Below are 72,089 nucleotides of genomic sequence, written 5' to 3'. Positions count from 1 at the left end.
AGGGAAGGGCACAGTCTGTGTTTAATGTCAGAGAGGGAAGGGCACAGTCTGTGTTTAATGTCAGAGAGGGAAGGGCACAGTCTGTGTTTAATGTCAGAAAGGGAAGGGCACAGTCTGTGTTTAATGTCAGAGAGGGAAGGGCACAGTCTGTGTTTAATGTCAGAGAGGGAAGGACACAGTCTGTGTTTAATGTCAGAAAGGGAAGGGCAGAGTCTGTGTTTAATGTCAGAAAGGGAAGAGCACAGTCTGTGTTTAATGTCAGAGAGGGAAGGGCACAGTCTGTGTTTAATGTCAGAAAGGGAAGGGCACAGTCTGTGTTTAATGTCAGAAAGGGAAGGGCACAGTCTGTGTTTAATGTCAGAGAGGGAAGGACACAGTCTGTGTTTAATGTCAGAGAGGGAAGAGCACAGTCTGTGTTTAATGTCAGAAAGGGAAGGGCACAGTCTGTGTTTAATGTCAGAGGGAAGGGTACAGTCTGTGTTTAATGTCACAAAGGGAAGAGCACAGTCTGTGTTTAATGTCAGAGAGGGAAGGGCACAGTCTGTGTTTAATGTCAGAGGGAAGAGCACAGTCTGTGTTTAATGTCAGAGGGAAGAGCACAGTCTGTGTTTAATGTCAGAGAGGGAAGGGCGCAGTCTGTGTTTAATGTCAGAAAGGGAAGGGCACAGTCTGTGTTTAATGTCAGAAAGGGAAGGGCACAGTCTGTGTTTAATGTCAGAGAGGGAAGGGCACAGTCTGTGTTTAATGTCAGAGAGGGAAGGACACAGTCTGTGTTTAATGTCAGAAAGGGAAGGGCAGAGTCTGTGTTTAATGTCAGAAAGGGAAGAGCACAGTCTGTGTTTAATGTCAGAGAGGGAAGGGCACAGTCTGTGTTTAATGTCAGAAAGGGAAGGGCACAGTCTGTGTTTAATGTCAGAGAGGGAAGGGCACAGTCTGTGTTTAATGTCAGAGAGGGAAGGACACAGTCTGTGTTTAATGTCAGAAAGGGAAGGGCAGAGTCTGTGTTTAATGTCACAAAGGGAAGGGCACAGTCTGTGTTTAATGTCAGAAAGGGAAGGGCACAGTCTGTGTTTAATGTCAGAAAGGGAAGAGCACAGTCTGTGTTTAATGTCAGAAAGGGAAGGGCACAGTCTGTGTTTAATGTCAGAGAGGGAAGGGCACAGTCTGTGTTTAATGTCACAAAGGGAAGGGCACAGTCTGTGTTTAATGTCACAAAGGGAAGGGCACAGTCTGTGTTTAATGTCAGAAAGGGAAGGACACAGTCTGTGTTTAATGTCAGAGAGGGAAGAGCACAGTCTGTGTTTAATGTCAGAAAGGGAAGGGCACAGTCTGTGTTTAATGTCAGAGGGAAGGGTACAGTCTGTGTTTAATGTCAGAGAGGAAACGGCACAGTCTGTGTTTAATGTCAGAGGGAAGGGTACAGTCTGTGTTTAATGTCAGAGGGAAGAGCACAGTCTGTGTTTAATGTCAGAGAGGGAAGGACACAGTCTGTGTTTAATGTCACAAAGGGAAGGGCACAGTCTGTGTTTAATGTCAGAGAGGGAAGGGCACAGTCTGTGTTTAATGTCAGAGAGGGAAGGGCACAGTCTGTGTTTAATGTCAGAAAGGGAAGGGCACAGTCTGTGTTTAATGTCAGAGAGGGAAGGGCACAGTCTGTGTTTAATGTCAGAGAGGGAAGGACACAGTCTGTGTTTAATGTCAGAAAGGGAAGGGCAGAGTCTGTGTTTAATGTCAGAAAGGGAAGAGCACAGTCTGTGTTTAATGTCAGAGAGGGAAGGGCACAGTCTGTGTTTAATGTCAGAAAGGGAAGGGCACAGTCTGTGTTTAATGTCAGAAAGGGAAGGGCACAGTCTGTGTTTAATGTCAGAGAGGGAAGGACACAGTCTGTGTTTAATGTCAGAGAGGGAAGAGCACAGTCTGTGTTTAATGTCAGAAAGGGAAGGGCACAGTCTGTGTTTAATGTCAGAGGGAAGGGTACAGTCTGTGTTTAATGTCACAAAGGGAAGAGCACAGTCTGTGTTTAATGTCAGAGAGGGAAGGGCACAGTCTGTGTTTAATGTCAGAGGGAAGAGCACAGTCTGTGTTTAATGTCAGAGGGAAGAGCACAGTCTGTGTTTAATGTCAGAGAGGGAAGGGCGCAGTCTGTGTTTAATGTCAGAAAGGGAAGGGCACAGTCTGTGTTTAATGTCAGAAAGGGAAGGGCACAGTCTGTGTTTAATGTCAGAGAGGGAAGGGCACAGTCTGTGTTTAATGTCAGAGAGGGAAGGACACAGTCTGTGTTTAATGTCAGAAAGGGAAGGGCAGAGTCTGTGTTTAATGTCAGAAAGGGAAGAGCACAGTCTGTGTTTAATGTCAGAGAGGGAAGGGCACAGTCTGTGTTTAATGTCAGAAAGGGAAGGGCACAGTCTGTGTTTAATGTCAGAGAGGGAAGGGCACAGTCTGTGTTTAATGTCAGAGAGGGAAGGACACAGTCTGTGTTTAATGTCAGAAAGGGAAGGGCAGAGTCTGTGTTTAATGTCACAAAGGGAAGGGCACAGTCTGTGTTTAATGTCAGAAAGGGAAGGGCACAGTCTGTGTTTAATGTCAGAAAGGGAAGAGCACAGTCTGTGTTTAATGTCAGAAAGGGAAGGGCACAGTCTGTGTTTAATGTCAGAGAGGGAAGGGCACAGTCTGTGTTTAATGTCACAAAGGGAAGGGCACAGTCTGTGTTTAATGTCACAAAGGGAAGGGCACAGTCTGTGTTTAATGTCAGAAAGGGAAGGACACAGTCTGTGTTTAATGTCAGAGAGGGAAGAGCACAGTCTGTGTTTAATGTCAGAAAGGGAAGGGCACAGTCTGTGTTTAATGTCAGAGGGAAGGGTACAGTCTGTGTTTAATGTCAGAGAGGAAACGGCACAGTCTGTGTTTAATGTCAGAGGGAAGGGTACAGTCTGTGTTTAATGTCACAAAGGGAAGGGCAGAGTCTGTGTTTAATGTCAGAGAGGGAAGGGCACAGTCTGTGTTTAATGTCAGAGAGGGAAGGGCACAGTCTGTGTTTAATGTCAGAAAGGGAAGGGCACAGTCTGTGTTTAATGTCAGAGAGGAAAGGGCACAGTCTGTGTTTAATGTCAGAAAGGGAAGGGCACAGTCTGTGTTTAATGTCAGAGAGGGAAGGGCACAGTCTGTGTTTAATGTCACAAAGGGAAGGGCACAGTCTGTGTTTAATGTCAGAAAGGGAAGGGCACAGTCTGTGTTTAATGTCAGAGAGGGAAGGACACAGTCTGTGTTTAATGTCAGAGAGGGAAGGGCACAGTCTGTGTTTAATGTCAGAGAGGGAAGGGCACAGTCTGTGTTTAATGTCACAAAGGGAAGGGCACAGTCTGTGTTTAATGTCAGAGAGGGAAGGACACAGTCTGTGTTTAATGTCACAAAGGGAAGGACACAGTCTGTGTTTAATGTCAGAGAGGGAAGGGCACAGTCTGTGTTTAATGTCAGAGGGAAGGGCACAGTCTGTGTTTAATGTCAGAGAGGGAAGGGCACAGTCTGTGTTTAGTGTCAGAGAGGGAAGGGCACAGTCTGTGTTTAATGTCAGAGAGGGAAGGGCACAGTCTGTGTTTAATGTCAGAGAGGGAAGGGCACAGTCTGTGTTTAATGTCAGAGAGGGAAGGGCACAGTCTGTGTTTAATGTCACAAAGGGAAGGGCACAGTCTGTGTTTAATGTCAGAAAGGGAAGGGCACAGTCTGTGTTTAAGTCTGAAAGGGAAGGGCAGAGTCTGTGTTTGACCAGCACAAGTGACAGCTAGCTCTCACCTAGACATTCTTTGCTCTGGGGTCAGTGGCTGAAAAGCATGCTTTACCAATTCCGTCTGGGCCATCTTAATGCAGGTTATAAAATATAAAACTCTAGGGCTGCAACTATCACTATAACAATAATGAATTCCGATATGACACAAATGTCTTTTTATGTTTCAGTTATTTGTCAAATCTGCCCTTTGCTTCTTTTTATTGATTACCAGGCAAACAGAAATGTATTCTTTATTTATATGTTCCCAAGTTCAATGCCAAAAAACACAATTATTTGTGTGACAATTAATCGTCAACATGAATTTGTAATGGTATAAGCCCTACCTACATCTGTGTGTGTGTGTGTGTGTGTGTGTGTACCTGGACGTGTCCCAGCAGGTCCTCCTGCGTGCGGAGGCTGGCCTGTACCCTCTGGTTGTGTGTGTGTGTGTGTACCTGGACGTGTCCCAGCAGGTCCTCCTGCATGCGGAGGCTGGCCTGTACCCTCTGGTTGTGTGTGTGTGTGTGTGTATGTGTACCTGGACGTGTCCCAGCAGGTCCTCCTGCGTGCGGAGGCTGGCCTGTACCCTCTGGTTGTAGGCGCCATAGAGCTGGTCGAGCTGCGACAGCGACAGCTGCTCCTCGTTGATGGCTCCGTCCTGGGACAGCGCCGTCAGGAAGCAGGAGGACATGTCAAAGGTCACCGCCTTGATCTCCCCCTCCAGCACCTCCCTCTCCCGCTTCACCTCGTCCAGCTGGGACAGCTGTGCCCGCAGCACGTTCACTACCTGGAGAGGACACACACACACACACACACACGGTCAGAGCACGTTCACTACCTGAAGAGGACGGACACACACACGGTCAGAGAAAAGATCATTCTCTCAAGCCAGACAACTCTTCCATTATCCTTAACCCATTTAGGCCTGACCTCGAAATCAAAAAGAAAAATGTCTGAAATAAATATTTTCACCTCAAAAATAGCAGACCTACAAGCTCGTAGCACGCCACTCGGTGGCGCGCTATGAGCTTGTAGATCTGCTATTTTTCAATAGCTAAATTATAACATAATGTTTAGAATACCGAAAGGGGTTCCCGCCCAAAATGGGTTAAAACGCTACTGAAGAGTAGCCTTGTAAAACGTTCTGCACTGCAACGTTCGTCATTTCAGAATTGCGATTTCCGCCTAAATTATGAAGAAAAAAAAAACTCTTTATAATTAATAGCATTATTATAACCTTTTTTTAACCAGTAGAGACAGGCGGGCAGGTCACAAAAGACTAGTCTCGCGTGGCCAGAATGTTGCCTCCCACAATGTTCAAATGCTTCCGGTCATACAGTCTGGAGCAAGGAAGTTCTGTTGATGATCAAGCGATAAAGCGAATGTTAAGCCTCCTCCCCAATTCCCTTTTGTCTTTACAGTCACGCAAATGTATCCCAATATATATCACAATCATCTAAGCAGGTATACTGTAGCTTGCTGCCTTAGCAGAAATGGGAAAAAAAACAGATGCCAGCTTCCCGTCTGGGATTTCAGGACTCCAGACTCTACATAGCATTTGGAGATTGTGGAATGGTTGTCTGGCTACGCGTGATTGCAAAAGACATAAAAGGACTATAATGTAGCCTCATGCATTACAAGGCGTCGCAATGCAATTAGCGTTGCAATGCAATTAGCACACAATGCAATTAGCACACAATGCAATTAGCACGTGTAGAACGATTCATTGTTTTGGTGCATGACTCTGGCGTTGAACACTAATGAATCTAAATAAATCAGACATAACTCTAACCCTGAGAGCTAAATATCTAATCCTAACCCCAACCTGAATTGTAAACCTCTGATTTTTTTTTTTTTTACCACAAATCAAGCATTTCTCTTGTGAGGACCAGCTGTCTCTTTCCCAAATTCTACGACACTTGCTGGGAGATTTGGCCCTCACAAGTATAGCAATACAAGTACACACACACACACACACACACACACCTCGCTGCCCTGCAGGGTCTTGGTGGGGTTGGCAGAGGGGATGGCAGCTACCAGCTCGTTCTCTGGTTTGCACAGCAGGGCGATCATGTCACAGTGGGTGTTGTAGCGCTCGCGCACCATCTGGTCCGCCTGGGTGGCCTTGTCCAACGCACCGCGGAAGTTAGTGCCCTCTGGAGGCCAGGCGCGGAGGGGAGGGGAGGAGGAGAGGAGGAGAGGTGGATGGAAATGGTTTCCGCTGCAGTTATATGCATGTCGTATCGTTGCCGTCAGGCAGAAAACTCTAATCTCCATATTTAACCCATTTAAGACAGAGACCAGATTCTACAAAATGTCTTGTTTCTATATCAGTGGTTCTCAAACTATTTCATGTCAAGGACCCCCAGAATTATATGTATGTGGCCACCGACCCCCATCTGAAAACATGTTGTTCCAAAGACCCCCCTCCCTTTTGTAGGGCTTTTTTTGTGAATTAATGCCCTACTTGATCATACTACAGCGTCGCACAAAAGTATCAAAAGAAACATATCTACAATAGCTTGAAACACATTGCGTTTTGAGCTCGTCAACCGGCAACTTTTTCTGTTTTTGAATTTGAATCTGACAAAAAGTAACAGTTTTGGATATATGAGGTTTCCACCCCGACAGAGACAATATATACATAATATAACTGCACTGATGAAAAAAATCACTAATCATACTACTATGCTAAAGTTTTGTTTTGTGTGTGTGTGTGTGTGTGTACCTGCTCGGAGGGGCTTGTAAAGGTCTCCAGAGGGGGTTCTGTTCCAGCGCTGGCTGAACTTGGCTCTGAGATCGCTGTCTGTGGTCTCTTCATCATCCAGCATCTTCAGAGACTGATGGACAGACACACACATCAGTGCTTAGTAATAGTCACTCCGCTCCACAGGAAATGATGTTCTCCTCTAAATGATGTTCTCCTCTGATTGAATGTAAACCTATCTGTCTCTAATGGTACTTATGTCTGTCTCTCCTATGAGAGACAGACAGAGTAGAAATTTGTTTTGGTATTTTATCATGATCATTAGTGAGGACCATTTATATGAAGATAGGTTGGAAAGGGGTGAAGTGTTCCTTCCTTGCGTACGGTTACGGTGAACTTTTGAGGGTAGAGCGGCATGTCAAGGTCAAGACTTGTAGTTTGTGAAAGTCAAGGTCCTCGCGCACTGCCAGGAGTGTTTGATTGGTGCAATTAATCTGCATTAATTCAAACTGCTGTTTGTGTGACGCGTATACGATTCACGACACGACATCCGTCACGCTCCGGGTGTGTTAACGACCTCTAGGCTCAACTAGAGGCCATGATAGGAACTCGAGATACGGCCAAGCTACACCAGGCAATTTTGCGCGCGTGCGTATGCGTTTACTGCGCGCGTACAGTGCGTTTGGATAGGACCAATATATGTCAATGATACCAGCTACACCAGACGCACGGATACCACGGGCCGTCCTACGCGTGCTCTAAAAATAGGATCGGTTAAAAAAAAATTTACGTACGTATGCCCCCATGCCCACGTATATATATATCCTCCCGGAAGGTCCCGCACAAATCTTCCGTGCGCCACAGATCTGGTGTAGCCGGGGCATTTCGCACGCATACTTTGTGCGCGCAGTGCGCTTACGTCAAACGCACACATGCCCGGTGTAGCTTGGCCGATAAAGAGAGCTACCATCGAGAATGATAGTTTCCCAAACACTGGGTCGGGATTTTGTTTCCTACATTTGTTTTTTTATTATCATCATTTCAAAACATTTTCAAAAAACATTCCCAAAAGAGCAGAACTTTACATGAATTAAAAACTAAATCCAATGATTTTTTTTCAGTAATGTCATGAAGAAATAAAAGACAAATCAAAGAAATTCCATAAATTAGAACAAATATTTAAGAAGTAGTGAGAATAAGACGATCTACAAGCTCACAACATGGCGCAAAGCAACACATTGCGAGCTTGTGGATCTGCTATTTTCACTAGTTTGGGTCCCGGGTGAATATCTCATTTCTGTTTTGGGTCACCGCCTGAAAAGTTTAGGAACCACTGTGATAGTGCATACTGTGTGTGTGTGTGTGTGTGTGACACTGTGTGTGTGTGTGTGTGTGTGTGTGTCTGTGTGTGTGTCACCACCTAACCTCATCCAGGATCTCTCTGTTGCGGGTCAGCAGTTCCGGCAGGTCTCTGATCAGCTGTTCGATGCTCTGCAGCCCCCCCTGCTGGACGACGCCTCTGGCCTTCTCTGCGATGGACTGTGGGATGGAGTCTCCAGACAGGTCCTCCAGGGCGGCGGGCAGGTTCAGGGACGCCAGCACCCTGTCGCACAACAATATCCATTAACCCATTTAGACCAGCACTCTCATTAACCCATTTAGACCTGAGCAGACGGTTTTCTGAAAAACCCCTGTTTCTAATGTCAGTCATTCTCAAACTTGTTCATGTTAAGGAGCCCCACAATTATATGTATTTGGCCGCCGACCCCCATCTGAAAATATGTTGTTCCAGGCACCGCCCAGAAGCAAAGAGAAAACGTTTCGCTCTGAAAGAATATATTCAATCCTTTCGCACAGACACAACAATATCCATTAGTACCAGTAACGCATTTAGACCGGCTGTCCTTTCGCACAGACACAACAATATCCATTAGTACCAGTAACGCATTTAGACCGGTGTTAAAGAGAGCTGGCTCTCATCACCCTCTACTCCTGAACACTGGTCTACTCCTGTTTGCTAAGCAGTATAGTAGCCCAGTATGCCAGGACCTCTCCTCCTGAACACTGGTCTACTCCTGTTTGCTAAGCAGTATAGTAGCCCAGTATGCCAGGACTTTCACTGTCTTCTCTTCGTCTCAAAATAGCTGTGCTACAAATCACTAGTAGCGAAGGTGTTCAAAACACCTCTTCGAAAGATAAACCCATTACAAGTGGCTTCCACTTGTACATGACATGTACATTTTAGTACTGTATAGCTCCCCTTCAGAGCTGTTGTGTGACGTGCGCACAATATTATGTTTTATTAAATATGCCAGCTTATAATATTATGCTATAACACCTTTGACTCATTCTGTAGCCCGGCGACACACCATTTGTGCGACAAAAAACTAACACACTGTGTAAAGTACACAGACTCCGTTACCCGCCGCTGATAGCCTGCTTGTACGAGGCTATCAGGAGCGACCCCAATTAAAACCATCCTATCTGTAGCGTGTTCACAAGCACAAGTTTATGTTTATATCGGGGTGCGCCCGGATCCCCATACCTTGCCGTCTTCCTCCCCGCTCGGGGGAAAGATAAACACTGGCAGGCTGTCACTAAGAATTAGGTTGTTAAATCAAACTAAACTTACCCCACGGAGTGACAGGAAAAACACGGGAACAAAACGGACATACTGTATTATTGACTAATCAATAACACGGGAGACCATCGTAGATTACACTGAAGTATAAAAAATATGTTTATTCAAGTCAAATCAAATTAATTTACAAAATAGTGAAAAGATAGGAGGCGGAGGACTCAGAAGAGAGTCCTCGGTGAGCCTGCAAAAATTAACAAGTACAACTCCCTATTCTGGTTATCTGGCTGATAAAGTTTAGAGGCGCGCAAGCAAAAGTCTTCTGGCTGAACAAAGGCAGATTCATACTTTTAACCAAAAGCATCACGTTTAGAGTTACGCCCCGTCCAGGCGTGCTCATAGCAAGGGGCACGAGCGAACACGTCCGTGGACACGCATCTGTCCAGCGTGAACGCGTAAAGGGTTCATTCAGTTCATTTCTAACCAAGGTCAACAGCGTGAACGCGTAAAGGGTTTCTCCAGTTCAATTCTGGGTTACTTCAGTTCATTACTGCTGCTATAGGAGAAACACAATATACACAGCGACTGCAATAATGTAATGAATGCATACAGATTTACAGATCAAAAACACTGTTTCATGAGTATAATACATGTGGGGTCAGAACACATCATTAAAACAGTATTAAAGTAACACAATAGGTGAAAGTCATGTGCATTGTGTGTCACACGAGCATAATGTCCTCGTTACTGAGACGCTCAGGGGTGGAGATCTTAGGGGCCACACTGGCGTCACTGGTTCGCCACTCACGACAACCGGCCCTTAAGACCGGCTGCCGCGGCAGCGTTACTTTAAGCCGGGAATGCGCGCACGTCTCCTTGTAGTCTATTTCGGTACTTTTCCAGATTCAATTCTATGACATTTCTCAGAAAGATATAGGCTTTTTAGTTTTTAAACGTTATCACCAAGGTTCTATAACCGTAACTGAGAGAAAATGTCTGCAAAAGCAGAAAGCCTGCACACTCCAGATTAGATGAAAGTCTTTTGGTGCCGGGCTCGATAATGCAATAGAAGTGAAGACATAGCCAGCACACAATGCATGTCCTTGTGAAGATGACATGTATTGTGTTGGCCAGAGCATACGAGTGGAGTGGAGTGAGTTTGATAAATAAATAATAACAATTGATCATTCTATTGTGCCCCTATTCCAGCGCCCAGGCCATTGAACAACCACACAGAGGGTCAAACACACAGAACGTACCCGTTGCAGAAGTTGGTGGTTGAACCACCACACAGAGGGTCAAACACACAGCGTACCCGTTGCAGAGGTTGAACCACCACACAGAGGGTCAAACACACAGAACGTACCCGTTGCAGAGGTTGGTGGTTGAACCACCACACAGAGGGTCAAACACACAGCGTACCCGTTGCAGAGGTTGAACCACCACACAGAGGGTCAAACACACAGCGTACCCGTTGCAGAGGTTGAACCACCACACAGAGGGTCAAACACACAGCGTACCCGTTGCAGAGGTTGAACCACCACACAGAGGGTCAAACACACAGCGTACCCGTTGCAGAGGTTGAACCACCACACAGAGGGTCAAACACACAGAACGTACCCGTTGCAGAGGTTGAACCACCACACAGAGGGTCAAACACACAGCGTACCCGTTGCAGAGGTTGAACCACCACACAGAGGGTCAAACACACAGCGTACCCGTTGCAGAGGTTGAACCACCACACAGAGGGTCAAACACACAGCGTACCCGTTGCAGAGGTTGAACCACCACACAGAGGGTCAAACACACAGCGTACCCGTTGCAGAGGTTGAACCACCACACAGAGGGTCAAACACACAGAACGTACCCGTTGCAGAGGTTGAACCACCACACAGAGGGTCAAACACACAGCGTACCCGTTGCAGAGGTTGAACCACCACACAGAGGGTCAAACACACAGAACGTACCCGTTGCAGAGGTTGAACCACCACACAGAGGGTCAAACACACAGAACGTACCCGTTGCAGAGGTTGAACCACCACACAGAGGGTCAAACACACAGAACGTACCCGTTGCAGAGGTTGAACCACCACACAGAGGGTCAAACACACAGAACGTACCCGTTGCAGAGGTTGGTGGCCTCCCTCATGGTTCCCACCAGTCTGTTGATGGTCTCCGCCTTCCTCTGTCCGTACACGCTCATGGACTGCTGCACGGCCATGGGAACCATCTTCTCAAACAGGTCTGGAGGACAAACGCATTGGATGAAAGCTAAATACAATCTCACGACTGAGAAATGTTTGTATGTCCTAACTAATGTGCGACTTGTGAAACAGTGTGAAAGGAGCCCCTTACACTAGCGCTGATTGCTAAACAATTAACACAGTATGTAAAGTGATGATGTTTTAGTAATATTGCTCCTCCTGTTCTACATGCTGCGAACCAGGTGAAGAAATCACAGTCTGAGGCTTTAACTTTATGAACCATTAGGGTTTGATGGAAAATTATTCTAGTTTGACCACATCAAATGCTCTAATCTTCAGATTAAAATAGTGTGTATTTTGCATCCCAAAACGCAGTTTATAGTTCAGGGACGCAATAAAACAACAACCTCTGCATCCACAGGATATGCACTACTGTACTATTGTACTGTTTTTTTATTCTAGTTTACCTTGCTAGCTTTAGTTATAATAATAATTTATTCTTGTTTTCTACATGAATAATAATAACCACATTATAACCATTATAAAATGAAATGGGAGTTAAATGCTGCAATTTGCTAAATATGACTCCTAACGTCGTTGAAGTGGGACTCATAAAATGTCCCTGGGACTCATTTAAAAGACCATCCCTGCATCCCGGGACTCATTACATTGAAAACCTATTCACATCACTGAATCTTTATAAAAGAAATTACCGAAAATAGCCCATCTACAAGCAGGTGTTGAGACGAGCTCTCAAATCGCTTGTAAGATCGGCTATTTTCGCTGCGCAACACGTTTCCATAGAAGACATGAATGGCTTTGGCAACACATCTCAAAGCTTGTGACCTGTGATCTGAGCCCCGGCATCTTACCCGTGAACTTCTGACTGAGGGGGGGTGTGATGACGGTGGCCTTGACCAGCGCTGCCTTGCCGATGTGCTCCAGGTCCTTGACCTCGGGCACGCGGTCGTGGTAGATGAAGTCGTTGTCCTTCTTGGCGGCGGCCAGAGCGCGGTTGATCTTGTCGCTCAGGTCCTTGACGCTCACGTACTCGTCGTAGCGAGACGCCACCGTCTTCACCAGCTCCGCGGCGTGCTGCGAGTGGGAGGGATGAAGTAAACATGTAGCCCTCTCAATTCAAATGGAGCTTTATTGACATGAGAAAACATACTGACTGTTTACATTGCTAAAGCGTGTATAGAAATATAATAAAAACAGTTGAAAATGAGGAAGGTTTTTACAGTTGGAGGGGGTACTGTAAGGCATTGTGTAAATAGAGCAATTGCGTCGTTATATGCATGTAAAGCTTTATGAAACAACTGAATTTAAATAGTATACAAAAAAAGCCTCAGATTTAAAATGTGTTTAAAAGGTAGCAGTAGGTCTAGCGGTCTACTCTTCTACACTTAAGGTCCCTGGGACACTGCTGCGTTTTTTGGATTTTTTAGAAGCGTATTTCCGTCAGTTTTCCAAAAAACGCATTCAGTCTGCAAGGACAAAAGGTATGTCGGTGAACATGTTTCGTCATAGTTTTAGTTGACGAGATAAACACTAGTGCGGTGGGGCGTACCTGCAGGCGCGCGATCTCCTCTCCGAATCGTTTCTTCTGCTTGGCCAGGATGCTCTGGTGCAGCTCGGCGTTGGCCTGCATGATGCAGTGCTTAGCCGCCAGCACGGGCAGCACTTCCTGAAAATAAAAATACTGACCAGGGAGAGCCAACCACAGAGCAACACACACACACGACACCAACACACACGGATATATCCACACACACACACACACACATATACACACACACGCGCGCGATGGCAAGGCAAACCACGAAACGGCACGGCACACAGACAGCGAGGTCAAACCACAAATGACACGCCACGGAAGCACAAAAAACAAACAAGCACAAGCGGTAAGGAGGAGTGCACATACAGCCACACAGACACGCGCACACACACATGCACACAATCACCACCACCACCACCACCACGAGGGATGCATAAAGAAAGGAAGACAGCGAGAGAGAAAACAGAACAGGCCATGAGTGTTTAACCTTTCAGCAACATCCGCTCAACCTGCATCAAACGTTCCATGGCCATCGGCTTGTGTGCGTGCTCGCTGCGTGCGCGTTGCGTGCACGTTGTGTGCGTGTCAGCGTGTGTAATTATATTCACATCTGTTTATCAGGAAAACAAAGTGAATAGAGGCTGAATTTTAAATGTTTGTTAAAAAGCAGGAAGTGGTTTTCCTGTCGTCCGTGACCTGGGAACGCCCCAGATAATTGTTTACAATTGTAAACAATGATCTGGGGCTTCTTCTATTCTTGTAAACTTTAAAAGAATAGAAGAATTGGGAGGTCAAATACATACCCAAACCTTGAATAATTGTGGATTCAACCACAGCAGCGCTGTGTAGCCTGCGTTCGGGGTAGGCGACTGCCCGGATATAACGTTACAGAGTCTGACCATTGTTCTCGTAATCTCGTTACCCAATGTGCATCATTTCCTAATTTGAACCTACCCCCAAAGAAAAGGAATTCCAGTTTCACAGGCCTTTCTCGAATGGTGATCAAGCATCTTTACAGTATCAACTTGTTCTTATCGGTCTAAAAAGTGTTTGTTTGTGTGTGTGTGTGTGTGTGTGTGTGCGGTGCGTGCATGCGCATTGGCCATGCTGTGAGAACGTCGTCAGTAAGCCGTTATCAGAATTCAGAACACCTTCATTAGACGCTACCAAATAGACCCCGCCTCCCCATCAAAGGTGGTGAGAAAGATCGCAATGCAGTTTTAATGGTAATCATCATAACAGAGACCCAATCAGAATGAGGAGGACAGGACAGCAAACAAAGAGACCAATGAGGACAGAGAGAAGTTGTGATGGGGACAGGCCCACGCCCAGAGTGCCAGGCTGCTGCAGTGCTGCACTTTATCTCAAATACACACATCATACAGTATGTACTAATGCACAGTCATCTCAAATACACACATCATACAGTATGTACTGATGCACAGTCAGTCACACACACACACACACACACACACACATGGACGGTCAAACATACCCAGAGCACCTCTGCACTGAATGGGACATCAGACTATTGATTGGTCTAAGTAGGTGAGATACTGTCCTACCGACGAGGTGTTGTGTCGGTATTCTGTGGGCTACTATTTGTGGCCGATAAAGTATAGTTTTTGACCGTGATGGAGGTCTCAGGTGAACTTGAGCCGCAACACAGAGCGAGTTGCAGTGCCGAACGTTGTAGAGACTGCATGGTGTTTTGTGGAGACTGGCCAGAAAGCCATCATCAACCCATAGAATAACTGGTAGGTCAGTATTTCACCTACTTAGACCAATCAATAGCGTGATTAAACGTGATAAATGTCCCATTCTGTGCATTGACCCATTCGAAGGCGCTGCCCAGACTCTCAACAACAATGTTGAGATATCCCATTATTTATTTTTATGTAGTTTCCTACGTTTTGTAGGAATTTTTAAATTCATAAAAAAATCTAAAATGTTCACGAGTTAAAAAACTAATTCAAACTTTTTTTCAAAATAATTCCATAAAAAAAAAAACAATAGTAGTGAAACTAGCAGATCTACAAGATCACAACATGTCTCATTGCAATGTGTTGTGAGCTTGTAGATCGGCTAGTTTCACTATAGTTTGGGTCCCGGGGAGATTTCTCTTCTGTGTTTGGAGCTAAAATATTTGGGAAACACTGCTCTACAACACTGTAAATGCAGTGATAGTCTCAACAGAACACGTTCTGTGTGTGTGCGTGCATGCGTGTTTGTGCGCTGTACATACCTTAGGAAGATTCTCTTTGTACTGACATTGCTTGAACGCGTCGCCATAGAAATCTGCTGCCTGATTGGCTAACTTAGCGATGCTGGCATCTTTCATTTTGTCTGTTGGAGAGAAGAAATAAGAATACACAAGAGAGAATAAACAACAATACACAAGAGAGAATAAACAAGAATACACAAAGCCAGTGTTGGAGTTGCAAAAAGGCAAGCGTATGTATTTAACCACTTTCAACCGGGCATCCATATTTTTGGGCAAGTCATTGTAGGCAAAATCTTAAATAATCTTCCCCAAACTAAAAATAGGCAATCTACGTCACGGTGCTTTGTGAGTTTGAAGATTTAGTTGTACAATTTGTTGTACGATACAAGTAGTATATACTGTATAATTATATACTTAGTGGTTAACAGTCTTTGGACGATGTGCTGTGGTTTAATGCAGGTTTATTTAGCTATGGACATGTGCACATACAGAATTATTATGACTATTTGGCTATGGACATGTGCACATACAGAATTACAACACAACCTCTCCAGTCTTTCAGAGCAGCGTGTGGCCGTGTTGCCCTGATGTGTACTGCAGAGCTTTTACATTCGCTAAACAGCAGTGAATGCAACTAACTGTATGGCCACTGCACAAATTCACCACCACGTGGGTGCGCTAATCAAATCCAACAGAGAAGGCCATAAACTGTAGACATAACAGACTGTAAGACTTCTTAAGTGCAACACTGGCACACAAGGGTGAGATGTCTGCTGTGGTTGATGTCCTTGCAGCCTTTTAGCAGCTGATCTAATGTACTGACTGAGTACACTTTACAGAGAGTCTACTTTTGAGCAGACATTAATAAATAACAGACATCGATGCAGTCGAACCCTTGGCCTGTAACATTGCTGTAAAAACCACTGTAGGAGGTTGGAGGCTCTACAACTCCATGCAAATATTCTCAATGCAAATGTTGTCAGATGTCACGGCTATCTCCCGCTGTGAGAAAATGAAATACAGTTGCTTACACACTATTCGACCTGGGTGGTGTCTTATTTCCTCTCACAAAATGAACAGCTTTACGGAATATGTTTTATACCAAATTTACAATACACTACAATACACAGGCCAGAACAGTACCGTCCTAGTTCCCATCCACAGGCCTTCCAAAAATCTTGTTTTTAGGGCCGATTTCACAGGAGGAAAAAGTTGGCTCCATGCAAGAGGTTGATGCCAACAATAGTTGTCAACAAGTTGAATGATGATAAATTTGCAGCAGGAAGAACCATGTTGTACCGTACTACTGACTGACTCATCTGATTATATCTCTGTTCAAAGTAAAAGAATATGGAATCCGTCACAGAGCCGTGAAATATGAATATGCCTCATAGGCACGATCCTTTTCCTCCTTTATGAACACTCCATCAAGTCTCGCTTAATAATACCGCTGCCATAGCGTTATCAGAGCTATGCTTTTCCCACGACGGGAACCAACTTCCCTCATGCAAGGGTCCATGGCCCAATGTTCCATAAACTAAATATTAATTATATTAACCACATGAACCCTAGCTTCCCTATTCTGGGCATGTAGGTCAATCTAGCTCACAGATTAGCAGTTTTTGACAAAGGTGTAGAAAGGGGAAAAGGCAGTTAAATGATTGGAACAGATTGGAATGAGCTCCACATTCATCATTTTATAATGGTGTTGAGATGGATACCGACATCATGTATAAGTACCTGTGGTATAAATACCATACAACGGTTTCACAGCACAACCCGCGACTTCTTGTGTGACAGTGTGCACACATATCACAAACGGAGGGGAACAACAGTGGGACCTAGTTGTCTTGTGTCCTGGATGATCCACCCGGCCCGCAAGTAAAATTGCACAAACCTTAATTGTTCAATACTAGAGTGACAAACTGTGTTGGGTCTGCAGCACGTTTTATTATTTGCAGGGGGTGACTAAAGTGTAAAAAGTCACGTCCCAGCATTTTATGTGGGTAGTGTGTTACAAAATGCCCAGGTATATTTTTCCTTTTTAAATTCAATTGGTTCCACTCTTCAGCCTCCGAGCCCTTCGTCTACCGCACAACAGCCTGAAGCGCGTTGGGACTTCTCTTTGTGACCGTGTGAAAACCACAGATTTGAACCCACAACCTCAAGCGGTGGTGGTGGGCAGGGACTTTACCACTGCGCCACCCAAGCGCCTAAACTGTGTAATAGTGTGTGTTGTGTGTGTACCTCAGGTGACAGTGTGTGACAACTGTGTCCTTGTGAATGTGTGTGCACTGTGCACGTTACCTGAGGTGACAGTGTGTAAACAGTGTCCTTGTAAATGTGTGTGCACGTTACCTGAGGTGACAGTGTGTAAACTGTGTCCTTGTGAATGTGTGTGCACTGTGCACGTTACCTGAGGTGACAGTGTGTAAACTGTGTCCTTGTGAATGTGTGTGCACTGTGCACATTACCTGAGGTGACAGTGTGTAAACAGTGTCCTTGTAAATGTGTGTGCACGTTACCTGAGGTGACTGTGTGTAAACAGTGTCCTTGTAAATGTGTGTGCACATTACCTGAGGTGACTGTGTGTAAACAGTGTCCTTGTAAATGTGTGTGCACGTTACCTGAGGTGACTGTGTGTAAACGGTGTCCTTGTAAATGTGTGTGCACGTTACCTGAGGTGGCTTTGAGGAAGACGACCTCCTGGGCCTGGGCCAGCATGATGCTGCTCAGAGTGCCCACGGTCTCAGGAGAGATGTCCATGGTCGGCTCCCTGTTGAGTGCCGACAGCACTGTGTCCTTTATGTGACCGAACGCTCCGCTGGCCAGCTACACCACACACACACACACACACACACACACACACACACACACAGAAAATAAACTCCTAGTATAAACCCAATGATCTGACCAAAGTCACCGCTTTGCTGGCCTTTTTTTGCATAGCATTATAATGTTCTTAGTTTGATCATAACAAGACCCAATTACTGAATGTCAAGTCTCCAAGGTTTTCTTCAGACACTGATTTACTATGACACCATGTATGGCACATTTAGGAGTACACATGATCGCCATAACTCTGAGAGTTAGACTCTTCACGTGTTTCTGGCATTTTTCTCATTTGTATATCCATGAAGAAATTGAATTCAAAACCACAAGGCAAAAAATACCAGTGTATGAAATAATGAAACCATAAGAGAAGCTTCGAAAAAGGCAATGGCAGATAACAAACCTATTAAACAAGTGACAGTAAATGCGGTATAATAGTATTATAGTAAAGTAAAAAGCCTTTCTGGCATCGACTAACACACAGAATCTGTTATATCTGGCTTACCAACATTGTACTAGTGGTAGCATTGGGTTATCCAACACAGATACAGCAGGCTTTATACCAAGGCTCTCCACGCAGGCACATAAAAAAAGCTACGCAGGTATATTTGACACCCATTCAAAATATATATTTACTTATTATATGTCTGAAAAACCAACGTCATCCACAATCGATTAACTAACAGAAACTCCCATCCTGCACACACTGCAGAGAGTGAGAGACCCATCACAGTCAGCGTTTTGCTTTTCTGCTTGCCTTATGGTGTTATTATTCTCTGACCTTGGTAGAATCTGTGGATTCTATGCAACATTGGTAGATACAAGGCAGTCGATTCAATACAATGACTTTGTAAAGTTAAGTTACCAAAGCTAAAGCCTTGGCTTTAGCATTTGGTCAACCGCACCAATGCAACTCCGTGCACCTGCCATTTGTGGATAATGGTTGCAAGTAGTTGCATGGTGAATCATTGGTGCGGTTTTGGCTTAATATGCAGCAAAGTTGTCATGGCTAAAATTGTCTATCTATTTTTTTTTAAAGTGTCGTATCAATTACAAATAATGGAAATTTTAAGCAAGATGAAGTCCCTGACATGGTATTAGTTTGTTTTTTATAGATTGCTACCTGGTAGAATTTGTTTGCAGCCTTCAGTCCTTCATCGCTGTCCAGGTTCTGCTCTGAGGCGATCTGACTGGCCAGCGCTGCTGCATTAAACAGCACACACGTCTTCTCATAGCCCAGACTGGCCAGAGCTAAAACACACAAACATGCGATTAGTGATGCACAATATATAATAAACTTTATTTGTATAGCACCTTTCATACATAAATGCAGCTCAAAGTGCTTCACAGGGCAGGACACAGAAATATAAAACAATAAAACACAAGTAGTTAAAATGATAGAACAATGGCAAAGAACAAAATTGAATATAAGAACATAAAATAAATAAAAACAAATAAAAACACCACATGCAGCAATCAGTCAGAGCAGGGTAGGAACGTGCATAGTAAAACTCAACTAAAAAGCAAGAGTGAAGAGGTGAGTCTTGAGTTGAGATTTAAAAATGTCTACAGAGGGTGCGTGTCTGAGCTCGAATGGAAGTTTATTCCAGGCTGTTGGGCCGTAGAAGCAAAAAGCTGCCTCACCATATTTTTTTGTGCACATTCTTTTAGGCACTTCAAGTAGGCCAGCATTGGAGGACCTGAGGGGGCGGTTAGGGACATATCTAGGTAGGCAGTCACGGAGGTACGGAGGTGCGAGACCATTGAGAGCTTTATAGACAAGTAAAATAATTTTAAAATCAATCCTATATAATCTGTGGCATATCGAAATCGGCCATAAAAATGCCATTTCAGTATCGGATCGGTTTCGAAATAATTACATTAGAATCAGATTATTTAGACAGATATTGATGACGTAATAATAATGTGACCGTCAATGGCTTTGTACTCACAGAGCAGCCAGTCTGCCTGTCTCTGTCACTTTGGTTTGTGAATTTCTAATGTTTGAAGGCAGCAGAAGAATTTTTCAAAAGTGCCTGGTACATTTAGTCTAGAACAAAAGCCAAATCCAAAACATGCCTGCAAGCCCCCTAGGGCCTAGGCTTGTTTCCATTGTGGTTCCAGAGTGCACGCACGCACAAGCGCGCACACACACACACTTTTCAAAGGCCTAGTGAGACACACCCTGAAAGTGTGCAAAGTTTGCAGAGTGACGTGCAGTTAGTTGACATACTTCAAATCATAGACATATATAAAAGGCTCAAGGCAGACTCTCTGACATAGTTCACCCAGCAGGCATCTTGCTGAGGGGCTACAGTACAGTATGTTCTATGGAAGCTCAAACAAAAATAGCCATAACTCGCTCAAATCTTAACGGATTTACAAACGGGTTGGTTTAATTAATACAAACGTTATCAACGTAGCTATGATTCATATAAAGCATATAAATATGCTGAGGTCTATAACAAACCAAAGCGTTTGAAAATCGGTTGAAAATTTAGCAAGTTATAGGTTATTTAAAAAGTACATGCCCCATAGACACAATGTTATGCTGCCCCGAGGTAAGATGGCCGCCACGTAGCAACGTCGCTCTCATTGGCCAGCAGCCATCTAGCTTTCTTATATATATATATATATATATATGCTTCAAATGAGTTGTTCTGTGCTAGCAGTTATACTACAGCGTGCTATATTATGTTCAGGGTTCTGCATGTTAGATACCGGAAGATGTGTTCGCGCCTGAAACAAAAGTATGACAACGTTGCTAGATGACAAGTCACCTAAACTGCCCAATCAGTGAGCTACCTTGTCGTCCATGTGACTTTTGTTTACAACTTTTGGTTCATTATTATGTAATGTGGCAGTGAGAACCATAAATCTTTGTTTGGCATGATTCAGATCAGGTGTGATAATGCTCTAGTCTAAACCTCCCGCCTGCTGAAATGTAAGTAATGTGCCGACACATGTGTGATCACAGACAATTCCGTTCACGGTAACAAGAGAGGACATTAGGGCTTACTGAGCTTGACTGAACCTCCAAACAGTGAGCCTTTGTCGAACGCATCCTTCCATGTGAAGGTTAGGCACAGCTGCAGAAAGAAAACAGAGGAGCAGTGTTGATTTTGACAGGACGTTTTGCATAAAACTACATTTAGTCATATTTTAGTCAATTGAAATGTTTTAGTTTTAGACTTTTAGTTGACTAAATATCATAAGATTTTAGTTGACTAAATGAACAGTTGATTTTGTCGGCCAAAATGTATTTTGCCAGGCCTTGATGGTGTCGTAAATGCTTGATTCACTTGGTTGCATACTGAAAATAGCGGATCTACAAGCTCACAATGCGCGTTGTGTTCCCTCTCCAGAACAAGTCTAACACACTAGCAGACAGTAGACACCACCTGATCCTTTTACCTGGTTCTCAGAGAAGGGGAACTTGGGCTCCACGGCACAGAGCTGGTCATAGTACCTGCGGGGAGAAGTGGTGAACAACGTTCAGACTCATCATAAGCATCTAGTCTACCATTTATTGTGCTTTCCCAGATTACAGGTAAAATAAAATAACAATGATACAAATATTACAGAGCAAACTGTGTGTGATAACTCAAAAGCTGAATATATATATATATATACAGATGCTGTATGACATCATAACTGTTGTGGTTTGAGGAAGTTCTGATGCTTCAGAGACACATGACAAGTGCGTCAGCAAAAGGTGGTAACAAAGGAAAGTGCAGGGTCAGCTCAGCTGTGAGCAAAGCACTGCTCAGCTTTGACATGGAGCCAGCGATGTGGAAGATTCTATTCTTAGGAACAATATTTAGAGGATCATGTTAGGGAATCCTCCTTTTCCAGTTGATCAACCCCCAGTTCTACTCCCGTCTCGAGACTAGTACACACGTCGTACACAATGCTACGCATAAATAAAAACAAAGACAGGCTTTGTGTAGGTTTTACAGCACTAGGCCTTGTCATCAGTGGCTTTCCCATCTGGGCATGCACAAATGCACAGCGAGAACGAAACTTAGACGAGGTGCGCCTGTGTTGGTAAATAGATTGAGGGGGGAAAGCACAACGTCCCAGGGCAAACAATGGTTACCACGGTGACACAATAGCTGTCTGTCTGCTGGGTTGTGAAAGGCAATAGGGCCGGTCTCCATGGCTACCTGGCACATGGCTGGTGGAGGACATGAGGAGAGCGCCAAGGAGCTACAATGCTAACATTGAACAGTGACGGCCCACTGAGTTGCACAGCTATGCAAACGTTCACTTCCTCCCTCCTCAGCAAAGTGTAGCCTCTGACTGCAAATGTTCTGGCATCTGCCAAGTACCAACCCACACCTTACAGCAGCGGGGAACGCTACTTATGCTGCTCTCCTGCATATCAACTATGGCAGCACTCAGCCACTTCAACTCATATCGCAAGTTGCTGGTGTAGCGTTGTTCCATCTTTTACCACCAGGGCGACGGTACATCGTACCTTCTCTGCAGGCTAGGGCCTCAAGATAGTTTGTTCCTATAAGTATAGGACTTATGAACATGAACAAGCAGGCCCCATCTCAGTTCCATGCATAAAATGTGATTTGATGCCTCTTGGAACTATGACTGGTGGCCTTCTGTTGGCATTGTTTCTTTATTGTCAATGTACTGTGTGATCCGTTTGTTTGTATATGTTTTCTGTATCCTGACGATTGCTGTCACGCTGTGCACAAGACAAATTTCCGAAAGGACAAATAAAGTATCTATCTTGTTGTTGTTGTTGCAATAATGAAAGTCACAGTCTAATCTTGACAGCAGGGTGGACAATATTACCCCTTAGCACTGCAGTTAGAAGTAGCTCACAGTGTACAGAGAAAAATCTGAGATGGGCTGGGCTCTCTGCCTCTCTCTCACGAATCATGTCAACCGGTGGATCCCTGTGCCAATGCCAACCATAGGAATGAATCACACTGGCCACAGAGGAAAAAGTTCGGAGCAAAGTCTTGAGCCGTGCTCATGTCATCATCTCTATATAGAGTGGGCCTGGCTAATAAGTCACACAACGAATGCTTGACTTGTGTCATTTCTGAGTTAAAGGACCCAGACTTGCACTTATAGAGGGCACTGTGTGTTCGGTTCACCAGTCTTTTGTCATTTCATATCTCCAGGCCCGAGACCATAAGAGCCAAAGAGCAACTTTGTTAAACAAATCCAAGTCGCACTTCCGTCACATTGCTCTCTATGCAAATGGAAGATGAACTTCCCTGATACCTTTAATGTGTATACATGTAAGCCAAGGTAATTGACACCACAGCCATGTTGATTCACATAATGCTCCTTCTGTGGCCAATGCCTCCATGTAGTCTGGCTCTCATTGACATAATATACGCCATCATGTAGATCTCTAGCTAGCAAAACCATAATCTGATTACAATGTAGACAAGCTTGTGAGTTGTGGCACTTGTGTTAAGACATTATGCTTGATCAGATGCTTGTCTGGGCTAGAGGTTTCGTGCTATATGGCCCTAAATGTTGTCAGTATCTTCTCAGAGAGCTATTATGAGCAGTTTAACATCATAAAACAACACTGGGGTTTCAGAATATTGGCTTGACTTGACTGAGACACAAGACCACAGACATTTTCAACCCTGGGTACTTGTTACAAATGTTGTCATAAAACTGACACACAAGTCAAATTGGTGAGGTTTTGAGGTCAGCAGGCCAGGGTATCGTGTCTTTAAATAAAATATGAGTCATATGGTGGACACTGGAACAATGCTGAATGCTTTCTTCCGAGAAACGGGGCCTATTTACACCGATATTGATAACCCAATGAATACTGTGACTCCAGAGGTCGCTGTGAACTGAACAGAGTAGACTGGCTCTCCTGTGTGATAAGCCATAACTCATTTCAACGCGTAGATATGAGGATCCGATGGCTAAAACCATGAAATTACAGCGGTCACATGTAAAATGTAAGAAACGCCACAGGACACACATCTCTAGTCTGGACGACAGTCACAGAATTCGATAGGTCACAATGCCGGGTGTAAAAGACCAGTGTTAGCATGACTGAACTTGGAGCTAACAACGTTAGCAGCCACACTGTCTAGTTAGTACTCAACTAACCCCATAATATGGCACCTCAGTCCCTGAGCGTAGAGACTGAGGTGCCATATGGGGCTAGTAGTCAACCAACAACAAACAGCTGGCTTGGGGCGCGGCGGCGGCAGCTCTTCCACCGCAGGTGTACTGTAGTGTAAAGTAAAAAGGGGCGGCAGGCGGCTAGCCGGACTTAGCGACGCGCTAACGGTCGTTACGATACGGTGTCTTGACAGCCTGACCTGAGCAGGATGTCCAGCGAGCTCTCGTGCTTGTCCAGCGGCCTGCCCAGCGCGTTCTTCCGCAGCTTGTTGAGCTCCTCCACGGCGTGGACGTACTCCCCTTGCTCCTCGCCAGCGGCGTACGTCGTCGTGACAAATTTCGACAGCGGCTTCACCAGGTCCACCTCGGACGACTTCTTCAGCGGGACGGAAATAAACGTCGCCATTTTCGGTCCCGCGACGACAACAACAAAAAAAAAACTAAAACACGGCGACGTTTAAATGAACGAGGGCTCAGCTGGCTGGGGGAGAGAGACCGATGGGAAACACGGGCTCGCGAAACAAACACGGACAAAAACAACAGTCACAGCAGCGCGAGCGACCCACTTCCTGGTGTGTCTGCTCTGCTGCTAAGGAACGTCACGTGACGTCATGGTGGCATGTACAGAGAGAGGCATGTAGGGGTCGATTGCACATCCGCCCCGGGTCTAGAGCGGATACGGCTCTAGCTCTAGACCGGATCACACTGCCATTTGGGAAAGCCCATAGGGGAAAACCCAAAACCAGAATAGTCTGTGACCAGTAAGACACCTAAGGGCGTCACCTAAGGGCCAGTAGACTAGCCTGGCTAATAAACCAGACTTGCCAACGGCTGATTCGGTCTGGCTTATTAGCCAGGCTACAGTAAGACACCTAAGGGCGAGAAGCCACCTCAGTCCTAAAGGGCGTGCAGTCGTACACACATCCGCCTCATTGGCGGCAGACTGCTGGGCGAACGCTGGCTCTTTGGCATGGGGGGGTCAGATCAACATGGAATGAATTATGTACTCGTCTGGCCATATACTGGCCGTACTGGAGCATGTCTTGACTCTTGAGTGTACAGGGTTTGATGAGGTCAGATCAACATATGGAATGTCAGAACAGGTCAGCTCCAACAGTATGAATACCTCAACCAACAACAATGTAATAGACCTGAAACGAAATAAATTCCTGCTATAAGTGAACTTGAATTCCTTTTTTCTCACTGTTCGCACTGGTTGCCTGGTCAGACCTTGTAGGTGTGCAAAAGGACTCTATTCAACAGGGTTTTAAATTATTTTAACCACTTAACTCTTCTACCTCGGATTTGAACCCTGTTTGTGCTGAAATGTTTTATCATTGAGCCAATAGAACCTGCATGCCAAGGTAAAACATTGTGTCAGATCCTGTGTCTAGGTGAGACATGACATTTGACGTTAACTAAATGTCTCGATAGAATGTCCTCAGTAGTATTGTGACAAAAGACATGTCCATGTTTGGAGATCGCGGGACTGTTGCGGGTAGTGGACAATTTGGAACTTTGGACACCCTGCCAAATATCAAAGAGTCCAGTAATAAACCTTCAGTTTAAAAATGGACATATGATGTAGTGTTTTTGAGGGGTGCTAGCCCCTCCTATGTCCAGCTTTGTGTTTGTGTACCCCAGTGATGATTTGATTGGCTGAGCATAGAATGAGAGGATAAAAAGTGAGGACGCCTAAAGTGACGCCACTCACTTCACACAAGTGTGATTTTTTAACCTACAATTATACTGCATCTGCTGTCACAATGCAGTGGCAGGAAATTGGCAATGATATAACGCAGTCACTAGAAATTCCGTATGGGCTGAAAGACATAGTCCCAGTAAATCTACCCAGTGCTTTACTGCGTAAATACCAAGTGAGTGTACTGGGTTTCTGTGTAATAAAATACCAACCTGGGTCAACTCAAAATACTGTTAAGTCTATAAGCTTTGAATGGTTTAAGCCCAAAATACAGAAGTTGTATTACTACTTGTACTTGACGTTATCAATATGCCAACTGAGAAGCAGCATAGCCTATAGACATTGGTAGTTGGGTTAATGTGTAATATCATATGATATATATCGTAAAGTGATTCAAACTTGTAACAATTTTGAATCTTGATGCAAACAGCAACGATAAGAAAATGCAGGATCTTTGTAAGAGAATTGATAAGTCTACTTGCTACTGTATTGAAAAGATTTGAATCGTATGTTTTTCAGACATACAGATAAAGTAAATGCTAAGCAACCAAGTACTTTTCACCGGAATAAAACAATTCAACCACGTTTAAATGACTCAACCAATATATTGTTTTCAAACACACAGAACTCACTGTTCAACATAATACAAATACACTCAGGAGTAGGGTCAATATTTTTAAGAAAACCATTAAACGAATAAAAGTGTACAAACATGCACAAACACAACAGGGGTTACAAATAAAATAGAAGTTTGTCCTCTCCAAGGACTGAAAGGAGGCTTAGGGGAGATTCACACTATGGTCCAGGATGCACACTCGGGACCACTCCCGGGTTTGCATCGGGACCGATTGAAGTGTACTTGGATACGGATTGCTGCAATGTGAAAGCATTGAATACAGTTGAATGAAGTGTACTCTGTTACGGAAGAATTAAGGCCAATGTGAATCATGGCCATTGGGGACCAGGCAACCGTATTCGGGAACAGTTCAAATCAATCACTCTCAGTGTGAATCCCCCCTTAGTCATCCTCCACGCAGCAGACTAGGAGGCAACTCACTGCTTGGCTTAATTACCGTAATTTCCGGACTATAAGCCGCGGCTTTTTACCCATGATTTGAACCCTGCGGCTTATACAATGGTGCGGCTAATCTATGGATTTTTACAGCTAACGCAGAGCCATCTCAGGCTCTGAGCTAACGTAGCTGCGGCTTATAGTCCGGTGCGGCTTATAGTCCGGTGCGGCTTGTATATGGGATTTTCCCTAAATTTGGCTGGTGCGGCTTATATTCAGGTGCGGCTTATAGTCCGGAAATTACGGTACTAAATAAAAACACAATTAGTAACCCTCACTCAAAATATTACAAATAAAATCTAACTATATTATTAAAGGACCCTAACTCAACATAAAACAAAACGATACATAAACAAATGTAATAGCAAAAAGATAATAATAATAATTGTGCTGCAGACCCTTAGCGCTGCTTAGCAGCGAGCGAAAGACAGGGCTGACAAGTGTTAGCTGGCTGTGGGGCAGATCAAGAAAACACAAATAAGGTCATAAACTAAATATCACACACCAATAGCAAAAAAATAAAAAATAAAGATCAGACCCATCTGAAGTGAGTGGTGTACAAGCCCTCCTCCCTGGCCTGTGTGTGTCTGTGTGTTAGGCTGTGCAACAGTGACACTTGGTGGTGAACAAACACTATAACGCTATTATCTAGCTCAGACACAGCCACACACATAGCCGTCTATAGGTTCCAGAACAAACTGTACAAGTAAAGGGATTTTCCCCTGTATGTGTCCTCATGTGTCCTTTTAGATTACTCTTTTGACTACAGCCCTTACCACAAACTGTACAAGTAAATGGCTTTTCCCCTGTATGAGTCCTCATGTGTACTTTTTAATGCCCCATTCTGAGTACAGCCTTTGCACCACTCAAAATCAACAAAACAATTGTCCTGCAGACCCTTTGCGCTGCAGAAGACAGGGCGGTCGAGTGCATTAGCTGGCCACATGTGGGGCAGCTCACAAGAAGTACAGCTTGTCGGCCAGCTGGATGGACGGCTCGGCATGCAGATGCTGGCCAGCCAGGAATGCCAGCTTGTGGGCATACCTGCATGGTGCTGGGACACGCACGGTCCCTGGCCAGTTCCAGTACAGGTGGCACATCTTGAAGGTCAGCCTGGTGGGTGGTGGGGGTACAGAGGAAAAAATTTTTTTTAAAGCGCGAAAGCGGTTTGCAAAAACAGGGTTCCCATACATGTATCAGACATTATATGTAAAGTAAATACAATGTTCATATTATTCAACTACTACTATGACAAATGCAATTTTAAGGCTATTTTCACCATTCGATGTTACTTGTAAACACAGTAATATTGTAGGTTCAATCAACAAAACTGCATGCGTATTGGTTCTCCTTACATTTTAGTGGGTGCCTTTTTTAATTGGAAGACAAAACATGACATGCAAAAGGTCCATCATGTGATGGATTAAGCCCCACACCCCCAGAGAGCAGCAAATTACCTTTGCAAGTGGTCTGGTGCGAGGTTGGCTGTGTTGTACACGCAGATGTAGTGTGTAGGCAGCCCACAGCCCTGGCGGATTGTGTGAGCCATCAGGAAGAAGTCCACCCTGGGTTAAAAAAACAAAACAAAGACTTTTAAGGTTGGCTGTGAGCAACAAGGGAGGTGCAGCGGCTAACTAACCTACAACTCGGCTCGCCAGCAGAATGACTTGTATAAATCAGTTTTACCACGTTAACCATGTATACAGCCCTTTGATCCACTACTAGTTCACAACAGTGATGCAATGTGTTGCAAGCTTGTAGATCTGCCATTTTCAAAATAATCTTTAACATTTTACTTTATCACCACAAATCTTTTATAGCGATCCCTGGCACTTTACTAAATAATTTCAGAAATGGATTCAGCAGCCAAATGCATTTTTTTTTTAAACCTCATGTTTCTATATCAGTGGTTCTCAATATTTCATGTCAAGGATCCCAAAAACTATATGCCGCCGAGCCCCATCTGAAAATATGATGTTCCAGGGACCCCCACCCTCAGAAGCAAAGATTTGAGTTTTAACACATTGATTGCTAGAGTTTTCTATTTGCTCAGGCTTGGTGGTGCTGAGCGATTAACATTGGGACTTCTGAACTTTTTCGGGGCCCACAGCGAGGGGCCTCTTATAGCGAGAATCACACCGCATAAATCAAAAGGAAGCCAAACTAGTCCACTTCAATTTAAAAAAAAAATTATGATTCTACCATCTTCCATTCTGGAGATATTGACCTTTTTCTAACACCTGCTTTTCGCAGCACGCTGCTCTTTTGAAAAAACAGCAGAGATATGGAAGGTTGAAGTTGACAGACATTGACAGACAGATATAAAAATGAACACAAATAATATCATATACATACTACACACTGAATGAAAGCCCTGAATGTCTACTTTTAGGAGGAAAACAAATACACATGGTCCCATGTATAGTTTGTCAGTAATTGGCTATTGAATGCAGCTTGCGCCCACCAGAGAGGATTTCAGAAAATGCATGGACCAGAAGAACTATTATTCACAAAATAAGGCCTATAGCGAAATGTACATACTATATACCGTATGAAACAGAAGACTCTCTGCTTTCATAAGAAAAATACTTCTACTGTAATAATAATGAAAATCACACCCCTGTGAAGTGAGCAGTGCAATGTTGCAACATTGCACTGCTCACTTCACAGGGGTGTGATTTTCATTATTATTACAGTATTAGTTTTTTTCTTATGAAAGCAGAGGGTCTTCTGTTTCATACGGTATATAGTATGTACATTTCGCTATAGGCCTTATTTTGTGAATAATAGTTCTTCTGGTCCATGCATTTTCTGAAATCCTCTCTGGTGGGCGCAAGCTGCATTCAATAGCCAATTACTGACAAACTATATTTGTATATATTTGTATATTTGTTTTCCTCCTAAAAGTAGACATTCAGGGCTTTCATTCAGTGTGTAGTATGTATATGATAATAATTTATTTATGTTTATATCTGCCTGTCAATCTCTGTGACTTTAAACCTTTATAACTCGCTATGATAACTTCATGAGGAAATGCTCACTTCACAGGGGTGTGATTTTTATTATTATTACAGTATTAGTTTTTTTCTTATGAAAGCAGAGGGTCTTCTGTTTCATACGGTATATAATATGTACATGTCGCTATAGGCCTTATTTTGTGAATAATAGTTGGACCTGAACAACTGCATTCAATATCCTACTGACAAACTGTACATGGGATCAATATTATGTATTTGTTTTCCTCCTAAAAGTAGACAATTAGGGCTTTCATTCAGTGTGTAGTATGTATATGACAATAATTTATTTATGTTTATTTTTATATCTGCCTTCAGAACGATAGTATAACGGTGAGATGCGTTACTGGATCGGTGAGTTTAGTGGTTGAGGTTGACATGTCTGGACATGTTTGAGGAAAGAAGCACAGGAGAGAGAGATGATCAAATAACTGGCTGCTTTGTTGGACAACGCTATCTTCACTTTGTTTGGGCAAAGAAGCAGAGATCAGCGATGGAAAAGAGTTTTATCCACGGCAGATAAGTAATGACGTATTATCGAGGGACCGCCATGATCAACTAACTGCCTGGGACCGAGGCTACGTTGTCACCAGCCAATGCAGCCATCGCTATCCGTTGTGTGATTGTAGCCTTTTTATTCATTATAATTGCAGTGATAAGACCTATATCACAGCCGGGCGTCTCTCTCGATACCGTGGATATAGCCTACATCCACAATCACACAACGGATAGCGATGATGGCTGCATTGGCTGACGAAGACGTAGGCAGTAAGTTGATCATGGCGGTCCTTCGATAATACGTCATTACTTATCTGCCGTGGATATAAAGCTCTTTTCCATCGCTGATCGTGCTTCTTGCCCAAACAAACAAAGTGAAGACGCGATGGCGATCCACACAACGGATAGCGATGGCTGGTGAAGACTGAAGACGTAGCCAGGCAGTTAGTTGATCATGGCGTGTGCCGTGTGCGTGTTGAAAACGTTATGAAATGGCGATCGTTGAAGATTATTCTTGGTTTATATACTGGCAGAGGGCAAATCGACACGACTGCGTTATATCTTTTTCCGAGAATGAGAGAGCGGTGCAAGGCGATTACAAGGCGCAGTGTGGCCTGGGGCCAGGGAACTCAAACTGCAATGCGATCCGGGCAGAAGAGAGACTCCCCCCACAAAGATTCCTCGGGAGAAACCATGTAGAAACAGGAGGGGAGGGGGAATCGAGTGTATTCACAGACACTAGACTACTACTAGAGTATGGGTAACTCCATTTTAGATGCCCTGACATCTGCGTTGGTCTATGCCGTTGCCGTGCAGACCCATACGTGTAATGGAGGCATTGGAGGAGGGAGCGTCTTCGCCACAGACAGACCTCTTTTCAGGAGGGAGGGGCTTTTTACTCCCGGATCACATATTGGAGCTTCCTGGAGACGATCGCTGTTATTTTCTCCGGTGTCCTGGAGCATAGGACGTTGATGTACAGTAAGCAATTAAGGTTGGGCGATATGCCAAATTTTTTCAATCGCCAATCGTCTGTCTAAAAATCGGCGATTGACGATGTATTCGTGTCATTAAAGTAAAGTGAGAACAGCTCACTGCATGTCGCAAAAAAGGCAGATCTACAAGCTCTCAAGGCGCCGCGTCCTGCCTGTTTTTGCAGCTCTGTTCGCTACGCGTTGAGAGCTTGTAGATCCGTCTGTTTTTGCAGCACAACTGCGCAGCCAGGGTAACAAAATAAGAAATAAGTTTAGATGAAGTGGTTGGAAGTTGGAAGTTGGAACGGACAAGCAGCTGCAAGCTAAGCTAACATCACAACCACTGGCTGGTGACAGTGTTAAACATGTAGCCTGCCTGCCCTAGTAACTTCTCCTGGAGAAGTCTTGCCTCCCCGCACCGGCGTCGGAGGCTCAGAGGGGCGCCCACATGCTGCTGCTGATTCACAGGCTCTGAAGGCGCCGCGTCCTGCCTGTTTCTGCAGCACCGTTCGCTACGCGTTGAGAGCTTGTAGATCTGTCTATTTTTGCAGCGCTGGCTAACGATCCCCGAGCGGCGCCTATACAGTATAGGCTCGGGGATCGTTAGCTTAGCTTAGCGTTGGCTTAGCGTGTAGCTACTGATTCAACACACTGAACTTCATCTATACTAACACTACCAGCCTGTTTTTTATTTTTCCCCCCCGACTTCACGGGTGGCGCATTGGGATTGTGATGAGACACGAGACAGCAGTGTGCATTCTGTTGTGACTGTATATTATTAAACTGCATGGGTCTGGACTCCGGACCGTAAACAACATGTAGGCTACAGTACAGTAACAGTAGCCTTCCTCGGCTCGGCTCCCTCGGCTCACAGTGAGCAACTGAGCATCACGGCTGCGGGGACTGGGAGTCGGGACCATACCATTATAACGGGAGGAGGGGATTTCCACCCGGCCGCTGTTACTACTTTGCTGGCCCAAATTGATTCTGATGTTGCGCACACTTTACAGGTTAAAAATCGTCCCGAAAAATCGCCTAATAAAAATATTCGGCGATTGGATTCGTATATTCGCGATTGACGATGTATTCGTATCGTCACCCAACCCTATAAGCAATAAAAAAACGTATAAAACGTATACATACGCTTCGCGCGTACGGCGTTCGATATTAATAAAGCGTATGGATACGTTTCCAGCATTTTTTGTGTTAAACCGAAACTCTGAAAAAGATATATATTCAAAGATTTGAAGAACATTTTCACATTTTTTCAAAAATAGCAGACCTACAAGCTCGTAGCGCGCGCTATGAGCTTGTAGATCTGCTATTTTTCAATAGCTAAAGTATAAGGTAATGCTTAAAACACCAAAAGGGGTTCCCGCCCCAAAATGGGTTAAATTAAGAGACCTTGTCATAACATGAAGACGTTTGAGAACCACTGCCACAGTGCATGATGGTTAGTATTAAAGAAAAGGACCAGGACTGACCAGTCCCTGTGGGTCACGGTGTGGTCCAGAACGGTGCCGGGCGGAGGGGACCCGTAGTGGTTCCCGCTGATGGAGTACAGGGTGGTGCTGATGCGTTTCTGGACCACCAGGAAGGTCAGCTTGGGCTCGTAGTTGGGGAAAGTCTCGAAGCACTTGAGGAGCTGCGGGATCTCGTAGTGCTCCACCGCGTTGAGCTGACCGTCGCCCACGCCGTCTCGGAACACCACGATCTTCTCCGGCAGGCTGTGGTTTATCTGTAAAAGTCATCCATAATCGATTTATATACCGTTATGTGACATTGAATTGGCCCTTGGGCCCTTTCGTCACTAAAGCGCCTTAGAGGGTTATTCAAGTTAAATGGTAAATGGTGCATTTATATAGCGCCTTTATCCAAGGCGCTTTACAGAGATTGTGCATTACATTCACCCATGGCAGCGGAAACCATGCAAGGCACCAACTAGCACATCGGGAGCAATTAGGGGTTCAGTGTCTTGCTCAAGGACACTTCGACAGTAACTCTGGGGGAGCCCGGGTTCGAACTGGCAACCTTACGGTTACCATCCAGGCACTCTACCCCTGAGCCACCGCCGCCCCCGGTGGTTAGGCTGCATTTCTTTTTTCCTTTCTTAAATGCGGTGATCTCAGCGCTCAAACTTTCCAGCTTCATAAATCGCAGCCTTACCTGATATCGCAGGCACATATACAGGTCCATTAAAGTAGCAATCTTTGCAGAATATGTACCACCTAATGTTTCACTGCTTATATCTGTATAATAAGTGCTACAATCTTGAATGAATCAATGTTTTATTTTCTTGATTCATTCAATACATTGTGAAGCCCCGTTATCGGGGTTGGGGCAGACTTTGACCTCAACCCCTTTTGGTGTTAGCATTATGTTATGCTTTAGCTATTGAGAAATAGTAGTTCTACAAGCTCGTAGCACGGCACTCGCTTGTAGGTCTGCTATTTTTGAAAAACCGACTGACATAGAAACATAGCTTTTTCAGAAAACAGTCAGGATGTAGAAGACATTTTCAGAATCTGATCTCAGGTCAAAATGTTATATGTTAATAGTTTTACCTCGTAGTACTTCTGGAGAGCAGCCAGGAAGCACACCCGGAAGCCACTGATGATTTCCTCTGTGGCCGTCTGGAAAATGACCCTCGAATACCACTGCGTCATGAGGCTGGAAGAGAGAAAACGATCGACAAATTCCATTATTAATATTACTACTTCTGAACTCATCATAGAGGAACCACATGTCAGTTTACCTGTTGAGGCTGGCCACGAAGCCCATCACAGACTGCTTCTTCTTGCTGGTGTCATGGTTCACGTCAACTCCAATCACCATCAGTTGTTTCTATTGATGGGAAGCAAAATGGGGTCCGGTGACAAAGTGATGAGCCAGAAGGCAAACATTTGAATATGTTCGTGTTCGGTCACGTTGGCATGCCAAATGAAATGGCTAGAGGATAGGAAACCCCGTCTTATCTGCACAGAAGGACGTGCACCAAAACTCATAGACCACCTTCCTTCTGCACAGAGTTAAGACAGTAGGTGGAACACACTCTAAAATTGTTCAAACTGTCGACTACAATAAGTTAATAAGATAACTCACTGTGATCAGATCTCTTAACTATTTGGAACCCTAGTATCGCTATTCTGGGGCTAACATTCAGGAATCTTAATAAGCTTGCAACGAGCCAAAACGCAGCAGACAAGACTCTGCGGTAAGAAATCTCAAAACTTGAGTTCTCTTTTCTGTAAATTTACTTTCACCGCTCAGAGTATTGAGATCTCTTGTTTAGTATATGTCTTGATGAATATAATACAGACATCAGGGCTTTTTGTACATTGTAAGATAACACTATATCAAATAATGCTTACTAGAGGGACATTGACGGTCCACAATGCTCCCCCAAGTTTGCAGTTCATCTGCAGAAGGATCTTCTGGGCAACACTCCTGAGTTTCTGCGGTTGGGAAATGGTCCTGACGTTGATGCACTGCAAAGCATGCAAAAAATAAAGTCAAAAAGCTGACACCCAAACTCAGAACTTGCATAATTATGTACTGTAGGCCATCTGGTCCTTTAAAGTGTTGCCACACCTGGGATGGCACAGGTCTCTGTATACAGCAGAGCTTCTTGATGGCACTGTAGAGGTCATCTCGGTTTCCTGTAATGATTGCAACTACCAGCTGCACGTTGGGCTGGAGGAAAAGAGACAGCATTACTTTTGGCATTGGAAATGAATACCTTATATTTGTGTCCAATTTGTCAAAAGTTGTTGAATTGTTAGCTATTAACGGTGAGGAATAACACAACAGTGTTGGTATTATGGATTAAATTATTGCTCTATTACTTAATGAATTACATTTGTAACGGCAACCATAACACACATGGCAATTCTTTGTTATGGTAGACCTGTCATTCTAGACCTATCAGATTTATCATACATGAAACATGACATAATAAAGAATTAAAGTAAAAAGCAGCAGCATCTGTAGTTCTTGAAGCAGCACTAGAGGGCGTTATAACTCAAATAATTGAACTCCTAAACTGGTTCTTTGGCAGGGTTAGGAGGATACCTCACTGGTGAGATGAGAGTGGATGGTCTTCACGTAGGTCTCAGTGCGGTCATCCCTCAGTTCCACCCGAACAGGCTTCTGTAGCTGAATTCCCATTGGTTTGCCCACCTTGAGGAAAGTGGACACTAGTTCCTCGGCCTGCTCCGCAGCGCGTCGGGGGTAGAATATAGCCCAAAGATTCAAGGGGACCTGACATGAAAAGTCAAGGGAGGTTACATTTAGGAAAATGTAACCTAGAAGTACAAACATCTACACATCATTCCTGTGTGGGGAAAAAAATTGGACCCGATTGTAAGACTGACCACACGTCACACACTTACACAGCTGATGACGGATTCCCTCGTAACCTCTCTGGACCAGGACACGTCGGGGCCAGTGACAAAGGATGCCGTCTGGAGACAGATGGTCTCCATGGGCAAAGTCCTACCTTGGGTCTAAAAACAACACAGAACACATTACACAATGACAACACAATGCAACCACAAGAAAATAGATGCATCAGCGTCTTCACGAACACACTGCAAAGTTTTTTGTACACTAGCACATTTAGACCCGAGGACGCATCTGTGTCGCCGTATAGCTTTTAAGCAAATTTAACCTTAGCTGTTGAAAAATAGCAGATCTGCCGTGCTACGAGCTTGTAGATCTGCTATTTTTGAAAAATCGTGACAATGTGTGCAGATCTTTGAATATATTTACTCTTCCACAGCTAACGTTTATATTTTTAACTCAAATCTTTGCTTCTGGGGGAGTCGGTGGAACACCACATTTTCAGATGGGTCAGTGGACAAATCCAAATTATTTTGGGGGTCCTTGTACTGACATACAAACATAGGTTTTTCAGAAAAACATTTGATAGAATATGGTCCTCAGTACAGGGCTAGTAGGCCAAGTCAGGTGTTACCATCAGGATCTCTGTGCCGATGCCCAGTCCCCATCGAGCCAGCTCGGTCAGGGCCTCAGGGTTGCTGTTGATGTTTTTCAGCAGTTGCTTTATGGACTGGGTGTGTTGGTCAGCGCTCACGTTGATGTGGATGGTGAGGTCCTGATGGGACATAGAAGCAATTTCGTGGTAAGAGATGTATTAATGCTGTATATACACTTCCATTTTGAAACAAAAGGTGCAAAGTGTATTCAAATGAAATAAGTCCCTGGAAACATCAGTGCGCGCAACACACAATACACTTTTACCTTCATAGCACGGAAGTCCTGCCTCATCTTGTCAGGAATACCGGTCATGAAAGCGAGCTCAGGGACAAGTAGTATCTCCCCTGTAAGGATTTGCTGCAAAACATCAGAATGTTCTTTAGTCATTGCTTTGCATCATAATTCCTTTACAGATAAAATAGGATGTATTGTCTTGTTTAACCTTACTCGCGATTCTATGACCAAATGAAAAAGCAAAAGCAAATAGCATTGCATTTTCATAGTACACACGCCAATTTGAAAATTAAAATGCAATGTTATTTGCTTTTGCTTTTTCATTCTGTCATAGAATGACCACACCTGGATATGAAATCTAAATGCTATTGCATTATATATATATATTCACTTAAATGCGTTCAAGGTTCAGGTTGGCAGAGGAAGTGTAGAGCCCATGATTACATTAGATAATTGACACTGGGTGAAAAAATGACTTACAAAATTGTGGGATAAAACATTTAAGATTTTCTTTTTAAAGCGTTCATTATCTGAAGGTTATTTTCATTTTAATATTGCCCACTAATTTGCTGGCATTCTTTGAAAAATCAAATTCAAATATTTTATTTATAATTTGAATTGTGTCATAGAATGAGCACATCTGTAGATTAAATGTAAATGCTATTGCATTTTATTTTTATTTTTGTCCCAATAAATGTGTTATTGACCTGAAAAAGACAAAGCATTTCTCTTATTTCAATTGACTTTTCATATTTGCGGCAGCTTTATGCTTCCATAAACCAGGTGAAATTGCATAAGAAAAAAGGAGATTCTGTTTCAAATACAGCCACAAGAGGGCAGTCTGTTCAATGAGGTCACACTGGTAAATTATTTGTACCTTCCCTCCAGGCTTGGACCTTTCCTTGGGCCGATGGACAAGCATGGGCTGGTCCATTTCTTTGATTGTGATCCCGTAGTTCTTACTGTTGACACAGCAAGACAACAAGTTACAAATACGGGACATTTTTAATAATGTATCCGAGTTCAGTTGCTGTGTAAAATACAAAGAGACAACTTTTAAAGGAAAAAAGGGTTTCACTGCTGGCTCTTTTAGTGAACATTTGGCAAAAGAATGCAAACAATCAGTAAAAATAGAAGATCTACAAGCTCACATTGTCACGGTGCGACTTGAAAATCCAATCCAATCCATTTAGAGGGAAAAAAAGGACAACAAAGCGGGCAACAAAGTGTCAAACAAAGTTTTTACCTTACTGAAATTATAGAGATCTCCAACTAGGAACTGGAAGATTATCTGGGTGCTTTGGCATCTTTGCATCTTGTACTGTGTGTACAATACCTACTGCATGTGCGTTTGTGTGTTTAAAGGTTTTTCCTGGCACCTGGACCAACCCTATAGAACGTTATTGGCTGACTGAGTCACTCACCAGCAGTCTTTCATGGAAGCTTTACTTTCTTTTTTTAACACCTTAACTAACAAAGCCATCTCTGTGTGCTTTTACATAGAATTCTGGCATAGCCATATCAGAGGTAACCCACAAGTAGAACAAGAGTATCGTCTGTTTTAGACAGTTGTTACCAGGAATAATTAGCCTGATTCAGGAGAAATTAATCCAGGTTCAGTGATGCAAATAGCCTGCATCCTTAGACTGATAAGACTCACAATCATGTCACCCTCCGGGGGTCCTGGGATGCAATACTGTACTGTAACACTGTTGAAGCGGGACTCATAAAATGTCCAGTTGGGACCCAACTAAAAGACCACCCCTGGGTCCCAGGACCCATTACATTGAAAAACTATTTACAGTGTACATCACTGCAGATTTTTCAATTATGTTTGGGGGGTGGGGGGGGACGCAGCTGTAATGGGAGCACTTTCTGACTGAATAATGAAGTGAAACGAAATGGAGTGTCATGCTAATAAGCCTTACCTGTAATACTCCACAAAGCTGGTCTCGCTGCCGTCGGCCATGGTGAAGGTGTCTTTGGGCGACTTGTCCCACTTGATGTCATCGATGCGGTAGGTGCGGTTGTTGTAGCGGGTGATGACGATGGCGCCCAGCAGCTCCTTGGTGCAGTCATCCTGGAAGCTCTGTGTGCTCTGCTGGTAGAACGCCGTCCTGAAGAGGAGTGGAAGAAAAGGACGTCACAGCAGGTCAAACCGCGTAGCAGTGGAGGTCAGTGAGTTCTTGGATATAATGGCCATATTACCCCGAGGACGCATCTGTGTCACCTTATAGCTTTTAACCACTTTAACCATTATTTTAAACTTTAGCCGTTGTAAAATAGAAGATCTACAAGCTCATAGCACAGCACCAAGTGCCACACTACAAGCTTGTAGATCTGCTATTTTTGAAAATCTGAATATATATTCTTTCACAGCGAACGTTTTTTTTTTTTTTTTAAGATATTTTTTTTGCGGCTTACGCGTTTTATTGATTTTTTAAGGGACAGATAGTAGGCTGACAAGAAACGGGAGAGAGATGGGGGGATGACATGCGGTAAAGGCCGTGTCGGGTTCGGGAGTCGAACCCGCGGCACACCGCGACTGGATCACCAGTCCGGTGCCCAGACCGTTACGCTACGGCCTGGGCCACAGCGAACGTTTTTAACTTAAATATTTGCTTCTGGGGAGGTCCCTGAAACAACATATTTTCAGATGGGGGTCTGTGGCCACACAGTTCTGGGGGTCGTTTAAGTGAAATAGTTTTGAGAACCACAGACAAAGAAACTGTTTTTTTCAGTAAACCTTGAGGATTTAGAAGACATTTTGTAGAATCTGGTCCAGAACTATCCAACAGAGAATTGAACCATAACATAAGTCAGACTGCTGTAATCATTACCATTACAATGCTATACAATAATGAGTAATAATACTGAGTGGACCAACATGACATTCAGCACAGAGTCGTTGCGCAGAACTTTGTGGGACACATCCACCGACAGGTACAGGCCTCCATCTGTGTGTTTGATGCTGGTGGCGTAACCTGGCCAGATCTGCAGTCTGCAACCACAGAGAAACAAAAGGGGTCTGAATAGGATACCGCAGCCGAGGCTAAAATGTTGGCAGCAGTCAGAAGAACATCTTTGGAACAATTATCATTTTGTTAAATATACTTTAACTTAGATAAGCAAACAAAACGCTCACCGATGTTTTCCCAGAATGACTGCGCTTTGGGGATCATAGTGGTTACGTCCCACAAGTTTCAATCCTACTATCTTCATCAACCTGGAATGAATAAGAGAGACATTGTTTTTTTCATAATACTTAGATTGTTTTAAGTGCCTAACTGACAAGTAATCATAAACAAGTCAAGTCAGAATATCAATGATTGAGTGAGTGACTGCTTATCAATGTATAATTTGTTCTGTCAGTTATGCGGTTCAAATGTTTTAATTGTAAGCTTGATTATAGTAATAAGCTGCTCCAGTTAATTCTGCCAAAGGGGCATTTAGGATTTAAATGGCAAATTAACTGGTTTCATAAGTGGCTGTGTGCAGTGGCTTAAAACGTTGAACTCAAGTATTATGCTGAAACAGTCTCCTCAAAAAGTAAATAAAACACTTTCCCACATTTATGCATTAGAAACCCTGTTGTACCTCCTCAGCACCACGTTGTAGAACGGAATGCAGAGGTCCGAGTGTGGAGGCAGAATCTTGGTCATCTCAATCTTGATCGTTATTTCCTGGTTGTCAGTCCTCCTCTCGCTCTTCAGGAAAACCACCTGCGTGAGGGGACAAGGCAACACGTGGTCAATGTTTGTGGACACTCCAATCGTAAGGGCCTATTCATACTCCTATTTTAGAGCCAAATAAAAGTCGGTTCGGCGCTGTAGAGCCTACAATGTGACGTCATTTGAGGTTCAGGGGGGCGGGTACCGTCCTAAAGTCGGCTCTTCGGTGCTACTGAAAAATTCTGACGAGCCGAAATCATTTCGGCACTACAGCGCCGAAACAGCGGTAAAAATACGAGTATGAATTGGCCCTTACATTTTCACTTTCACCACAGGGGTGGTTACCGAGACAACTTTTAATCCCTATAAACTACCAAATTGTCACAATCACATGCAAAACTCCTTCCTTCAAAGAGGAAAATGGTTGTACACACCTTCTCCATCTTGACAGGCAGGTAGAGTATGGAGCCATCAAAGGCCACGACCTCCCCTGTGGTGGGGCGGTGGTCTCTCAACATACCGAACCGCATCCCTATCGACTCCACATTTGGTCTGAAAAGGTGATTTGGGAAAAGAGTAAGATTACTCGACCTCACACCGTCAATGGTGTGCCAACTCCTACTAACCAATTAACAGTATTTCAGAATCTTAAAGAGAAATAGAGAAGAGAATGTCATACCAATGGCGGCAAAATGGTTTGCTCCAATTCTATTTAGCACTACTTGCAGATATACATGTTTTGGTTGCATGTCAGCCCCATATTCTGTTCCGTGTGCAGAAGACTGACGAATCATTCTATTCTACATTTGGTGTTATGTGTCCGCAAGCCTAAAGCTCTGGTCACAGTGAACCGATAACAGCAGACACTCGACACAGGATAGATTTAAACAAAATTGTAGTGTTGAAGGGCTACTACTACAGACCAGTGTTGTTTTTGGCAGCATATTTAGATTTTAGTTTTAGTCATAGTCTTTCGAATAGTTTATTTAGTTTTAGTAACATTTTAGTCACCTGGAATGTGTTAGTGTTAGTCTAGTTTTAGTCGACTAAATGTCATGAGATTTTAGTCGACTAAATACTAAAATGTATTTTGGTGGGCATTGATGCCGTCGTAAGGACTTTTTACACTTGCTGAAAATAGCCGATCTACAAGCTCACAACGCGTCGCAGTGCGTCGCGTTGTGAGCTTGTAGATCGGCTATTTTCAGCATGCAACCAAGTGTAAAATGACATACTGGATCCCTTGTCCACTAGTCCCTTCCTAACATTTTAGTCTAGTTTTTATTTGTTGACGAAATTGTCAGTATAATTAGTCTTAAGTCATCATAGCAGTTTTCTTCAGTGGAAAAAGGTGGTCGACGAACATTTTTCGTCTTAGTCGACGAAAACAACACTGCTACAGACAAGACACAGAGGTGTTAGGGCAGGGTCCCACTTACTTAAAGGTGACATGGTACTGGTAGACCGCCTCATTTTTGCAGCAGATTGGGATTTGGTTGGAACCAATCGTCACAACGTTTCCTTTGGTTCCAATCTTTTTAAGTGGCTCACTGGTGACAGCAAGAGGCACAAAAACATGCAATAATCTAATAAGAAATAACGCAGAGCAAACTACATAGAAGCAATTAGCTTTTGATATTAGCATTCTATTCTAGGGTGGGGCAGAGCGGATGTTAGTGTCCCATCAGTTTAATCACAATGCATTGTCTCCCCCCCCCCCTTAGTAGAAACCAGTATCATGAGAAATCTGAGGCATTTGTAGGATAGTAAACAGTATAACAACTATTTGCACTTTTCAAAGTTACTCAAATATGACATAATGTTATTGATAAATGATTTACCGAGTTGCCTCCATTTTGAGTTCTGTCTTCGTCATTACTTGCCCAGGATCATCTGGGGTACTACTATCTTCAGACAGGGCAACAGAGGAACTGTCGTCTGGGGCATCTTTAGAGGGAAACATGTTTGTTTATATTTAATTTCAACAACTATAGATGAAATCATACAGCCGACATTTTATGCAAGTTATCCTCTTACCTTAAAATGATTTTGCAAAGTGTAAATGCTCAAAATTAGGGCGCAAGAATTTCTATTTGTTTTTCTAAATTATTATTTTCTTGTATTCCTCCTGTGAAAGATTGCACAGTGTTCTTTCATAGCAGCATACCTGTATAGATGGAAGGCTGAGGGATTGGAGGTGGTGGTACATCTGAGGAAGGCGCTTTGGACATGATGGGCCCAGGGGACAGAATCTGAGTGGGTCCTCTCCCCACGCCCAGTGGAGGCATGGCTGCTCTGCCAACCCCTGGCATAATTCCTCGCCCAAGGAAACTGTTTCACAATTCACAACAATGACAGTTAAGCATCGATGGAAGAACATGTTCTTAAGCAATTATTTCATTGACAGAAAATATCAAAGTGCTGGGTTTTGTTGAGAATCGAAGTAAAATAATTTGTAAGCAATTAAGAGCATTATTAACACTATAATCATTTTAATATTTCTGTATTTGATCATTGAGAACTGTCTAGATAAATAACCCATTTTGGGTGGGAACCCCTTTTGGTGTTAGCATTATGTTATAATATAGCTATTGAAAAATAGCAGATCTACAAGCTCATAGCACGCCACCGAGTGGCGCGCTACGAGCTTGTAGGTCTGCTATTTTTGAAAAATCGAAGAACTACCGACATAGAAACATAGCTTTTTCAGAAAACTGTAAGGATATAGAAGACATTTTTAGAATCTGATCTCAGGTCATAATGTGATAAAGACCAGCGGTGTACCTGGTTCCTCTGCCCATCACTTCTTGGAAGTAATTTTTAGAATCTGATCTCAGGTCATAATGTGATAAAAACCAGCGGTGTACCTGGTTCCTCTGCCCATCACTTCTTGGAAGTGATTTTTAGAATCTGATCTCAGGTCATAATGTGATAAAGACCAGCGGTGTACCTGGTTCCTCTGCCCATCACTTCTTGGAAGTGATTTTTAGAATCTGATCTCAGGTCATAATGTGATAAAGACCAGCGGTGTACCTGGTTCCTCTGCCCATCACTTCTTGGAAGTGATTTTTAGAATCTGATCTCAGGTCATAATGTGATAAAGACCAGCGGTGTACCTGGTTCCTCTGCCCATCACTTCTTGGAAGTGATTTTTAGAATCTGATCTCAGGTCATAATGTGACAAAGACCAGTGGTGTACCTGGTTCCTCTGCCCATCACTTCTTCTGGCTGTCCTGGACCAGATAGGACTCCCACGGGTGCAGCCTGCTCCTTCACCTCTGCTCCAAGATACCCGGGTGCCTCCCCCCTCCCTGCAACACAAATCAAAATCCACAGTAAAAACAATGGTGGAGAGCTGCTCAAACAAGTCCATTTTTCACGGGAACAAATCACATACTCATTGATTTTTTGTATATGGTTTTGATTAATTCAATACTGTAGGAGAAAACTTTCACACACCTAGAAATCAGGCATATGCACACAGGTGCGTAGGCCAGTGGACATCAATTAAAGCAATAGAATACACCCGCACACTGCATTTGCTCTGTACATTTTCTTATTTAATGAAGCAACGTTTCAGGCATGACCTTAAATGAAAAAGGTTGAGCACCACTGACATAGAAACATAGGTATTTCAGGAAACTGTCAGGATCCTCATGCCTGAGGAAGGTCCAGAGGGACCGAAACGTTGCTTCAGAAGATACTCATGTACCGAGTAAATACACAGTGTGCGGGTGTATTCTATTGCTTTGATTAATTAAATACTAAAATAATTATTAAGCGTCTCTAATATATATTACACTAACACTTTTGTGAAACTCACCTACTGGTGGGCCTCCTCGCCCCCATGAAGTCTGTAAAGGCTCAATGCCCATACCTCTGAACATGGCTACGAGAGCGGACCCTCTGCCATGCATGGGGACATCACCCTGTGTGTGTGTGTGCATACAGAAAAAGATGGAGGAAAATTACGCAGTTATAATAGACAGGACAAATTAATTTCACATCTTGTAAAACAATAAACGGACTGACAGATAAGATATAAGGGCTTCCCAATCACTCTTGTCTTACACTGCTCGTCTTAATGCCGGCAGGAATCCCTCTAGCGAATCCCACGGGTGAGCCTGTGGGTAGAGGGCCTCCTGGTCCAATTTGCACGGGGGGTAAGCCTGTGGGTAGAGGGGCCCCTCGCCCAATTTGCACGGGTGAGCCCGTGGGTAGAGGGGCCCCTCGCCCAATCTGCACGGGCAGTGCATTGGTGGGTAGCATAGGGGTTCCTCGTCCAATCTGCACTGGCAGTGAATCGGTGGGTAGAGGACCAGCCCCTCGGCCAATTTGCATTGGCAGTGCGTTGACGGGTAGAGGGCTTCCTCGTCCAAATTGCCCTGGCAGGGCACCGGCAGGAATATGGGCTCCTCTCCCGATCTGCACCGGCAGGTCACCAGTGGGAAGAGGGGCACCCCGCCCCATCTGCACCGGCAGGGTGTCGGCGGGCAGAGGGCCCCCTCGGCCAATTTGCATGGGCAGTGAATCGCCAGGGGGAGGAAAGCTTCGGGACCTTCCAATGCCGGCCCCTTCGGTCAGGAAGGGCAGGCCTCTGGCGCGTCCCACTGGACCGGGCTCTTCAGTTGGAAGCCCTCTGCCCAGCTGCTGCTGCCAGGGGAAGCGTGTGGCGCCCGGGAGTCCGGGGAACGAAGGCTTCTTGTTTGGATCCATGTTTTACTTTTATCACTTGTGGTTTTGTCTAACAGAAGAAAAAAAAAGGTGGGGGAATAACATAATTAACATAATTGTAACATACAATAATTATCCCCAATGGCAGTTGCTAGGAGTTGCATTGGTGTGGACTGTGGAATGACCTTAAAACTGTTGCAGAGTATTGGTATGATCTGGTCTGTTACTACTTCTCAAAGGGTGTCCTCGACAGAAAGAGGAACAGTTTATAGTAACACGTTCACGTTTTAGGCCTGTGGTTTGCAAAGAGTGGTCCGGGGACCACCAGTGTTTTTTTTGTTTTTTTTAAGATATTTTTTTGCGGCTTACGCCTTTTATTGATTTTTGAAGGGACAGACAGTAGGCTGACAGGAAACGGGAGAGAGATGGGGGATGACATGCAGTAAAGGCCGTGTCGGGTCCGGGAGTCGAACCCGCGGCACACTGCGACTGGATTACCAGTCCGGTGCCCAGACCGTTACGCTACGGCCTGGGCCACCACCAGTGTTTCTTGAACAGATTCCAGGTGGTCCCCAGCTAGATGTAGAGTTGGTAACCAAATGGACTCTTATAGATTTTAACTCTTGAATGTAAAATGAAACCAAATACCCTCACGGTCTATTTGGTTTCATTTTACCCTCTGAAGAGTTAAATTGTTAAACATAACATCTGCATTACTTAATTTAAAAGAAGTCTACACAATTAGCGATTGCAGAAGAATTTATATTTTGATCAACGTTTGCCTTTTATCTCTCCTATATGGTATGTACCACATCAATACAGCATGGAATTGGAATTGTGTCCAAAATCGTATCAAACTACAAATTATTTAAAGTTTTGGGTTTGGGAGGCTAAACCTCACCAAATGGTGTATGGTGGTCCGTGGCTCAAATGCCCCAACAAATAATAGACCTCAACATGAAAAAGGTTAAAAAATGAAAACCAGTTTTAGGCCATTCGAAAATGGCATAATATAATAGGCCTATCTATTCAGTCACAAAACCCTAACGCCTAACCCATTTTCGGAAAATATTGACAAATAGTCTCTGGTCCTTGTCAAAACATGCTAGCTTCATTCATGTCCTCGGCGTGGTGGGCAACAAAGTGTTATGCACACCTGATAGGCTCAGAGACGGGTGCGTGGGCAGGGCTCAAAGTATTCAAAACAAAAGGCACATAAAGTGCTCGAATACCCCGCACACCGTCTGCACTTGCAAATATGAACGCTTCGGTCAAAGACCTTCTTCATGCATTTCGTGTCCTCGACGTGAAAGTGAAAATGGGTCAGAGCTGGAGCCACTGCACTGGGCCTGTACCCCCGAGGCTCACCCCTTTCTGTAGCTTATTAAAAAGAACACGACATTTTAACAACTTTTAAAGTCGCTCTACAATCGCAAACTAGTTATTTTAACGACGTAACTATTTACCAGCATACTTACTCCGTTTATTTACCTCTGTCCTCCATCCATGAGACATACAATAATATCACCTGCGCCACAAGCTAATTATTGCAACACGACACACGTGCGCTCAAACAAGGCGAGGCGAGGCTCTCAATTCAAATTGAAGTTACCACTGAAATTAGCAAACCAAAATGTAGCTTTATACTACGTTTACGTCGTGATTGTTTACAAGTTAAACGTAGCGATATGCTTTTGCAAATGGTTTGTCATAAAAAAGTCCGAAGGACAGAACATACCTTAATCTTTCTTTCACTCGATGGCGAAACGTCGTCTTGTCGTGTTGTCGTTTGAGAGAGAGAGAGGGAGAGGAGGAGTCTTCGGCTCATGCTCCTTTGGTCATTGGTCATTTGGTCATTGGTCGCGATGGTACAGGCCAGGAACGAGGCTAGCTATTGGTTTACCGCACCTGTCAATCTGTGTCGTCGTCAGCTATATTTCCAAATACGTAGTACGACGGTGTCACTCGCCAAACTTCGCCACAGCCCAAAGACACAGTCAGGCAGTGGTTAGTATCCTTACCAGACTGTAATATTTGACCCAATTCAAATAAATTGCAATAGTACGTTTTTTATGACCCTTATGGTCATCCAAATAACATAATAATAAAAAAAGAGAATTATATACATTTTGGATCATGGTCAATTCAATCTAAAAATGATCTTCACAGAGTCCTTGTGGGGTTGGTTGTTGTTACACTGTATAAAAAACAAGCACTTTCACCACTGAGACGATGAGGTCACTCGATCGCCTGATCTAGTTTTACTTTTCAGTGGTCATCTGTCTCAGTGAACAAAAAAATCTGCTAAAAATAAATATATGGACAGAAACATTTTAGGGTCTAACAACAATTTACAAATATCCATTCATCATATTGACTCACTATAAGGGCCAGGTCCAAGTCTTTACTTATTTTATTTGTTGGCACATTTTATGGGCATCAGTAAAAAGCGAAGCTCATCTTCAAATTACGTTGGTGCAACAGCATAGTAGGAGTGTCCGTGTCTGTTGAAGCATTTGTAGGAGCAGAGAAGAACCCGCACTGGGACTGTCAAGGAGCTCCTCATCTTCATGTCCTGAGACACACACACATGCACGCACGCATAAAAGGTTGATATATAGGCCTACACAAGGTTTCTGCCCGACAGCAACGATGTTGTTCATGTATGCATTTGTGTCATTAAAACATCAATCAATCAATCAGAATTTGTCAGAATTTTAATGGGAGGATGGCCCCTTGAGATGCAACATCTCATTTTAGAGGGGGTCCTAATCAATCAATCAATCAATCAATCAATCAATCAAATGTTTGTATCTGCCCACCCTATACCTTATTCAGGTGTATGAAGTGCACACTCTCCAGCCAGGTGAAGAGGAAGGGGCCCAGGCAGAGAGCACAGCGCCCGCTGTCCTCCAGCATGGAGGTTAGAGCGGGGGGGTAGCAGGGGAGGGTCTGATGGACCAGAGAGCATTTATTCCCGTCCTCAAGCAAGACAAATCTGGCGACCAGCTCCTGCAGGGGGAGGGCACACAGGTTGTTGTGAGTAGCTGTTGAGTGCACAGCAGCATATAAAAAGGATATAAATGGTACAGAAGGGGTCAGCAACCCAACAACTATAGACGTGCTCTAATACAGTGGTTATCAGCCTTTCCTTTTCAGGCTGCGACCCTGCAAAATAACTCATGTGGGGACCCGGACCCCCCTGGGGGTCCCGACCCACAGATTGAGAACCACTGCTCTAATACAAAGTTGGACAGACAGATTACCTTCAGTGCGAGCACCTCTGCAGGCTGCTGAGACGCCAGCGGCTCACAGCGCACAAAGCTGTTTCCTTCACAGTAGAGCTCCTGTAGTTCTAGCAGATGAAACTGGACACAATGGGAGACAATACATTCAATATGTAATCCTACAGCAGCACTGTAATGAATATACCACCGTTTATTCACAGCCTGTACATAGTACAGTAGATGTTGACCGTTCTCAGTTATGCTTGGCATTATTTTTTGATTTTGCATTTACACATTGTTTCAGTTATTATTACAATGTTGACTGAATACTAGTTTAGTCTGCTAAACATTCTGCATGGTTTGAAATTTGAAATTTGAAAACAATAACCACACAATGACATTTCAGACAATCCATTAATGAATTCCTTGACGAATGGTATAATTTTGGATTTCTATTATATTTTCCATTCAAGTATCAGTGGGCTAAATATGCCGGACTATCTGTATGGTCCATTAAGTTACCTTTAAAGTTCACCATATAAATAAGTATAATTGAGAAACATACCTCAACAGGAAACATGGACAACTCATTCCCAGCCACATCTAGAACCCGGAGCTTTGACAAGGACCTTATTCCCTATGAAAGAATCAAATCAAATCTACAATACACAAAACGTAACGATCTAATTCTCTGTGAGAGAAGATAGAGAGAGGGCAATACAGACAGAGCACAAGCACACAGGAGATAGAATGCCAAGTGAATAATACTAGCCATTGTTATCCGGGCATCCCTATGCAAAAATAGCCTATCTATACAAGGTCCCGCATGCAGGTCCCTTCCTAGAAATGTACTGGATTAGAAATTACAATATTTGTCATTGAAATGTAGTGTAGTGAAAGTCATAAGCTTCCAAAAGAGCAAATACTCAGGTTAAGTGCAGCTACTCAAAACATTTATTTTAATAGTACAGTACTACTGAGTTAAATGTAATTTGTTACTGCCCATGAGTGTTGATTTTGACAGCAAATGTTGATGTAGTTTTAGTCATATAGTCTTTTGAATAGGATTTCATTTCATTTTGGTCATATTTGAGTCATCTGAAATGTTTTAGTTTTAGTCTAGTTTTAGACGACTATAACTTCAGATTTTAGTCTGCCTGATTTTACACTTACTTGCATGCTGAAAATAGCCGATATACAAGCTCACAACACTAGATCTGCTATTTTCAGCATGCAACCAAACATAAAATGACCACTTCTCCACTATTAGTCCCTCCCTAACATTTAATCTAGTTTTGATTTGTTGACGAAATTGTCAATGTATTTAGTCTTAGTGTTAGTGCTCATAGCTTAGTTTTTATTCAGTTTTCATCAGTGGAAAATGGTAGTCGCAGCATATTCTTCCGTCATAGTTTTAGTCGACGAAGTCAACACATGGTGGAGACTGGAGAGGCCTCCATGGATGCTGCTGTGCCCAAGAAGGGCCTCCGTCCTCACCCCTCATCCCTCCGTGGCCCTGCGCCAACCACCCACCTCTGGGAGTGCAGTTAACCTGTTTCTGGCCACGTGTAACTTGGCGAGTGCTTCACAGTTGTACAGCTGCTGAGGCAGCCAGGACAACACGTTGAAGTTCAAGTTCATCTCGGTTAACTTTGTAAGATGACCCAACTCAACAGGGAGTTCTTCCAATGTGTTGTCCATCACACTGAGGTGTTCAAGCTTACTCAAGCTAAGAAGGAAATAAAGAACAAATTAATAGATAAATGTTTGACTGTGATCTTGCCCTAATATATGCTTATAGTTATTGCCTAATGTTGCATTTGTATACAAGGACTAAGCCAATTGTGAACTACCATTTGATTGAGGGTCACTACAGTCAAATGACTACAGAAACTATACATTGCAATTGTTCAAGTTGCAATGTAATGGGGAAGGGCCCACAACAAGTAACACATTGGCCATTAACTAAATGTATTTCCCTTTTTATGTTGTGTTGTGTCCAATATCCGAAAAAGAATAGTGAACTGAACTGAACATAACATAACATGATAATGCTGGCTACCTTTGTATCTCCCGTGGAAGTCTTTTAATCCGATTGTGGTTCAGATTGAGAAGAATAAGATTTGGCCAGCCACCTGTAAAGCATTGAGTGTTTGAATGTACGTTTCATCCGTCTACTTTTTATTTTTAACACGGCTCACGACCTTACATACAACTTTGTGAAAACATACCTCATACCTACATCACCTCAGGCGACACTGTTGTAATTTGGTTCCTGTAGAGATGGAGTTTTCTCAAGGACCCCAAATGACGCAGGACAGCTGGAATCTCCTTTAAAGCATTATTTCCTAAATTAAGCTCTGAAAGCTGGCAAAGAGACAGATTTAAGCACTTATAAGACCATTTTATACTTTGGCTATTCGAAAATAGATGAAGCTCGATCGTGGATCGGATATTTTAGAAAAACCTAACAAATTGAGATATTTTTTAAAAATCCTGGAAATGTTGACATGCTCAAAATAGGGACGCCATGGTTAATGTCGTTGTACACAACATAAAATAAAATATTAAGACTCACGTGCCGCAATGACAGAAGTTCAACAGGCAAAGTTGTAATGAGATTATTGTTGAGCAAAAGAACAGTTATGTTTTTTAATCTCGAAACTGATGTAGGAACTTCATAAATTTTCTTTGAACTCAAATTAAGAGAAGTTGAATTCCCTTGTAATGCTCTAATAACTAGTTTAGCCATATTAACAGGACGTTTTTACACTAGGTTTCCATGGATATGTGATGCTTTGAGACCAAAACTAATCAGTTCTTCCAACAACAGTGCCATCTAGTGGCAACTTCTGGATATGGAATATTTAGCTTTTCTTTGTATCCAAGTATATAATATTAGTCAGGGAATATTATCAGAAAAAATTCCAATCTGAGAAGAAATTCCTTAAAAATAAATGTTTTCACCAATTTGTTTGATTGAAATTAAATAATTCAGTTTCCCTTAGTAGGGGAATCTGTGACAGATGCTGAAAGTTGGGGAACCATTATAAGTTAACCTATGCAGGCAAACCGTTAATAAAGTATTACATCAATCAATCATATGGCTGCTGCCCAACCTACTTCAACAATGTATTTCGTTGGAGTGATGACGGTGATGGGGGGGGGGAAAACAGCAATTAGCCATAGCGTCTCTCTTCAGCTCATATCAGATTTTATTGTCGTTTATTTTCAATTCCACCCCAGCCCATCACTGCACAGCATTATCAAACATTCATCACTCTGCCTGTATATTCGTATATATTTTGTTTAATTTTGTGACAGTGTTGCTTTGCATTACACATGACGATGCGATGACAAATCATTAATATTATATTTTTCTTACACAATGTGATACACAGCCAATCAGGAACAAATATTACTAAAACGTCATAATTGTATATTGTGTTAATGGTTTACAGTTAGTTATTTGTCTCTGTCATTTATCACATCAGTTGTATACAATATACAAAGGTTTATGTTATACAGTTGACCAAAAAGGAAAGGGAAACAAGATTCAAGGTTGATGACAGTTTTCTAATATTTATAATCCCTTACCAACCAAATGTTTGCCCCTACCCTGCATGGACATGCACATTTCGGACATAATATTCTAAATATGGTTTCCTCTTTTGTTAAGCAACATGTGGATCCAGAAATCAGGAAAAAGGGGTACCGAGGCCCAAAAGGTTTTTAAGATTCTCAAGACAGTTGAGCAGTTGAGAATAGGTTCAAAACAAGTCATGAGTAGTAAAACTCCTGTTTTCATAAATGCACAGATTGTTTTTAGTAATACTGGGCATGATCATGATACTAGAGGTTCCAGTAATGGGCAGCTTGTGTTACCTCGCCCCAAAATATAACTTTCTAAAGAGATCATTTATTTATAGATCATTGACACTTTGGAATAACCTGCCTCGGAACCTGTGTTGCATTTACAGTAAATGAACGTTTAAAAAGCATCTAAAATTCCATTTGATACAGTGAAAGTGGGGGGGGGGGTTCACACTCACTTGTAATCTTAGCAATTTGTATTTTTATTTTATCAGAACTAATGTAAGTTGAATACTGACGTTTTAACAAATGTGTATTTGTAATTGTATGTCTACCGTACTGTTTATTCTTATGTGGAGACCAGGAAGACTAGCTGGTTGCAACGGCACCAGCTAATGGGGATCCTTAATAAAAATACAATAATATTACTCTCAATAATACTATTATGTCAATATCAATAATAATTTTTCTACAATATTATGGTCTCCTCTTGTAGGCAGTATTTTTTATCATATGCAATGTTTTTACTGGTTTGCAGCCTACTATTCATTTTGTCTGCACCTCTAGACTTTTGGGTTCTAAAGAGTTGGCCTTAGTGCCACTATCTACAATGATAATAAGAGTCCTTAGCTTGATATGCTCTTTATGCTGATTGCAGCCATATTCTGTCAGATGTGGTGGGTGTGTCTCGCTTATTTCCCTCATTGCAATAGAGCTTGTTCCCTGTTGACCTGCCCATATGTTGTTGTATATTATAACACGCCTACTTGATGCTTTGTACTCATACCTGACGAAGTCCCCTTCCTTTTCAATATCAATAATAATGACAAATTGTCATTATTATAATTATTATTAATATTGTCATTGACAATATTAATTATACTAATGATAATACTTAGTAATCATAATACTAATGATAACAATAATAATATTATTATTATAGGATCGCTTTTTTATGTGTGCACACATATACACACCCATACACATATATATGATATGTTTATGAGACAGCGCTAGCGTGCGTGCAGGGGGCTCCACTTTTTCCACAAATCGCACATTTAGAATTGGAACGTGGCCATACGTGGTTATTAGTTTTTATATATTGTCTTAAATCATGTGTTTGACATTTCCCGTTGTTTCAGACGTGCACATGTTGCCAGTGCCGCGGACGGTGTGCGAGAGGCGGGGGAAGGGCAGCATCATTAGGAGGAGGTCCAGTCGTGTTCACATGCAGAGGTCATCGAGTGAGGGAAACCCTGGCACGCACCTGGAGGAGTCGTCGAGTGAGGGAAACCCTGGCACGCACCTGGAGGAGTCGTCGAGTGAGGGAAACCCTGGCACGCCCCTGGAGGAGTCGTCAAGTGAGGGAAACCCCGGCACGCCCCTGGAGGAGTCGTCGAGTGAGGGAAACCCCGGCACGCCCCTGGAGGAGTCGTCGAGTGAGGGAAACCCCGGCACGCCCCTGGAGGAGTCGTCAAGTGAAGGGAAACCCTGGCACGCCCCTGGAGGAGTCGTCAAGTGAGGGAAACCCCGGCACGCCCCTGGAGGAGTCGTCAAGTGAGGGAAACCCCGGTGCGCCCCTGGAGGAGTCGTCAAGTGAGGGAAACCCCTGCGGGCCCCTGGAGGAGTCGTCAAGTGAGGGGAAACCCTGCGGGCCCCTGGAGGAGTCGGGCACTGCTGGAGAGTTTCTGGAGGCCTTGACGGCGAGTCCCATTTGCCCCCCGGACGGTGACGGCAGGCTCCAGAACGAGACACGGCAACAGGCAGCTGAACCAGAGCCGTATGTTGTCGGCTCCAGAGGAGGGGGACCTCCTCCGCCGCCGCAGAGCGACAAGCTCAACACCTCGCAGGTAGGGATGTACCAATGAGACATTTTAGCCCATATTGATATATCAGATTTAATTAATTGCTGTTATGGCCGATAACCGATTAAACCGATGTCGATATGATCTCGTTCTGTATTAAAAAGTATAATTTTGTCCATGACAAAAAGGCTTATAAACACTGAATTTGTAAAAGGCAATGCCTCTTTATTCCAAAACTAGGGATGCACTGGCGTTATAATTGAGATGTTGGCCCATATCCCCACATAGACGTATTGGACGCATTACTAGTGTGTAGTATTTTTATTTAAAAATGTTCCAACTTGCTGTCACGGCCTGTGAAGGTTGAGAGCCACTCTGGTAAGAGCATGTTATAAATACAATATTGAATAATGTAGCAGTGTGATATTAGAATAACATAAATTATTATTAACTGCTACATCAGCAGTGGCTGGAGGGCGTTTCCCTGATTTTCCACTGGGAAATTTAGTGTCAAGTAGTACTGCCTTAAGCTCTAGTCTAAAGTAAGCAGTATCTCCCCAAGTGTGTGTTCCATCTAGTGGGAGCGGTAAAAAAAATGAGGTCTCCCACTTCATGGAAGTTCAAATCCCAGGTAGGACATGAAACTGACAGAGCTTTAAAGCCTGATTTATACTCAGTTGTAACACCAATGTCGCACGTGGAAAACACAAAACAGCTGAACTTTAAAGGTACACAACGCGTGCCGATACGACACGTTGTGAGCTTATAGATGGGTTCATGTTGGCCCGCGGCAGGCAGCGGTACACAACTAGGTATAAGCAGCATTATACCATGTATCTCTACATCACACACACGCTGGTTGTCGTCTCTCAGCTGTCGTCTTCGTTGGCGCCGTCCTTAAGGCCCTCCACAGAGTTGTAGTGCTCTCCTAGTCCGTAGGCGTGACGCATGTATCTGCAGCGCAAGGACAGGATTTATCAAAGACGTTTCTCCAAAACAGTCATGACCAACAGTCATTAAGACATGTGAATCCCTTGACTCCTTCAAAGGGCACCTACGGACGGCTGCAATTCGAAACTGGCCCCCGTAAAATCTGAATCCCCCCCACCGCCCCCTTTTTCCCCCTCACTGTATATGTATCTTTTCCCTTTTTGCTTCCTTTATGATGAATTCCTGTTCTGTTCTTTAACTATATAGAAGTGTCTATTTGTTCGTCTCTAAATGTTTTGATGAATTGAACAAGGTGGACCCTCTTGTAAACAAGTGTAATGCTTAATTGGGTCGTCCACTCACAGTTAACAGTCTTTGTATTGAGTTTGTGCTTGAAATGTACTGTAATTTTGCAAACTGTTAATAAATATTTCAATCAATCAAAAAAAAGAACTATTTTACGGCACTGCGTCAATGTCTGTGTAAAGTGTGTGGTTTCTCCAACGGTCCAACCATATAAAACTTAAAAAATTACCACCCTCCAATTTTCATTTTCATCTCATTTTCTGTAGAGGTCCTACTCGACCACAGGATGTATACAATTCTCAATACAAGAGCAGGTACACCACTTTCAACCACCACAGTTGTCTTAATTATATCGTTGGTCAAAATAACCGTTATTCGCTGAAATAAGTTATGGATCGCAGGTTTAATATTGCTAAACATGAATATATTTTTCAAATTTCAACAAATTCCCACATAATAATTAACCCATTTAGGCCTGACCTCAAAATAAAAATAAAATCTTCTAAATCCTCCTCTGAAATAAATATTTTCACGATTTTTCAAAAATAGCAGACCTGCAAGCTCGTAAGTGGCACGCTATGAGCTTGTAGATCTGCTATTTTTCAAAAGCTAAATTATAACATAATGTTTAAAACACCAAAAGGGGTTCCCGCCCAAAATGGGTTAAGAAAAGCGGCACACACAAGACGAGCTCTTACATAAGAGTGATGGGGGCCTGGTTGTACTCCTCTCCGATCTTGATGGCAGGCGAGTCGGCCTGGATCACCTCTATTGGCTGCTGGAGGACTTGGGTCAGAGCTCGCAGCTGGTTGTTGGTGGAAGGGAGCACAGAAAAGCAGGAGACATGATGGCTCATTGGAAGGACATGCATCGCCGACGTAGAAGCCAAAGCACAAACTACTACCCCATTTGCATCACCTTGCTGTATTGTAATGCTACGCCTGGGTGTAAGTGTTAAACTTAGTGCGTGTCCCACACCAAAAAAAAAGAATCCATATCTACAAGGTCACCTTAAAGCTACCGGGACACCGTTTAGTATACATTAGGCGTAACAGAGATGGTAGCCTGGCTCCAGCTCTGCAGCTACTAATTTACCATAAACAAAACTCGAGTTATTAAAAAGCACGATAATCCAAGGGCTGTCAAACTGAGAACACAGTATTTCTAACATGGTGAAATCAAATCTGTCTGTCTCGCTATCTAAAATGTGTTTCTGGAGCGAATCTCACAAACCTATGGGACAATCAGCACTGCACTAAATATCTTGTGTAAACTGTCAATAGGCAAATTCACATTTTCTTTTCCCCCCACACTTTATACTTTTAAAATATCTCTGTTGTCGGGCAGACACCAACTACAAACAAAATAAGAACTCACTTCTAGTTGCCCGCCCCAAGCTGCTGTGTGCTCCGCGTCACTGCAGTATTTCTCAAACTCATCTGGGAAACACAGAGAACATCTCCATAAACTCACACACAAATACTTTGTATCGTCTATATTTTGAGCAATGAGGTCAAAAACCTCATTGCTAAACACCACCACTGCAGCCTGTGGCAAACAGTAAGATAAGACAATCTCCAAATCAACTGTTGTGTTAATTTCCTAAAATATAAGCTAAGATATGATGACTAAAACTAAGACTAAATACAGTACATTGACAATTTCGTCAACAAATATATTAACACAATTTGTGTTACGCAGACGTCCTAGGAATTATGGAGGGAGGGACTAGTAGAGAAGAGATCCAGTAGAACTAAAAGACACTTCATTTTATGTTTGGGTGTTACCCTCTGAAAATAGCAGATCTACAAGCTCACAACGCAACACATTGTGAGCTTGTAGATCTGCTATTTTCAGTATGTGGCCATGTGTAAAATCAGGCATTAAGACTACATCAAGGCCCGACAAAAACTCATAAACCAGACGAAAACCGAAAAAAAATCAGATGAGTAAAATACGACTAAAAACTAAGTTTTATTCCAAAGACTACCGCTGTTGTCTTACCTGCTGTGTACATGTCACCAGTGTTTGTGTTGGTGAGGAAAGGGAGGAAGTCATCAGCATGCTGTCTCATATGTTCAGCAGTGCGAGACCGCAGTTCCTTCAAACTCAGAATCTAGAATAGAACCGGGCAGGATATTAACACATTTAGACCAGAGTGTCGCCTTTTAACCATTATTTTAAACTTTATCTGTTGAAAAATAGCAGATCTACAAGCTCATAGTGCAGCACCGAGTGCCACGCTACGAGCTTGTAGATCTGCAATCTTTGAAAAATCATGACAACGTGTGCAAATCTTTGAATACATATTCTTTCACAGCAAACGATTTTTAACTCAAATCTTTGCCTTGGGGGGGGCTCCCTGGAACAACATATTTTCAGATTGGGGTCGGCGACCAAATACCAAATACAATGTTTGGGGTCCTTGACATGAAAAAGTTTGATATTAAACCACTGACATAGAAACATTTCAGAAAACGGTCATGATTTAGAAGACATTTGTAGAATCTGTTCTCAGGTCTTAAAGGGTGAAATCAATCACACTGTCCAGCTCAGCAAACTGTAGCAACTGTAGATGTGAGAATATTTCAGGGGTTGACATAAACCGTTGCCCGAATGCCCGTGGTAAGTAAATACATTTATGTTTGTGCAAGTGGAGTTTGCCTTCAGGTTGCCTGACGGGCAAGTACATTCCGTCTTCATAAAATATGAATGCCCATTTATGAATAACAATGCTACCTTTTTACAACTAGCAATTGCACTCATTCTGTGAGTGACTGTCGCCACTAACATTTTGTAATGGACAATCTACTTTGTTAGAACATGACCTGTACTTGCCCAACGGGCAAGTGCCTCTGAGACCTCCAAGACCAACTCCTGGAAAATGTTGCCACAATTACCGTAAAAAATTGTGTAAGACTATAGACTTTTATCATGATAGCATTAAGGACAATTTCTGTCCAGTTTTTAACATGTTATAGCAATTAAATGCAGCACGATACGCAGCATCAAATATAACCTAGATGTGCAATTGTGTATAGAGAGTTGAGCTACATGGCTCATCAAAGACCTTGACCCTTTTATCTCTCCCTAGCCAACATTTTGTAAACATGATATAATAACCCTCCCCACTCATTTCTGTATTTTGCCACTGCAATTTTGTACTCGAGTGGCTCACCTGCAAGTGAGGAGCCCCCACTGGAAGGATGTAGCACCTCCGTCCCACTCCTCTCGTTCAACACGACAGAGTCGCTACTAGTGCAAGATCCCCTTCCCCTCCCTGCTTCCTTCCCCCTTCAACACCAATCTGCGTAGAATCAGTAAGCCGGATGCGCCATAGTGGATTCGAACCCCTAGACTCCGTGATGGTGGAACGGTACTCTACTTTAGCCGTACCTGTGCACGTTGGGCCAGCTGGTCTTGGACGGCGCGGTACATGCAGTGGCCGTCGGACGAGATCTCTTTGATCTGCAGCTGTCTCTGGGTCAGCTTCTGGGTCACTTTCAGGCCCTCCTGGTGCCTCAGACCCTGCAGGTTGTCCACCTCCGCCTCCGCTATGCGCATCTCACGCTCCCTTTCCTGGGCCGCTCTCTTGTCCTGGAAGAAATGACGCATTTCATTTTGTAGAGAGCCTCCCAGTACGGCAACAAAAACAATGTGAAACTAATAAACGGTGACAAAAAGGGCCGCCCACCACCGTCTGGGGTTTCCAATCCACTGCAGTGCATTCGGCTTTGCACAATTGGACTGTTCAGTGACCTAAATGTTAAAACTATTTCTATCCACGTTGCAATGTTATGGCGTGGCTCTGCAGGGGTCTAGCCTCTTTGAAGACGGGTCTGTCTGTGTGTCCGAGTTCCCAGAGCTAATCCGCCCTACCACCAGGCATCAAAAGGTGTGACTCCCTACCCTCTTTCAAAACCGGACCTGAACACGTCTTCTAGTAGATTGTCAAAAATAATTTATTCTGCGACGCGTTGTGAGCTTGTAGACTGGCTATTTTCAAAGTGAAATCAAGTGTTAGTTGGGAAGGGGGTTTATGATCTACTTTCACCAGCAAAACAAATAATTCAAGTTCAGTAATGAGTTCAATATAAATATGTAATATATTGGATTAAGAATCGGCCGATATGACCCTGCTAATCATCGGATATAAAAAGTATTTAGGGCATAAGTGGTTAAAAGGACATGGATTACATCTCACCCGTCTCTTCTGGGCCTTGGTGACGCGCGGCTGCTTGCCGTTCTCTTCTTGTTCTTGTTCGTCTATCTTCGCGGACTCCACTCCATTGATCACCTCTTCCACCTGACCACATGGATTAAAGCCATGAACCAGTGACTCCACTCCATTGATCACCTCTTCCACCTGACCACATGGATTAAAGCCATGAACCAGTGAATCCACTCCATTGATTACCTCTTCCACCTGACCACATGGATTAAAGCCATGAAGACTCCACTCCATTGATCACCTCTTCCACCTGACCACTGACAATGTCCGTATGACCATGTCCTAAATGTGTGATTTGTGAGAAAGTACGAAGGGAGACCTCCTCTCCCGCACACATACACTATAGCGCTGATAATATCCAAAATATATGATTATTATCAATATTGCCCAGCCCAAAGCGGTTTACCTTTGTGTTGTCTGTACATGAGACCTGTCCCACCTCCTCTTGGTGTCTGCATTGGAGTTCATCTTCTAGCTTGGCGACGTCCTCCATCAGCTGCTTCCTCCTCTTCTTGTCGTTTTTGGGGACAGCATTTTTCATGCTCTGGATCTTAGCTGTAGAAAAGAATGCCAGCACTCACACTATTATATCCAGTAGGATTCTTGTTTATTTTTCCATTTCCCCCAGCAGTAAGCAACATATGATACGACATATAAACCTCTAAAAATGCATCGTTTGGATCCGGCAAATTCATTTTGTTTGCGGCGGAGCGCGTCTGACAACATGGCCCATCCCATCGCCTCTCAGCGACTTATTTAAAGTTTTATTCTCATGTAGCCGCTTACAAATGTCATGCCTACAACATTTTTTAGGCCAAATACCTACTATAATTATGACCATGGGTTGATTTTGATTCACACTTATTTTATATTTTTCAGCACATTTGAGCATATTTGGGCTATGGCCAAACTAGGGGGGTCTATGGCCAAACTAGGGGGTTTTCATGATTCTGAATCCATTCCAAGCATTAGTTTTGCACAAAAACACTCCTTGGGCTTAAAAAGTCCATAGCCGTCATCACAAATGTGATGAGGTCAGCACATTTGGCCACATTTGGGCAAGTGTCTATGGCCAAATTTAGCCCAACCAGTGTTTTTTGTGCGAAACGAATGCTTGGAATGGGTTCAGAATCATGAACACCCCCTAGTTTGACCCCTAGTTTGGCCATAGCACCAAATGTGCTGACCTCATCTCATTTGTGATGACGGCTATGGCCGTTTTTAGCCCAAGGAGTGTTGTTCGTGCAAAACTAATGCTTGGAATGGATTCAGAATGATGAAAACCCCCTAGTTTGATACGTCACATGCTACTTAAAGCATAATGAAATGTAGAACATTTTGCCTTATAATGGTTGTATGGTACCCCAACTTTCAGCAGCTGTCAAAAGTTCCCCGAATAGAAACCAATGTGGGATATGTTAGTAGACACTACTAACACACCTTTACAAATACATTGGTGAAGAAAATTCTTGGTAAGAAATGTATTCCCAGATTTGACATTATACTGATAATATTCCCTGACTAAACAATGAAAACAGCACATTATAGGTAAACAGTGCTCTTATATTTTACATTCCACAGACCAGAAGACAGAGCGCTCTGGCCAGGTTCAGGTGTTTAGACAGATATCTTGTGTTGAAAGTGTTATTTACTTGCCAGGAGCAGGTGGGAAACCCTTAAGCCAAATTCCAATACCCAAAATCTCGGCCTCTCGCTCACTCACACTCGGTCACTCCAGCATGGCAAATTATGGTGAAATTGGTGACCTGCCGAAATATGTGACCATCTTGTTGACTTCACACAACTTACACGGAGAGGTCTTTATATATTTGGCCTCAATACCACTAGGTTGAAATCTGCTAATGAACAAATTGCAAGGATTCACATTCAGACACTGACATTATGCAACGTGTACACGATTTTTGGGCGTAGCTGCATTGGGGACCAACTCTTTATGGTTATGGCTGAATCATAGTGACATGAGCATGATTTATTTTGAGCCAATTGTAATATTATTATATGAGATATCAAATTAAATATATCCCCATATATCCCCCAGCTCTCTTATTTGTCTAGCCCCATTTGGAAGCGGGGGTAGAGGTTCCATATGGAGCTAATATTTCTCCATATATCCTAACAGGTTACTAGGTTAGTTTTAGTAGTACTTGTACTTATATTACTATGACATTACTATTACCCAGCACAACAGAGGGGACTGCTCTTTAATCATACTAGTCAATTAGGCTACAGGATATACAATTAACCAAAATAAGCCCTATAAACACTTCTGTTCATACAATGAACAGCCTAAATAGAAGCTCACAGAGCTTGTAGATCTGCTATGTTCCACTGTGTTGGACCATTTTGTCGCCTTGCTTTAATGACATGCCCAAAATAGCAGGGCTGATGGCAGTTTTGACAATGTTTTAAATGCTTGTAGCAGTGTTCAACTTCAACATTGACACATAAAACACATCAAACTATGGCAGTCATGTTTCAGGGCTAACATAAAGCATAACATGAGGATAAATCACATATTGCAGTGGTTTTCAACCAGTGGTCCAGGTACCACCAGTCATGGTCCTTGAGGGGGTTCCAGGTTGTCCACTGCTAAATGATGGAAGGGGACCAAGATCTTTAACTCTTGAGAGCGTAAAATGAAACCAAATGGTTAAGTTGGTTTAATGTTACGCTCTCAAGAGTTAAATTGTTGTTAAACATCTGCATTACTTAATTTACAAGAAGTCTACACAATTATAGAACGTACTGTATAATAGTTATTTTGATCAATGTTTGCCTGGTACAACAATGCATAGTTTGCATTACCATTAGCCCTGAAACATGACTGTATGTGAACCATGGCTACGTTTGCATAATACAGCAATAAATCGAACGATAATGTTAAGTATTGCGGCTAAATGAATCTCATCAAATGGTGGTCCGTGGCACAAATGCCAAAGAAATAATGGGCCTTGATTAGAAAACCACTTATATTGTGTTTTACTCATACCTTGCAGATCCTTCTTCTCTTTGCGGTGTTGCTTTGACAGCAGCTCTTCAGCCGTCTCTACCTCAGCAACCTCCATGACTGACTGACTCACTCAGTGGATCAGATTACACACGATAACAACAAGTGTGATGTTCCTGCACTATCATGCAGCCTGTAGAATGACACAAAAACATGAAGCCCATAAAAATAAAAACATGTAAACAACACGTCTATCTCAATGTTGATACAACGTGTGTGTGCGCCGTGTGATGCGGGACCGGGGCCCAACTGCTCGGCAGCGTCTAGTGAGCTAATCTAGTGAGCTAATTTAAGACTTCCGGTGGACGATCTCTTCAAAATAAGAGTACCCTCTAGAGTATGGAAAAAAAGTTTAATTTGCACATTAAAACTACAAATTAAGCATTTAAATGATGCTATATGATGCTATAAGACACACATTATGTTTCTGTGTAAGAATAAGTAATTAAATCCTTATAATAATAATAATAAAGTTATCTAAATGGATAAATGCTATTCACTGGAGTGCATGGACTTTATAAAGTGGACACTGGACAAAAGACGGCTCCGCAAGGCAACTATCTGGACATACCCACGCGTTCGGGGAGATGTCCTATACCACACCCCACTCTCCGCTAAGCGGGAGAGGTGTAAAATTCACAGCAGCAGACCTTCTACTGGGGTCAAGGCTGACAAAAAGTACCGTTTCCGGACCCAGAATGGACACTGGACAAAAGACGGCTCCGCGAGGCAACTATCTGGACATACCCACGCGTTCGGGGAGATGTCCTGTACCACACCCCACTCTCCGCTAAGCGGGAGAGGTGTAAAATTCACAGCAGCAGACCTTCTACTGTGGTCAACGCTGAAAAGAGTACCGTTTCCGGACCCAGAATGGACACTGGACAAAGAGGCCTCCGCGAGGCAACTATCTGGACATACCCACACGTTCGGGGAGATGTCCTCTACCACACCACACTCTCCGCTAAGCGGGAGAGGTGTAAAATTCACAGCAGCAGACCTTCTACTGGGGTCAATGCTGACAAAAAGTACCGTTTCCGGACCCAGAATGGACACTGGACAAAGAGGCCTCCGCGAGGCAACTATCTGGACATACCCACACGTTCGGGGAGATGTCCTCTACCACACCACACTCTCCGCTAAGCGGGAGAGGTGTAAAATTCACAGCAGCAGACCTTCTACTGGGGTCAAGGCTGACAAAAAGTACCGTTTCCGGACCCAGAATGGACACTGGACAAAAGACGGCTCCGCGAGGCAACTATCTGGACATACCCACGCGTTCGGGGAGATGTCCTGTACCACACCCCACTCTCCGCTAAGCGGGAGAGGTGTAAAATTCACAGCAGCAGACCTTCTACTGGGGTCAATGCTGACAAAAAGTACCGTTTCCGGACCCAGAATGGACACTGGACAAAGAGGCCTCCGCGAGGCAACTATCTGGACATACCCACACGTTCGGGGAGATGTCCTCTACCACACCACACTCTCCGCTAAGCGGGAGAGGTGTAACATTCACAGCAGCAGACCTTCTACTGTGGTCAACGCTGAAAAAAGTACCGTTTCCGGACCCAGAATGGACACTGGACAAAGAGGCCTCCGCGAGGCAACTATCTGGACATACCCACACGTTCGGGGAGATGTCCTCTACCACACCACACTCTCCGCTAAGCGGGAGAGGTGTAAAATTCACAGCAGCAGACCTTCTACTGGGGTCAATGCTGACAAAAAGTACCGTTTCCGGACCCAGAATGGACACTGGACAAAGAGGCCTCCGCGAGGCAACTATCTGGACATACCCACACGTTCGGGGAGATGTCCTCTACCACACCACACTCTCCGCTAAGCGGGAGAGGTGTAAAATTCACAGCAGCAGACCTTCTACTGGGGTCAAGGCTGACAAAAAGTACCGTTTCCGGACCCAGAATGGACACTGGACAAAAGACGGCTCCGCGAGGCAACTATCTGGACATACCCACGCGTTCGGGGAGATGTCCTGTACCACACCCCACTCTCCGCTAAGCGGGAGAGGTGTAAAATTCACAGCAGCAGACCTTCTACTGGGGTCAATGCTGACAAAAAGTACCGTTTCCGGACCCAGAATGGACACTGGACAAAGAGGCCTCCGCGAGGCAACTATCTGGACATACCCACACGTTCGGGGAGATGTCCTCTACCACACCACACTCTCCGCTAAGCGGGAGAGGTGTAACATTCACAGCAGCAGACCTTCTACTGGGGTCAAGGCTGACAAAAAGTACCGTTTCCGGACCCAGAATGGACACTGGACAAAAGACGGCTCCGCGAGGCAACTATCTGGACATACCCACGCGTTCGGGGAGATGTCCTGTACCACACCCCACTCTCCGCTAAGCGGGAGAGGTGTAAAATTCACAGCAGCAGACCTTCTACTGTGGTCAACGCTGAAAAAAGTACCGTTTCCGGACCCAGAATGGACACTGGACAAAGAGGCCTCCGCGAGGCAACTATCTGGACATACCACACGTTCGGGGAGATGTCCTCTACCACACCACACTCTCCGCTAAGCGGGAGAGGTGTAAAATTCACAGCAGCAGACCTTCTACTGGGGTCAATGCTGACAAAAAGTACCGTTTCCGGACCCAGAATGGACACTGGACAAAGAGGCCTCCGCGAGGCAACTATCTGGACATACCCACACGTTCGGGGAGATGTCCTCTACCACACCACACTCTCCGCTAAGCGGCAGAGGTGTAAAATTCACAGCAGCAGACCTTCTACTGGGGTCAAGGCTGACAAAAAGTACCGTTTCCGGACCCAGAATGGACACTGGACAAAAGACGGCTCCGCGAGGCAACTATCTGGACATACCCACGCGTTCGGGGAGATGTCCTGTACCACACCCCACTCTCCGCTAAGCGGGAGAGGTGTAAAATTCACAGCAGCAGACCTTCTACTGTGGTCAACGCTGAAAAAAGTACCGTTTCCGGACCCAGAATGGACACTGGACAAAGAGGCCTCCGCGAGGCAACTATCTGGACATACCCACACGTTCGGGGAGATGTCCTCTACCACACCACACTCTCCGCTAAGCGGGAGAGGTGTAAAATTCACAGCAGCAGACCTTCTACTGGGGTCAATGCTGACAAAAAGTACCGTTTCCGGACCCAGAATGGACACTGGACAAAGAGGCCTCCGCGAGGCAACTATCTGGACATACCCACGTGTTCGGGGAGATGTCCTCTACCACACCCCACTCTCCGCTAAGCGAGAGAGGTGTAAAATTCACAGCAGCAGACCTTCTACTGGGGTCAACGCTCAAAAAAGTGCTGTGCCTTGGGGCATTGACATGAAATCACTTTCTCTACGCAAGCTAAGTCAGGTCAAGGAGTTACCTCTAGCTTTGGAATGGGTGTCACTTGTGTGCGTTGATTGCATCTGTCTGTGCATTTATGCATTTGTTTGTCCTGACGAAACTTGATTATTTCTCGACTGTTTATTTTCTCGTATGACACGACATAGAAACTACTTGTGACTACTGTCTTTGTGTGCTGTCGAGCGGATGTTCTTTGCATCAGCTCAAAGGTATAGCCTGCTGTGTCATTCGATTCATTTGTCCAGATATGCCATTTATGATCTTTAAGGATGTACAATGACGCATATGGTGGCCTGTCGAAAAATACACACATACTGGTCAAAGCATACTCATTTTGGTGGTACAGACAGGATAAATTGAACGTTTTTGGAATTTTTGTGCCAGCTCTTAACAGGAGAAGTAAGGTCTGTGGGCTGTTAATTACTTCATATGTTGATAAGCTCTTTTCCTGCTGACATGTTTCACATTGTTCAGATTGAGCAGGTAATATTTGTGCAATAGTGTCTAAGATGCCTTTTTGTGACACGTCAAGTGGCTGCACTATGAATTGTGACATGTTCTTTGTAGATGGTAAGGCCTTGTCACCACATTGAGTACAACTATACAGACTAAGACTTTTCAGGCAAAGCAGGTCATCTCCAAGGAAAGGAGACCGAAGTGTGTATTCTACAAAGCTGTTTAATATGGTGCATACTTCTGTCCTAGAACATTTCTGAGACACTAATGACACTGATGTGTTGGCTAGATTGAATTTCGCAAGTTTCCGTCTAAATGTTGAGTCCTGCGCTGCTGCTTCTTCAAGCCGTGTGTGACATTTTTTGATAGCAGATGTCTGTTGTAGAAATGTTAGAATTGGTAATGGTATAGCTTCACACATATTGTCATTTAGACTTTCATTGCATAAAACCACATCATCATCATCTTCTTCCAAATTGTCCTCCGTTATTGTTCTGTTAATTGCTTTCAACTGTCCAGGCACAGAATGTACAGATGTCTGTATGTTTTGCTTGAACAACTGTGTGGACACCACACATACTCAACCAAACTACTAGTTTGTGTATAAAATCTAATGGGTCATTGTGCATTCCTAAGGCCAAGTAAGATGCTATTCACTAGTTGTTGAGTGACACCACAGATTGTTTTGCAATCAAATGTGTGACCTGGATTTTGAAAAAAACGCTTGAATGAGAGCTGCTAAATTCCCCGGCATAGATGACAACTGAACCATCGAAGTAGGTGTCAATGGTTTCAATTTATCTTGTACTACTTGTAGATGCAGTATACCCACGCGTTCGGGGAGATGTCCTGTACCACACCCCACTCTCCGCTAAGTGGGAGAGGTGTAAAATTCACGGCAGCAGACCTTCTACTGAGGTCAACGCTCAAAAAAGTGCTGTGCCTTGGGGCATTGACAATTATTTAATTAACGAATTAAATAACCTTATTTTATTCTGAAGGCAACCGGATGTCTTAAATTAGCTAGCTCTCAGACAGGAAGTTCTAAATTAGCTCATAAGACGGAGCCAAATATCTGTCTGAGAGTGGAGCCTGCCTGGCAAATGACATGGGGGGTCCTTTTTGTGGGCTTGGCCGAAAGTGGGCGTTACCAAAAGGTGGGCGTGGCCATGGCCACCAGAAGTCTGTCAGATTTTGACAGCTTCAAATTAGTGTTAAACATAATATAACCCAATTGACTCCAGTCCTCTCTGTTTAATATATCTATAATGAAACTATATAAACTATGCATATACCATGAAGTGCTATGACTACTAGCTCTGGTCCATAGCTCTAATGCGTTTCATTTAGAGCTATGTTACTCTAAACTTCCCCGCTCGCATGAATGCAGACCAGCCTCTACTCTTTGGCGTAAATAAAAAGAACGTTTTTGCTACACATAAAAACAAAGGCGAGTTGTGTCATTAGAAAGCCTACTTTGGTAATTGGTTCTAGTTCTAGTGAACAGAAATAATAAATAAATAGACTTGGTAACCTAACTGTAGGGAGTGCAAACACATTAAAGAACCTGGGGGTTATCATCTATGAAAAGGCAACACAATGAGCAGAAAATAAAAATGAACCATGTAAATACAACAAATTGAGCAGAGCACTGCAGGGAGTTGAACCCCATTCCGGTAAACCAGAAGTACCACAACCAGTGCCTTGGTTTTTGTTTTGTTTTACGAGGTCCATTCCTTGAAATGTAAATGTTGCATTGCAACGGTAAAGTAATTTCACAATTGACATTGTAGGCAATAATTAATAACGGTATGGCACCAGGCCAAAGCCATGGGGATAGAGTATGTTTTGCACTCTGAGTGAGTGTGTGTGTGTGTGTGTGTGTGTGTGTCCGTCAGTTTGTTAACAGCTAATCTCCAGCACCATTAACCCGGTCGATGCCAAATTTTGCACACACACTCCCTGGATGCCAACGATGAACCTCTGTCCCAAATTTTCCAGAACGGCCTGTATAGCACCACACATTTTTGTATGCCCTCCGAGACTATGGACTATAGCCTTTCGCTTTTCCGCGATTTAACCTTTTTTCAAATTGTGAACAATGATGAAGAATCGCGCACTATAGCATGCCACTTAATGACCTTGGGGTCATCAAGGTCATTGATATTGATCAATAACCTTGAGCAGTATAAATGACCTTCAATAAGACTAGTAAATGACCTTGACCAGTATAAATGACCTTGACAAGTACAAATGACCTTGACCAGTATAAATGACCGTGACCAGTATATGACTGACCAGTATAAATTACCTTCATGAGACTAGTAAATGACCTTGACCAGTATTAATGACCTTCATAAGACTAGTAAATGATCTTCACCAGTATGAATTACCTTGACCAGTATGCGGTCCGTGACCATGGACTATAGCCTTTCGCTTTTCCTTGATTTTCACCTTTTTTTTAAATCCTCAACAATGATGAAGAATCGCACACAATAGCGCGCCGCTCAATGACCTGAGACCATGGACCAATGAACCATGTAAATATAACACATTGAGCAGGGCACTGCAGGGAGTTGAACCCCGTTCCTGTAAACCAGAAGTCCGACACCAGTGCCTTAGTTTTTGTGTTGTTGTTCATTTACAGGTCCAGGTGTGCATACACATGTGCGCCTGTGCGTGTGTAGGTGCATTTGTGCATGTCTGTGCATGCTTCAATGACCACTGTTGGACCCCATGGGGATCAAGGACCTCAGGGAGCCACCCATAATTCACAACGGTCACAGCGAACTCTGTTGCATCACAACTGGTGGCCAACAGTTGTGACCAAGACCGCCACCGACCCACAGGAGAATAACATCGCACAGTGGTATCAGACCAACCACAATCAGCCAGCCCTCAAACCAAACCCTTCGACCTAGAAGAACTTGAAACTGCAATGGGAAAGTTGAAACCCGGAAAAGCAGCAGGGATTGATGACCTACTGGCAGAAATGTTACAGCACCTGGGACCCAACGCAAAGACCTGGCTTGTGGGGATGCTGAACACATGCATAGCACAGAAAACCATCCCTTCTGTCTGGGAAAAGGCCAAAGTGGTTGCAATCCTTAAACCTGGCAAAGACCCATTATCCACAAAGAGCTACCGACCCATTTCCCTCTGCATCACCTACAAGGCTATATGAGAAGCTGCTACTCCAACGCCTCGTTGCCACTCATAGATACCAAGCTGACTAAAGACCAAGCTGGTTTCCGTCCCAGCCGCTCCTGTGCTGGACAGAGCTCAACCTCACCCAACACATTGAGGATGGGTTTGAGGGGAAACAAATAACTGGAGCAGCATTCAGAGATCTCTCTGCTGCCTACGACACTGTCCAACACCGCACAATGGTCAGGAAAAGCCTCCTCAACAACAGGCGCTTCTATGTCCAGTTAAATGATGGAAAGCCCAAAAGAACGGCCTCCCACAAGGTAGCGTGCTCGCCCCCCTCCTTTTCAATATCTACACAAACGACCAGCCACTACCCAATGCCTAATGCCAGCATTTCATCTACGCTGACAACCTCTGCATTACGACCCAACAAGCAGACTTCCAGAAGATTGAGTCTGTCCTTGAAAGTGCCCTCCAAGAAATGTCAAGCTACTACAATACAACCACCTGAAACCCAACCCATAGAGAACACCTCACACGCACATAATTTCCTTTCGTGGCTGTTTACATTCAAGGGTCGCTGGTACTCTCGAACGGAACAGTTTAACGTCATGCCCAGGACGAAAAGATATAGAGAACACCAACATGACAAATAACAGCAGGAAGGCATGAGCCACAATCCACCGTCTTGGCAAAGACCACACCACCCATAATTCACAACAGTCACAGCAAACTCTGTTGCATCACAACAAAGGTACCTAATACAAAGGTATTGGATGGAGCCCGCACATCACAGGTATAAAAAAAAACGTTCTATATTGAAATACTGACAACGTTTCGATCTATTTGATCTTCATCAGGTCATGTGTACACAAAACATACACTTTTATACTAAGGGAGTGCCCCCATCAACCAATCAAAACACCACATTTTGGTGCCCCTCCCATCACTGCAGGTGTGACACGTCAACCCTGAGTGAGTAGGTGGGGACCCAGACATATTGATGTAAATATAGTCTGTTCAGAAATTGTAGTGCCTCTCATAGAGCTTGTAGGTGATGCAGAGGAGGGAAATGGGTCGGTAGCTCTTCGGGGATAATGGGTCTTTGCCAGGTTTAGGGATTGCAACTACTCCAGCCTTTTTCCAAACAGAAGGGATGGTTTTCTGTGCTATGCATGTGTTCAGCATCCCCACAAGCCAGGTCCTTGCGATAGGTCCCAGGTGCTGTATCATTTCTGCCAGTATGCCATCAATCCCTGCTGCTTTTCCGGGTTTCAACTTTCCCATTGCAGTTTCACGTTCTTCTAAGTCGAAGGGTTTGGTTTGAGGGCTGGCTGATTGTGGTTGGTCTGATACCACTGTGCGATGGTATTCTATGTGGGTCGGTGGCGGTGTTGGTTACAACTGTTGGCCACCAGTTGTGACCAAGACCGCCACCAACCCACAGGAGAATACCATCGCACAGTGGTATCAGACCAACCACAATCAGCCAGCCTTCAAACCAAACCCTTCGACCTAGAAGAACGTGAAACTGCAATGGGAAAGTTGAAACCCGGAAAAGCAGCAGGGATTGATGACCTACTAGCAGAAATGATACAGCACCTGGGACCTAACGGAAAGACCTGGCTTGTGGGGATGCTGAACACATGCATAGCACAGAAAACCATCCCTTCTGTCTGGAAAAAGGCCAAAGTGGTTGCAATCCCTAAACCTGGCAAAGACCCATTATCCCCAAAGAGCTACCGACCCATTTCCCTCCTCTGCATCACCTACAAGCCTATCCCGTCACACCAAATTGGTCGACACAGCCCTAAATGACACCTGTGGCATCATCATAGGATGCATCAAGACAACACCTGACCCTGTCCCAACACCTGTTTACATTCAAGGGTCGCCGGTCCTCTCGAACGGAACAGTTTAACGTCATGCCCAGGACGAAAAGATATAGAGAACACCAACATGACAAATAACAGCAGGAAGGCATGGGCCACAATCCACCGTCTTGGCAAAGACCACACCACCCATAATTCACAACGGTCACAGCAAACTCTATTGCATCACAACTGGTGTAGGTATTGGATGGAGCCTGCACACCACCAAAAAAAAGAAAAACAACATACTATAGTATGCCCTCCGTGACCATGGACTTTAGCCTTTCGCTTTTCTGCAATTTAACCTTTTTTCAAATCCTCAACAATGATGAAGAATCGCGCACTATAGCGTGCCACTTAATGACCTTGACCAATATCAATGACCTTGAGCAGTATAAATTACCTTCAATAAGACTAGTAAATGACCTTGACCAGTATAAATGACCTTGACAAGTACAAATGACCTTGACCAGTATAAATGACCTTCACCAGTAGAAATGACCGTGACCAGTATATGACTGTGACCAGTATAAATTACCTTCATGAGACTAGTAATTTACCTTGACCAGTATAAATGACCTTTAGAAGACTAGTAAATGATCTTCACCAGTATAAATGACCTTTAGAAGACTAGTAAATGATCTTCACCAGTATAAATGACCTTGACCAGTATGCGGTCCGTGACCATGGACTATAGCCTTTTGCTTTTCCTTGATTTTCACCTTTAAAAAATCCTCAACAATGATGAAGAATCGCACACTATAGCGCGCCGCTCAATGACCTGAGACCATGGACCAATGAATGAAATACAACACATTGAGCAGGGCACTGCAGGGAGTTGAACCCCGTTCCGGTAAACCAGAAGTCCGACACCAGTGCCTTAGTTTTTGTGTTGTTGTTCATTTAAAGGTCCAGGTGTGCATACGCATGTGCCCCTGTGTGTGTAGGTGCATGTGTGCATGTGTGTGCACGCTTCAATGACCACTGTTGGACCCAATGGCGATCAAGGACCTCAGGGAGCCACCCATAATTCACAACGGTCACAGCGAACTCTGTTGCATCACAACTGGTGGCCAACAGTCGTAACCAACACC

General features: G+C 43.8%; 4 protein-coding genes across 7 annotated transcripts in view; all 4 read right to left on the bottom strand.

Moving 5' to 3' along the window:
- pdcd6ip (programmed cell death 6 interacting protein) overlaps positions 1-24,566 on the bottom strand; it is a 30,019-nt gene extending 5,453 nt beyond the window's left edge. For 2 of the 4 annotated variants that reach the window (XM_083775758.1, XM_083775760.1), the window contains exons 1-13: positions 24,190-24,566; positions 21,281-21,335; positions 20,886-20,955; positions 18,990-19,117; positions 17,713-17,866; positions 15,056-15,156; positions 12,823-12,954; positions 12,125-12,347; positions 11,169-11,292; positions 7,896-8,073; positions 6,492-6,603; positions 5,750-5,919; positions 4,302-4,550 (exon numbers count right to left, since the gene is read on the bottom strand). In XM_083775758.1, the coding sequence (XP_083631884.1) occupies positions 4,302-4,550; positions 5,750-5,919; positions 6,492-6,603; positions 7,896-8,073; positions 11,169-11,292; positions 12,125-12,347; positions 12,823-12,954; positions 15,056-15,156; positions 17,713-17,866; positions 18,990-19,117; positions 20,886-20,955; positions 21,281-21,335; positions 24,190-24,395 (1,902 nt within the window). In that variant the 5' untranslated portion in view covers positions 24,396-24,566. The remainder of the gene's footprint in view (positions 1-4,301; positions 4,551-5,749; positions 5,920-6,491; positions 6,604-7,895; positions 8,074-11,168; positions 11,293-12,124; positions 12,348-12,822; positions 12,955-15,055; positions 15,157-17,712; positions 17,867-18,989; positions 19,118-20,885; positions 20,956-21,280; positions 21,336-24,189) is intronic. The other 2 variants (XM_083775759.1, XM_083775761.1) reach the window with 1 other exon arrangement.
- A 3,153-nt stretch (positions 24,567-27,719) lies between these two features.
- On the bottom strand, positions 27,720-42,434 carry piwil2 (piwi-like RNA-mediated gene silencing 2; the record flags this gene model as incomplete). Its single annotated transcript, XM_083765252.1, has 20 exons — positions 42,320-42,434; positions 41,994-42,099; positions 41,592-41,702; positions 40,587-40,704; positions 40,079-40,203; positions 39,627-39,707; positions 39,369-39,482; positions 38,410-38,598; positions 37,359-37,443; positions 36,512-36,601; positions 36,225-36,365; positions 35,641-35,754; positions 35,321-35,509; positions 34,841-34,942; positions 34,621-34,737; positions 34,005-34,093; positions 33,814-33,919; positions 32,734-32,987; positions 28,221-28,328; positions 27,720-27,876 (listed from the first exon to the last, which is right to left on the bottom strand). The coding sequence occupies exons 1-20, from the start codon at positions 42,381-42,383 to the stop codon at positions 27,720-27,722; spliced, it is 2,460 nt and encodes an 819-aa protein (XP_083621378.1). The 5' UTR covers positions 42,384-42,434.
- Positions 42,435-47,293: 4,859 nt separating this feature from the next.
- LOC310858871 (leucine-rich repeat-containing protein 69-like) lies at positions 47,294-51,690 on the bottom strand (the record flags this gene model as incomplete). The annotated part of the gene is made up of 9 exons (XM_083765167.1): positions 47,294-47,401; positions 47,656-47,838; positions 48,093-48,194; positions 48,619-48,690; positions 49,587-49,782; positions 50,116-50,190; positions 50,296-50,420; positions 50,632-50,717; positions 51,672-51,690. The coding sequence occupies 9 exons, from the start codon at positions 51,688-51,690 to the stop codon at positions 47,294-47,296; spliced, it is 966 nt and encodes a 321-aa protein (XP_083621293.1).
- A 1,275-nt stretch (positions 51,691-52,965) lies between these two features.
- Positions 52,966-62,404, bottom strand: otud6b (OTU deubiquitinase 6B). Its single transcript, XM_083771865.1, has 8 exons — positions 62,149-62,404; positions 59,545-59,693; positions 59,112-59,213; positions 58,304-58,504; positions 56,912-57,023; positions 56,285-56,346; positions 55,606-55,712; positions 52,966-54,625 (listed from the first exon to the last, which is right to left on the bottom strand). Exons 1-8 carry the CDS (start codon positions 62,222-62,224, stop codon positions 54,541-54,543), a joined length of 894 nt encoding a protein of 297 aa, XP_083627991.1. The 5' UTR covers positions 62,225-62,404; the 3' UTR covers positions 52,966-54,540.
- Positions 62,405-72,089: the final 9,685 nt, after the last annotated feature.

This window comes from Protomyctophum parallelum (genome assembly GCF_964188405.1).
Source record: "Protomyctophum parallelum genome assembly, chromosome: 1".
NCBI lineage: Eukaryota > Metazoa > Chordata > Actinopteri > Myctophiformes > Myctophidae > Protomyctophum > Protomyctophum parallelum.
This window is presented reverse-complemented; position numbering and strand designations above follow the sequence as displayed.

Excerpts from the sequence above, each read along its gene's own strand:
- otud6b (XM_083771865.1), bottom strand. The coding sequence starts at position 62,224 with ATGGAGGTTGCTGAGGTAGAGACGGCTGAAGAGCTGCTGTCAAAGCAA. Across the intron at positions 56,347-56,911 it reads TGGTGACATGTACACAGCAG|ATGAGTTTGAGAAATACTGC; the intron begins GTAAGACAACAG and ends TGTGTTTCCCAG. Across the intron at positions 54,626-55,605 it reads CAGGCCCCCATCACTCTTAT|ATACATGCGTCACGCCTACG; the intron begins GTAAGAGCTCGT and ends CTTGCGCTGCAG.